At 44.7% G+C, this 72,089-nt stretch overlaps 1 protein-coding gene across 1 annotated transcript; it reads left to right on the plus strand.

The window, feature by feature from the left end:
• Positions 1 to 3,210: 3,210 nt before the first annotated feature.
• LOC126185031 (aquaporin AQPAe.a-like) lies at positions 3,211 to 39,430 on the plus strand. Its single transcript, XM_049927768.1, has 6 exons — positions 3,211 to 3,296; positions 4,806 to 5,005; positions 23,045 to 23,188; positions 25,232 to 25,441; positions 38,029 to 38,109; positions 39,252 to 39,430. Exons 1-6 carry the CDS (start codon positions 3,254 to 3,256, stop codon positions 39,384 to 39,386), a joined length of 813 nt encoding a protein of 270 aa, XP_049783725.1. The 5' UTR covers positions 3,211 to 3,253; the 3' UTR covers positions 39,387 to 39,430.
• Positions 39,431 to 72,089: the final 32,659 nt, after the last annotated feature.

Genomic DNA, 72,089 nt, shown 5'->3' on the forward strand with positions numbered 1-72,089 from the left:
AAAACAGACTTGTACCACTATTGAAATAAGCCCTTCAAATGGTAAAAGGGCAACGACCAGCTGTGACTGTGGCGAAATGAGCACACCAGTTCATGTCCTATGAGACTGTCCCCTAGTTGAAGACATAGCAAGGACTGCTAGACAGGCTTGAAGAGGTAAAAGTGTTTATGACATAATTAGAGTAAAAGAGGACTTCAGTATCTTAAATCTTATAGCTGATACTGTCTCAGAAAACATGGCGTAAGTGTAGCCAACAGACACCACAGCAGAGGCGAGTGAGGCCTGTATACGATCCTAAGGAACGTGAACGAAGCTCGATAGCTCTACGATGACGTGGTCCTGTAATGGGATGAGTGAAGGGAGGTGGTGACAAACGTAGACAAGAAGACCGAGAGGAATCAATGAAAGAGATACGTGCTCATCCGTCACCATGCTGTCTGGAGGCAGCAAAATATTGCTGGACTCGACATGATGGCGGATCTGGTACGCGCGTAGACAGAAAGTTGATTCATTTCGATAGTAGTTAATTGTATGTGTGTCCATCTCAGAGTACACTAAGAACAAATAGTGATAGTTTGTAACCACAGTAGCAATATTGAAATATTTGTATTAGTAATAGTAACATAATTTTCAGTAATAGTAGCATTTGCTGAGTAACCCAGGTGGCGGCTTTTTGTGATTGTAACAGTTACATAGTTTGTTATTGTAGCGGTAGTATATGGTGTTATAAGAGTAGTAATAGTAGTAGCTATAATAATGACTGTAAATTAGTCAATATAATTTGAAGTCTCTTTATATATGGCTCTCTTTCTATCACAGTGAAGACCCGACCGAATGTGGACAGAGGTGCCATAGGAAAATGATTGGTAGCTATCTAAATATTACTTGAAAGTAGTAGAAAAAAATAAAGACAAGGAAAAACAGCATATAGACAATGTAAACTTAATTCATGTTCAGAAAAAAAGGATGAAAAATGAGTAGATAATTATCAAAATTCACGCACATGTAATTCTGTATGTAACAGACAATTGCTGAAATCAAGAAAGTGGACTATGCTAAATAAATAAATAAAATAAAATAAAATTTAATATGGGTAAACAGACGTAAAAACATGTTGCATTTGATTACACGACCTGTGAACAGTCAATGGATTATGATGATCATGTTTGGTTTGTGGGGTGGGGGTTATCAGTGCCCGTACAAATTCCCAACCTTTGCACAGTCCAAACTCGCCACTTTTATGAATGATGATGACAACAAAAACACCCAGTCCCCTCGAGGCTTGTGAAAATCCCTGATTCCGCCGGGAATCGAACGCGGGACCCCGTACTCCAGAGGCGAGAACGCGACCGCGAGACCACGAGCTGCGGACGTTAGTCAATGTAGTCAGTTCCAATTGCAAGTATGTAGGATTACATGAGCCGAACTATAAAGATTATATAATGTAGCTCTGAGTAATGCAGATGTAAGGGAATCCAGTGGAAATGTAATTCTCTCATAAACTAGTTAAATTACAAAATCTTCATTCGCCTAATGCTTGAGTATTGACTCGATTTGGAACCTTCACGAACTGGATTAACGGGACAAGAGAAGATCGAAAGAAGATCACCGCGCTGCGTCATGGATTCGTTTAGTCACAAATTATCCATAAACTTTAATAGGAGGCGGTACAAGACACGGTCCTTGAATCGTGGACAGCTTTACTCTCTAAATCTGTAGCGACTACAATAAGAGAGATGAATTATATTACTTCAGCCAACTAATATTGCGCATATTCATTACGACGAGAAGTTATAGGTTCGAGCTTATCAAGAGGGGCATCTACTATATTTCTTGTCGCTAATTACCAGCGGAGGGAGCAGGGAGGAAAGGGATTGTTTGTAGTACTCTATGAACCATCGGCAACATACAGTGCCATGGCTGGTGGAGTGTAGATTTAGGTGTGGATGCAGAGTCGTTCGATGGGCAACCAAAACTCGCCAAAAAAAAGTAGATGTCGTATTATTACGAATCTGGACTCCAGTTCTGGAGGTCGCTGATTAAAAGCCCTGATCAGCCATACTGATTTAGTTTTTCCGTAGTTTCCTTAAATAGCTTAATTGCTTAAGATAAAAGTCGGGACGCTTCCTTTGGAAAGAACACGACCGATTTCCTTCACCATAATACCCTTTTCTCCGGGCTTGTGCACCATCCTTTTTTTTCCCAAAACAGCTGAGGTCAGCTCCGTCTCTAACAACCTCGTCGTTGACGTAGCGTTTAACGTTAGTCTCCCTCCATTTCTAGAACTTATTTGTTACTGGCCGTTGGTGTGTAATCGATTATGGAAATCTTCTTTCACTCCTATTCTCTTCTTACCAGCGAAATTAAAATCACTTACCATATTTTCACCACCTTGTATCTGTGATCTTAATCGGTCCGTTTTAGCGAACTCCACCTTGAAGAGAGATTAGAGAATTAATAAAATGCTGATTAATGTCAATGATTCATAGGAGTGTCAACCGTTTCTTTAACAGGAAGAGACCCCTGTGTGGGTATACAGTAAGTTTCATACAATTCACAAATTTACGAAGAAACGAGTTGATCTGTTACTGACAAGGATGGCCTTCGCATGTACGTCGTTATTAGTTCCGGCCTGTCAGAACTAAAACCACCAATGCAGATCTTAAACAAAAAATTAATTAACTTTATGGTTTGCATCCCGAGGTGAACATGATCGCCGGCCAGAGTGGCCGAGAGGTTCTAGGCGCTACAGTCTGGAACCGCGCGACCGCTACGGTCGCAGGTTCGAATCCTGCCTCGGGCATGGATGTGTGTGATGTCATTAGGTTAGTTAGGTTTAACTAGTTCTAAGTTCTAGGGGACTGATGACCTCAGAAGTTAAGTCCCATAGTGCTCAGAGCCATTTTTGAACATGATCGCTAGTGACTGGTGGATTTGAGAACTTATTTTTATTTTCTATCGAGTTCAATCAAAGCTCAAACTATACACGTTAATATACTTGTATGTTATGTATTCTTCAATAAAAAAGCTTTGATGAGTGAGTATTTGTGAAGAGCAAGTTATATATTTAATGGAGTTAGTCGAGCTAAAGGTTGAGAGGTCCACATGCTGACCCTTGGCACGGTGTGGTTTGTCTTTGCCGTGCTGGTGTTTACTCTTGCGCGATACTAATAGTGCCGGGAGCAGAGGGCTTGGGTAGTCTGTGTAGAGCAGTGATACTGGTTGGACGGTGCTTACTTTTGTATAATTCAATATGCCGTGCTCCCCGTTTGTAGAAGAATGTTGTAGTACAAAAAGTGAGTTTGAATATGGAGAGCTAAATATCTATTTTCGTGTTCTTGCTGGTTGTTACGTGATATTTCTGAGAAAGTGTCTGTGTTCTTGGTTTGTTTGTTTCACTATGGATTTCATACACCAGCTAACGGTTTACAGGTTTTACTTTTCTTGGTGACTTGTAGTGAGGCTACTCTTCCTTGTAGTGGGTTGCACATGGTGTTCGTATTTCGTGTTGAGTGTTTTAGCGTTTTATTTAAAGTTTTGCTTTATCGGTGCACTGATGTTTGTAGTAAGTCTTCGTAGCTGTCTGCATGGCTACGTCAGCCAGAACATGCATGAGTACCATTAACTTCTTTGTTGAAGATTATCGTAGTTTTTGCAGTGTGATTGCCTAGCGCTTATAGTATTTTCGGTTAAGTTTTAAGTGTTCACTGATGATAGGGAAAACTAGACTCGAAGAGATCACTTTCTTATGTGATCAGGACCGGCCGTGATGCCTGCATTTGAAGCTGAATCTGTGTGTGGTAGGAACCTTCGTGGGTTTTCAGTTCAAAATGTTCTGAATAACTAAGCAAATCTGCGGCAAGACGTTCACAGCATACCGGTTATTAACAATCTTTTAACGTCGGTGTTACGTTACATGTAACCGCACTAGTATTAGTTTTGTAGTGGAAAGAAAACGTTAGGTATATTAACACATTACTAACAGGAAACTTGTGCGACGTATGTTACTGTTACCTTCTTTCTTATCGTGAGGGAAGGAAATGGGGGGGGGGGGGGGGATAAGATAAAGGAAAATTTCTGATGGATGTTAGTCACTTTCATGGCGAAAGTTAGGTGACTCTCGATCACTAGTTTCATCCGTTCATACGTTAAATTTTAAGCTGGTAGTCAATAAACCTCACTACGCCTAGTGAAGTTACAAATAAGAAATTCGTAAGTAGGAACTTTTCATATTCCTAACTCTAAAGCAAGTTGATGACATGCTGTGGTGAGAAATATCTCGACACCAGCACTGTGATGTACGGCAATGTTGAACACAAATTTCGGTTAGGATCAAGTTGGTTGAAATTTCTGTGAAGTCACCAGTAAGTCCCCTGCACTTAATCTGCATAGCTTGAAGCGAATTTAGGAAGGTTTCCAGAGTCTGACGGGTCCTTGAGCCCTAGTACAAACTGACAACGGGTCAGTGTTAGCGGCAGTTTGAAGATGAACTGTACTCAGCCAGATGACACGGGTTAACACCAACATGACTTATCCGTATACGTACCTGAACAATCCGTCCGGCCACTCAGCTTAATTTCCCATGAATTACCTAACCCGGAATATTTGCAGAATTTTAAAATCACGGATAAAGGTTAGTTTTGGTCATAGATGAGTCTTCTCGATTTTCTTGTTAACGACGTAGTTCACATTACCATATCTACTGTTAATCTCAGCTATACGACTAGGAAAATAGCTCAACATAACTGTAACGTAAGCCATGTAATTGCAAAATGAGTATAAATATACTGTTTCCTTTTTTACAGGAATAACAGCAGCAGCAGGAGTGCACGAGGTGAAAGAACGCAGCTCTACACTGCGGAAGTTTGCGGCAGAGTTCTTAGGAACGTTTATATTGGTGCTCGTTGGGTGCGGTTCCACCACTGTGGCTTGGTCCGACGGATACAAGCCAACAACAGTTCAAATTTCACTGGCGTTTGGGCTCACTGTTGCATGTGTTGTACAGGTTAGTCTCCAATTTCGTAGTAGTGTAAAACAACTTCGGTAGACACGTAGTACTACTGCCAATGTTGGCGTGCAGTTGGGCTTAATAGAACCTACAATTGTTCCTACCCACTTAAAACGATGCCAATGTTACCGCTTTAGCGACGTTTCCTCGAAGTCGGTCTTACTGCCCCAGTTCTAGTTGTCGCCTTAAGCAGCCATTTTTTACCAAAACTTTCGTCAGTTTAAAGAGCAGATAAATTACATGCAGTCTAATCTGAACAAAAAATAGTTCACTATTACAAAATTAGCTGGACGAACATACGTTAATCTAAACTCAAATTCGGTTGCTATTATGTGCTTAAAACGTTAATCACTAACAATGTAAACGTAAATAGCGGATAATTGTTATATCCAGTCTTTATTGGAAGATTGATTTGTTTCCGAACTCCGTAAATTCTCGCAGGTGAGCTTGTTGGATAAGTATACTCACGTAGCATAAAGAGTCGTAAAACGTATTTGAAGGACTTAATTGGTAAGTTTAATTTCATGGGTGAAACATGGACACTATAGAAAAATTTTGATTACAATTTTTAGCGGGTCTTCATTAGTACTACGCGGGAAGAATGGTGTTTTAAGTGTTCTTTCGGTCTAAGGTTGTCAAGTTTCTAAGATACTCCGTAGAAGTAGAGCCTAACACGCCGTTTATTTCAGTTAATGAATGCCTCGTATTTTCAACTTTTCAGCTTTGTGCTCCGCATGTTTCCTTAATTTAAAATGAATATACGTGACACTCCATCAGTTACTCCCACAACCTCTAAATGATAGGTTCGTAATACTAAGTAATAATTCTAATACAACGCACAATGTGTTAGTGTACGGAGATGGAAAACCATAAACAACCTATCGCTCAGGCAAGTAAAGTTGCCACTTAAACCGATATGCGTTTAAAGCCTCGACAGCATTAAGAACGTTGCCAGCTCATCCTGGGGACTCGAGGGAAGAAAAGATGTCAAAATATAATTCGTACTGTAAATTGTGCTGCAGTAATGTCGTATACTATAAGATTTCCATTAGTTCTGTATAAAAGGAAAATAGTTCACATCGTGTGAACTATTTCCAGTGCTATGTGAGATGAATTGCTTTGGGATAACACATGTTGATTAAATTTACTTAACTCCATGGGATTCGTGTAGAGATGAGAAACAAATTACTAGAACGTGGTGATATGCTCTAGCGGTCATGCCTCCTTTTGGGCATAAGGGATTATTTACCTTAAGCCGAGAACTGAGAGCATCCTAACATGCGGTAAATCTTCAAAGGTGCAGAGTCTTAAGACGTGAAGGCGTGCTTCCGACAGATAGGGGCAAGTGTTGGATCGAAACATGGGTTTGTTAGGCGTGGAGAGCTAGTGGTGGACACAATACTCAATGCCAAATCTTGCACGCAAGTCTAGCGTAGACAACGCGTATCACTAGTGCTGGCGGACAAAATAAAAGTACATTGCTCAAGGGTATCGGACGGAACGATTCTGCAAACGGTAGAACGCTATGGCACGGTAATAAAGGCTTAGCTGTATGCTCTAGTGCAGGGCCGGCCAGAAGTTCTGCACGCGTGCGGTGCTCCTGCACATGTGCAACTTCCGGGTCACAGTGAACACGCCGCAGCCGTCAGCGTTCATGTAGCGATGTTTCTACGCACAGATGTCGCTTTATCCACTTGCTGGGATACTCTGTAGCGGCGCATTCTAGTGCTCTTTCCACAGCTTGCAAGCAAACAATGGGAAGGTATTTCGCGTATTAAACATTTAAAATACTGTCACAGTCTACTCATAGCGACGTCTACTTTTATGTTTAACCCTGTAAGACAAATAATACAGTTAACAACTGTGGGTTTTTATTAAGGCAGCTTGACTGACGGCACGTAAATATGCGTAATGGTTTTGGTCTAGTATTTAAGAAAGAGAGCACTTTGCGACTTCCAACGAACCTTATTCATGATTTCAAATAACATTAAACTAATGCAAGGTTTTCTATAACTAATTCTCGGTGGCCTCAGTTACACCCACATAATTTGTCTCACTGACCTCTGAACAGAATGATAACCGCAGACCTCGATGATCACCTGTTATTTTAATACCATTACTGCTATATCTTTCATCAGTTCCGTCTGAAATCTGCATAATAACCGACAATTAGATGAATGTTACGTTTTATCGACTTCAGCTGAGCGTAGCCCTTCACACATTAAAAAAAAACCCTAAATGTAAGTATACATTGGATCAATCGGTTTAATGACAGACTTTCCTGATAATAATGTAACATGGAGCAGAATGAGGCAATAATGCACAGTTAGTAAACAATTTTTAATTATGAAAGGAATAAATCCAAACACGCTTATGACTGGTGATGAGAAACGATAATCGAGTTGATGTGTCTTATCCATTTCCTTAAGGACATGTAATTTTGCTTGCTCTTCTTCACTGTTCAGTACATTACACTCGTCTTTGTGATATGTATTGTAGTGTCTTTCAATTGAAAACTTACGCTGGCCGCCTGTTATTCGGCGGCATAGCAAACACTGAGTTTTCACCAACGGCTACAAAAAAGAATTGCAGTTCCCAGTCATTTTTAAACGACTGAGAACATAGATCTCCCGTCCTTTTCTTTTTCGCAGTACCTGCCATTTCTCAGTACTTCTGTTAAGGTTACGGTTACCAGGGGTAAACGAGACTGGGTATGTTGCGCTCTTGCTTCTACCACATAAACAAGGAAGTGGAGCCGCCGCCGTTCATTTAGGACACATGTCTAATAACAGATGTCGCCGTTGCTCGCTGTCGCATACGTGCGCACATGTGCAGCACTTCCGCACGTCTGCACACTGTGCAGCGTTTGGCCGGCCCTGCTCTAGTGCAAAGAAACATAACGTTGATTTACGTACTGGGCTACACTTTCACCTGCCGCCGTACCGTTGCAACACGAACGCAGCTGGCATGGACGAAAAGGCATACGTTGGCCAGATCTTAGGAAATAAGTAGACTCCTCCATACCGTTAATGCCAAGGACTGGGAAGTTTATTCCATAAGGTGAGGGGCGGTATTGCAGGAGGCGCGATGGTGTCACGGAAGTAGAAATTTACACAACGAAAGCTAAAGACTTCGATAACTCCTCTCTAAGTGAAATAAATTAATGTAGTTGCAGATAGCCGTAATGGGTCTCCTTAGAATTCCATATGCTTTTCCGATGAGTGATACGTACGTCACAGAAATGGATGTCTGCATTGAAAGTCGACGAGTCAATCAGTTTCCGTTAGCCAACACATTTCGGCGTTCGCTATTACGAGCCCGTTCTGCCTTCATAGAAGAGCAACTCGGGTATACTTACCGGATTCGGTGGTGTCGAATCGCTATTAAGCCTCTCGGCAACCTTACGCTTTCATGTTTTCACTCTGGTGTGAATGCTAAGTTAGTGTTGGTCTCTTAATAAATGACTTAAGTGTAGGTGATACACAGTAAAAGTACGTAAACTCTAGAAGCTGTACAAAACACTTCATTTCTTAAACGGTTAATTGCACCCACAGGAAGGTGCAAATTAAACGGTTTGTAACAGTTAAATTCAATAAATAGTAATTTCTAGTACGGATGCGAAAAATATTAAGCTTACTGATTTCTAACGCTTTTAAGCCTCACTAACACTTCCCTTAGCTGTATAGTCGTTTGCGGTTTTAAAATTATGAGATGGTTACAGTAAAACTCGCTACTTACGAGAACCCGACGGAGAGTAAGTGGAGCAATGACTCACTGGAAGCATTTGTAACGACACGGGAAGGAAGACAACAAATAAGAGGGAAAAAAATTCCTCGTAAACAAGAGGAACATGTTAATCACGCATGTTCCGAAGAGCTCTGGAATGCATTAAACCACTCCATAGGATGCTCACTTAAACAACTCAGTTAAGAGAATAAAACAATCAATGTGATGTTAAGTATCATTTGCCGAGAATATTTGGTTACAAAAAACTCCCTTGTTTCATCGTTTATACATCTCAAACAGCTACATGGCCCTTTTACAATCCCATTACCTTCCATCTTGTGTGGTGCTGAATTTACGTTGCACGTGACGCTAACAACTCGGACGCCCAAATGTATGCAAATTTCTTCAACAATGGAAAATGAGGTACAGCTTTTATAAATCTATCTGTGTATGTTAGAAAAGTTTCTTACACACTGTCTAGAGCGAATGGGGAAATTAACATTAAGAGCTTTATGAAACATGCCCTGAAATGAAACCACGTAGTAAATGTCATATCAAATTAACACATTAAAATGAGGTGTTACGTGCAAATGAACTCTCCCAGGGCTACTTTCAATTAAATGTTACACTAGTACCTGTATCTAACAAACATGCTTGTACTTTAAATTTGTAGACATCCCTGAGGAACAGTACGCAAAATTTAACATTCTAACATGTTAAATCTAGCCAGTCAGTATGGCTTTCACATCTTTAACTGAAGTCAGTGTCTGTGTGCACCTAATGTGGAAGTCTCTACGTTTTAGTGGTGTGCCCGGTCCTAATAAAATTCCTCAAAGTTTGCTACTGTCTCTGAATCTCTAATTGAATTTGCCTAACGTTCTGCCAGCTTGAGTGGGAGGCACTGTCGAAAAGCCACGTGGGAACTACCATAAATCAGTTGATCCTTCGACAAAACCAGCCACTCACCTCCTCGGCGGTCTCAACTCTTTCGTGGCTACTTCGGTAGCGTGCAATAGACGCTAAGCTATTACAGAACCTACCTGCTTACTCTTGGTGCAGTCTTTGACTGTCCTTACTGCCTACTTCCTCTGGATGGCAGTCTTTGACATTGGCTCTGTTTCCCTAGGCTCTGCTTTCCTTCGTTGGTATTATTTACTTTTCGGCTAAAGTGATTTTGTTCCTTCATGGGTTTAACCTAAATTCTAGAATATTTTACTGTAGTGCTGATCCACTGCGAAAGACAGCTCTCTCTCAAATGTCTGACACGCGTTCTTTTTCGGCTCTGCATGTTGTAAAAATACTTTCACGCACTTAGTTGATACAGAAAATTTATAAATTTTCCAGAGTTTTGGACAATTCTGGGCATGAATATACATTAAATAATGAACAAAATATTCCAAAATGATTCGGTCGGGTAACATGTAATCCAATATGCGATGAATTTTTACCACGCGTGTATGACATGATCGCAGAGATTCTGGGCCTATTAAATTACGCACATGAAATTTAATAAACTAAAACCAAGTTTTAGAAAAATTAATGTTTTCTGTATAATTTAGTTGAACACCTAATGTTGGATCTTAAGTATAGACAGGGGAATAATTTGAGAGATAAGTGCCCAAATATCGAAATGCATGCGGAAAATTCCGAATCAGTCATGTATCACAAAATGATGCGAACACTCACCATCCTGCTGCATTTTATCTTAAAGCTTCCTCTTACTCCTTTCAGTAAATTTTGCTTCAATGGTAAATGTGTTCGTACACATTCACTAAAACTCACCTTTCCCATAAAAATCTGAATCGTTCCTGTAAGGACGATTCATAGATTAACTACAGTATTCCAATCGTGGAATAGCGCTTTTATTGTGAATACCGTGGATCCCAATAAGCTCGTGATGATAGCTCGAGTACTTAAAAAAGATCTAGCGTGAGGCTACGAAGCGAAAGTTCATAATCATAAAATATCTTCGTAATTCTATCTGCACTTGGCAAGCTGTTAAGTGCCGCGTCTGTCACTCTGTGTGTTCTTACGAAAGATAGGTCGTAAGACATGTTGCAAGAAAAAAAAACGAAGACGCTTGTCACGCTTGCTTCGGTTTTGTTGGTTTTTCTGCTGAATGCCTATCCTTCATCTGTACAGGATCGTCGACCTGACCCGCTCGACACATACCGCCTTGCTTCTCTCTTCCACCTGTTGGACATAACTTGAATTTGCCTTTCGCAATGTGCGTTTAAATAACATGTTTCTAATATGTACCACTTCCTATTGTGGCGTACCAATTCGGTATTAACTACTTGATAGTTACCTTCGAATTTTCTTCTATCGCATTTCTTGGTGCGCCACTGTTCGTATTCATTGCTCATAAAGAAACTCAAATTGAGAGTACTTCCGCAGCAGACTGTAAACAAAGCATTGCACCAAAGAGAAATGAAACTGGAACAGACAATTTACAGACAGTGCAAAACTAGCAGTGTTGCGAACGTATAGAGATAGCGAACAGAACCGCTTGGAGCCTAAATTTGTTTCGTGAAACACTAACGGTTTTGTGAAATTTTGATGTGACACGGCAGCGTACACTATAAAATTCAGTACATAACTACATTTGTTCTAAACCCAGCAAACGTAATCGGGAAGGCTACAGTAATTACTTCCCGTCATTCGAAAGCACATGGTCTCCAAAATGTCCCACACAGCTATTGCGTAGTCTCACATGTGCTCAAAATAAACGCAGTAGCCCATCCGGCATGGTACGGTCGCTACGGGTATTTTGGTAGAGCCCACTGGGAGCAGACGTCATTTATTACGGTTGAGCCGGTAGGTCCCCCTGTCTCCCTTGGGGCATCAGGACTCGAGGCAACGGGCGCATGCCAGACAACCGGTGCTGCGGCTTCGTGGGGGCGACATCTTGATAGGCGACAACAGGGTGGACATTCCGCACATGAAACGCCTTAAACAACAAATTGCCTTACCGATCGTCTCAAGACGCTAAGTATTCAAAGCGGTCAATTAAAACCTCACAGCTTTCCCTACCCTGGCTCTCCCGTGGAAGAGGGAAAAATGAAACGTCGAGGAGCGAAACAATTCATCAGATACTTAGTGTGTACATCAACTAATGGCGGAGTACTTAAACTCTGATAGTTATGTGGAACATAATGAAGATTAAATTTCTTCAAGGAAAAAAGCGCAATTGCCCTCACAGTAGACTCGAAAAATGGAAAAGTGAATAATCTTTCACTGAGACTTGGTACTCAAGACGACGCGTTTCGTTTTGTCACGCCTTGAAGGTCCCAAAGATAATACGGGTCCTCTAACCATTAAAGGGAATCTCCTCCCAGAAAGTTAGGTCCTACAGCTGGCGTGAAACACATCTCCCATTAGGTGCTGCAGATGAAATGACGTACTCATCCTGCTGCACAAAGATCCAAAATTTGGTAACTCCGATTGCTCCACGAAAGTAGTCTTTCTGAAAATTGGTATTTAAATTGCACAGAATACCATCAACAATCATTCGTATGCTCAGTGTTTAACAACGAAAATACAGAGAAAATCCAATGGCAGCTTGTACAGTGAGGCATGCCAAAACGGGAATCGCTACATCCTGTTGATGTCGGATTATGCGAAAGTATCAGGTGCCATTGACTGAAACTTTTTATAAACAAGTAGGCAAACTGCCGTCTCCAGTAGTTCCCCACCGATAAGCGGCCCAGTGCTAGCTAATGAATGAAGCTGTGGCCTGTAGCTGTTACTGGCTCTTAATTCCCCCACCACCCCCACTTGTCTCCAGTAGGGTCTCCAGATTCCCAGGATTGAGTCTAGGATCTCAAAAAGGCTACTAGAATGTCCTAAAGTGTCCTCGGAGGTAGCAAATGCTAAATCAATGATCACTGATGAGGGCCCTCAGGGGGCTCGCGGTTCTTTGGTGAGTACGTACATGGCGAGCATGGGCCCCAGAGATATTGCACCCTTCCTTCTTTCCAGGGCTGCATTTCCTTGCCCTTCCCTCCTTTCATCTCCTTGCTCCTTCTCCTTCGCTCTCTCCTATCCCTCTCCTGGTGTCCTTGCTTACTTTGGCCTCGCTATCCTCCTGGTTATGTTGGTATTGAAATTTAGTTTCGTTGCATAATCACCCCATCATTCTGGCATTCCCTGGTCCCCTCCGGTGTTTATCCTCCATTACTAAATTTCTCTTCAGTAGTGTGGGCCATTTGGTGAAGAGCACCTTACCTAGTGTCTTTGATGTGTGCCCTCCTTGTTCATTCCACCTTTTCTTTCACATCGTTGTCTGATGCTAAAGTGCATAGCCAGCCCATGTGGTAAGGTCGCTATGTACCCTTTTGGTTCAGCCCCCTGAACACAAAGGGTCACTCTTCTGATACCTGAGCTCTGACCTCGTGTAAGCCTAGGAGTGGTTGCTTATCACCCTGGAGCACTGGAACTCCTGGCAATGGCTGCTGTGCCAGATGGCCCTTGCTGTGGCTGGGTGGCGCCTGTGAGGAGAGCCCCTGATCAGAGTGGGTGGTATCAGGGCGGATGCTATGCAAATTAAATGCATACAGGTCATGAACTCTGGTCGTTCTTCTGCGGCTGACTCTTTGTGTGCAACTGATTCTTTTAGCACTGCTTCTCCTGCCCCTTCGGCCTTCCCTTCCATGGCTAGCCCCTGGGAGGAGGCTTAAGCCCGTCAGCTAGGGACGAAACCTTTCCACCGCTATGTGGTTTGCACCAGGACTGACGAATACTTTCACAAATACCAAACCTTCATTCTTTATGGAACACATTGAAGAAAAGTTTGGCGAAGTGGACTCCCTGAGCAAGATGAGGTCGGGTTCGTTGTTGATCAAAACTGCTTCAGCTGCCCATTCTGTGGCCCTTAGTGCCTGTACAAATCTTGGCACAATTCCTGTGTCCATTACCCCCCCACCAGTCTCTAAATATGGTTCAATGTGTGATTTTTCACAGGGATCTCAACCTTCAAACTGATGAGGTACTTCGGAACAATTTCGGATTGGGGTGTTCACTTCTTTCAGCGTGTTCAGAAGGGTCCAGAGGACAATCGCATTGATACTGGTGTCTATCCTGGCCTTTGAAGGGGATACCCTCCCTGAGAAAGTATATTATGGTTTATCGATGTGATGTGAAGCCGCCGGCCGAAGTGGCCGCGCGGTTCTGGCGCTGCAGTCTGGAACCCCGAGACCGCTACGGTCGCAGGTTCGAATCCTGCCTCGGACATGGATGTGTGTGATGTCCTTAGTTAGGTTTAACTCGTTCTAAGTTCTAGGGGACTAATGACCTCAGCAGTTGAGTCCCATAGTGCTCAGCGCCATTTGAACGCGTGTTTCTGCTGTTCGCAGGCCCCTCTGTGGTGACTGCGGACGTCAACCCCTGTGTGTTGTCATGGCAATCATTCTCCACGTTCACCAGATCGCCCAGTATATAAGAAGGAAAAGAAGATAAGAGTTAGTCCCTTGATCTTTCAACCTACACTGAGGTTCGTAAGAAGTATGCAAGTCTTCACCCTGTCCATGACGTCTAGTTAAACTTTAGTTAAATCTTCACCCCCTTTCTGCCCCTTCCTTACCCTAGGCCCAGACCACTCTCCTTCCCCCCCCCCCCTCCCCTGCAGCTCCCACACCTTCTCCTCCAGGCACTGCTGCCCATCCCCCGCCGCAGAAGTGTCCCACTTCTTCGGCGTCTGCTCGTCAAGGGCGTCCCTCACGGGATACTCCTTCCTGGCACCTTCCAGGTCAAAGGTCTGCCACGCGACGACCGCGAGAATCACGGTCTGTCGGCCCCCAGATCGCCCGATCTCTTTCCGATCTAGCCGCACCTGGTCCTATATGCCACACAGCCCTCCTCGATCTGAAACAGAAAAGAAACATAAGTCCCGGGACAAGGAGCACCTGGTGTCACCAGAGGTCCCATCCCCGGCTTAACAACCAGATTCTGACGTGTTGTTCCTGGATGTCGCCCCCACCTTGTCGGTGACGGTATTACCGTCACCTTCCGGAATTGGAATCCATTTTTTTCGTCTTACTCTGCAGCTTGGGTGGTTCTACAGGAATCACATTTTACTGATCACTCACCGACCCTCTGTGGGTTCCGTGTATTCTGTAGAAATCGGGTCGGCCCCCCTGTGGGCTTCTGGTGGGCTTCGTACGTTGGTCCATATAGACGTTGCTAGCACGTGGATTCCTCTTCAAACTACGTTGGAAGCGGTTGCTGTTGGGGTCCACCTGGACTCTGAGGTCACGGTTTGCAATCTTTATCTCCCTCCTGACAGGACTCTTACACCTGCTGTCTTAACTGCCCTTCTTCAGCAACTTCCTCCTCCCTTCCTCCTTCTCGAGGATTTTAATGCTCATCCCTTGTGGGGTAGAGCATTTCCATCTAGACGAGGTCTTCTCATAAATACGTTTATTGCAGACCATGACTTGTGCCTTCTTAATAATGGCTCCTCCACTCATTTCAGTGCCGGTCGTTTTACCTTTTCTGCCATTGATCTTTCTTTCCTGTACCTCCCTCCTCCCTTCATTACACTGGCCGCCACACGACTACCTTCGTGATAGTGACCATTTCCCGTTGATTCTCTCGCTTCCTTCCTGCTCCCCGATGGACAGGTTACCTCGTTGGTCTTTCCAACCCGCCTATTGGCCTCTAGACACAGCAGAAGTCGTGTTTCCTCCCCCTTTGTGTCAGGTTGTATTGATGACCTTCTATGTGACGCGTCTGACCCGATTGTTCACGCTGCTAGCCTTGCTGTACCGCGCTCGTCTGAACCATTTCGCCACTGGCAAGTCCCATGGTGTAGTACGGCCATTGCCATCTGTGATCGCCGTCGGTGTTTGCAACACCTTAAGAGGCACCCATCCGTTGCCAACCTTACTACCTTTAAACGCCTTCGCGCTGAAGCCCCTTCTTTAATCAAACAGAGCAAACGGATATGTTGGGGAACACTTTGTTACTTCCCTCGGTTCTACTGTCCCTATGTCATGGGTGTGGGCTACACTTCGCTCTCTCCAAGGTTGCCATAGGCAGTCCAACCTTACCAGGCCTTCACCTCCCAGATGGCCTTTGTACAGACCCATTGATTCTTGCGGAACATCTTGAGACACATTTTTCAATGGCATTGGCATCAATCTCTTATCTGGCGGCTTTCCTTCATTGGAAACAGCAGGCCAAAGCTTCTGTTTTACATTTTACCCCTTGTCAGAGTTTTACAACCAACCTTTTAATGAATGGGAATATCTTTCCACACTTTCTTCTTCTCATGATACAGCCCCTGGCCCAGGCTAGATTCATAACGAACTGCTTCAAAATTTCAGTGCTGCACAACGGCAACGTCTTCTCCAGGTGTTTAACCGTATTTGGCTCCAGGGTGACTTCCTTCTCAGTGAAGGGATGGCATCGTGGTTCCTGTCCTTAAGCCTGGTAAGAACCCCCTATTTGTTGACAGCTATCGGCCAATTAGTCTGACAAATGTTGTTTGCAAGTTACTTGAACGGATGGTAGCCCGTTGGCTCAATTGGGTCTTAGAATCTTGGTATCTATTTCCCTTTCCCTTTACCAGTGTGGCTTCCGAGAGGGACAGTCTCCGATCATTTACTTAGATTGGAATCCGCAGTGCGGCAGGGTTTTCCCAGCGCTGCCATTTGGTTGCAGTAGCTTTCGACCTTCGCAAGGCCTATGACATGGCTTGGCGCCATTACATCTTACTTACACTTCATCAGTGGTGTCTTCAGGGCCCACTCCCGATTTTTATCCGCCAGTTCCTGTTCCATCGGTCATTCAGTGTTCGGGTTGGTACTGTTTTTAGTTCTTCACGGACCCAGGAGAAGGGGATCCCACAGGGTTCTGTCTTGAGTGTACTTCTTTTCCTCATTGCTATCGATGGACTTGTGGCCTCTGTCGGTCCTTTGGTCGCCCCTGCCCTGTATGTGGATGATTTCTGTATTTGGGTTAGTTCCTCTTCGATGGCCTCTGCAGAGCGGCAGCTCCAGGGAACTATACGGCGTGCCTCTGCATGGACCCTCACACGAGTTTCAGTTCTCTCCTTTAAAATCGCGGGTGGTCCACTTCTGTCGCCGTACTACGATCCACCCTGATCCTGAGCTCTATCTCGATGTACGATTGCCTGTGGTCCCACAGTTTCGTTTCCTGGTTCTTCTTTTCGACAACAAGCTCACTTGGCTGCCCATATCAGACTTGTGAAAGTAGGATGTTTCTGTAAACTTAATGTTCTTCGCTTCCTTGCCCACACCTCTTGGGGTGGGGACCGCTCCATCCTTCTCTGCCTCTATCATTCTTTTGTTCTGTCTCACTTGGAGTATGGTTGTCAAGTTTATGGTTCGGCTGCCCCTTCCACACTGCGTGTGCTGGATCCAGTCCATCATAATATCAGTTTGGCCACTGGTGCATTACCTACTAGCCCTCTTAATAGTCCCCTGGTTGAAGCTTGGGATGCCCTCCCCCTTTCTGTTCGGCGATCCCAGCTTCTGGTGTCTTATGCAATCGCTGTCCGTTCCTCTCCCACTCATCCTTCCTAGTCTATCCTGTTCCCAGACCATGGACGTCGCCCACCTGATTCCCGCCCTTGGGCGGGTTTACCGGTTGGGCTCTACCTTGATCGCCGTGATTTTCAGCTTCCTTATTCGTCCGGTCTCACCCGTTTCCTCCACCCCCCCCCCCCCCCCTTGATTAGTTCCTCGGCCCTGAATTCGGATGGATCTCCGCCGAGGTGAGAGAGATCCCATCCCCCCAAGGTGTTCCGTTCCTTTTTACGCCGAATTTTATGGGAGTTATGGGATGCTGTTTTTTTTTTCACCAATGGCTCTAAATCTGCTGAGCGTGTGGAATATGCTTTCACGTTCTGTTGGCACGGAAAATCATCTGCTGCCACCTACATGTGGGGTGTTTACTGCCGAATTGATGGCAATTTCCCAGGCCCTTACCTTTATTAAACAGTCCCAACACAACCGCGTTTTGTTAGATACAAACTCAGTGGCCTTCTGGCTATTGACTGGTGTTTTTCGCGCCGTTTCTTGGTCTCTGCCATCCATGACGATGTCGCTGATCTTCACCGTGCTGCTTGTTCCATTGACTTTCTTTAGGTTCCCGGCCATGTGGGTATCCCAGGTAATGAGCATGCTGATAGTTTGGCTGGGGGAGCAGCCGCTTACCCCCATTCTCTGTAACCCCTCCTGCAGCGGATTTACGGCTTCACATCAAATCCCGCTTCGCACAGTCATGGGCCAATTCTTGGGAGGCTACTCCCCTGTCTAACAAACTTCGTGCGATTAAGGTGACACCAGGCCCGTGGCGTTCCTCCTTTCGCTTCTCCCGAAAGGACTCGACCACACTGTCGTCTCTGCATTGGCCATACCAGGCTGACCCATGGTTTTCTTTAGCGTAATGAGCCACCCACCTTTGTGGTTGTGGAGCCTTCCTACATTTTGGTGGAATGCCCCCTTTCTTGGCTCTGCGTACTAAGTACAGACTCTTCTGAACTTTACTTTTAATGTTGGCTGACGATTCCCGGATAGTCGAACAGGTTCTCAGTTTCCTCCAGGAACGTAGTTTTATTCTCAGTTTTAAGGTTTTTAATCTCACTCTGGTGTTGGGGCAGGGCGGTGAGCGTTGGGGTATCTCCCACTGTAAGATGTGTTTGGAGATTCCCCTCTGGCCAAGATAATTTTTCTTCCCCTTTTAGTCTGTTTTTATCACTTTTTGGGATTGGTTAGTTTCCTTTCCCCATACGCACTTCTACATTCTAGCTGTTGAACGCTTTTAAGTCGCAGGTGGTCTTGCCTCTACTGCTTCAGAGGTGGGATATTTCCTGCCTCTAGCATAGCGTTGGGGTCGCTCTCTTGCCGGATTACCTCATTTTGTTTTTACCATTGACAAGACTGCACTTCCACGTTTTTTAGTCCTTCCTCTTTTATCGTTCTGACTTTTCTGAGACGTCACACTATATGAATGGACCACATTTGAAACGAGGGACTGATGACCTTGCTGTTGGCTTTCTTCAACCCCCAACCAAGCTACCTAAGTACAGCCTTCTAAAGTCTTGCGGCGAAATAAGCGCTGTATCATTAGACATCTAGAGGCAAGCAAGTGTGCTGGGACTTCAGGAGTTGACTTCTATTAGCGCCACGTCACCATAACGCGTCTGAGCGTAGCGTACAGGTATTGCACCGTAATTTAAGAATGAAATTGAAAATTAAAGTAGCTTTTCTAAGTTTGGCCAAAATACGTGTCAGTATATTGTTTAAATTGTCTGGGTGATCAGATCTCTTCCTAAATTAACACTTTTCGTAAGTGCAAAAAGCAAAAAATTTGCATGAAGTCGGTCTGATATGAAAACCTGATGTGACCCCATTAAGCTACCTCTAGTATTAGAGTAACTTTCTGAGAATTAAATCTGCAACAAAGTTCTTATTTGTGGTAAAGTATCAGTTTTAATTATAGCACGTGATGAAACCCATTAAATAATAGAACTAAAAGTTCAGGCTTTCAGAGACATTGTATAGACATGAACATCAAAGTTGTGGTTCAGAAGTCATGTTCTATCAGTTCCGTTCTAAAAATTCTAGACTACATTGAAATGCAGCCGACCTAAAACTTTCTTGGTGACTAGAACCTACTTCAACTCGTACAAAAATCACGCCGGCCGTGGTGGCCGTGCGGTTCTGGCGCTGCAGTCCGGAACCGCGGGACTGCTACGGTCGCAGGTTCGAATCTTGCCTCGGGCATGGGTGTGTGTGACGTCCTTAGGTTAGTTAGGTTTAAGTAGTTCTAAGTTCTAGGGGACTTAGGACCTAAGATGTTGAGTCCCATAGTGCTCAGCCATATTTTTTTTACAAAAATCACGAAAATTCTAAATTTATACACAAATGTTGTTATCGTTAGAAAGCGGCAATTTAGTGGCTACCACTGGGGGCATAGAGCGGATGACAGGTGTTCCCTTGGTCATCCGCTGCGCCCATATATAAATACTGCCTAAGGCAGTGACTTCACTTAAATTCGAACCCAACTACCTCGTGGTCGGCGTCAAACGCCGGCTTACGCGCTGCCTCGGGTGACGTCACAGCCAGACTGCAACTAGACTCATGTTTTCGGTACAAATAGGAAGTGAACTCGAGAGAACTGTATACATTTCACGGAAGTGTGCCGCCCGTAATGGTAACAAAATCACGTGGCAAGTGGTGATATGATTTCCCACTTCTGTGGCGAGCAATTAACTCAGATTAGAAGATGACGAAAGACCATTTATTGGGAACTTACTGTAGAGGTCACATCTGAAGTGCTCATAGTGCGATTTGATAGCATTACTCTTTTAAGAAATATTACTATGTTGTACGCATGATAATCATCAAATGTCTATCAATTAGAACTCAATTTTCATGTATCATAGATTCTGATCCCGTAGAGTAGAAACGTTTATTCCAGTGGGCGAGACAAGAACGTGGATGTGCAGACTAGATACTATGTACAGTATGTTCGCCATAGCTTTGTGGCTGACCACGAAAATAATTTTAAAGCTTCTCGTAAAAGAGGGCGCCGCCACCCCAGTCTTTGCCACTAACGAATCACGGAGAACTGAATTGGTTTTCTATGTAAAAGTGGTTTCTATTTTCAGCTAAGTTTTAAGCTAACTTTGAGATACGTGGATTGGTCTCGGGTTGGCGCATCTACCACTGCATGCAGCGTGTGGTGAACCCTTCCTCTTTAACCAGCTCTCTTTCATCCCTTTCCTGTTTGAATCGCTGTTAAGTGCAGTATCTCCTTTTCTGCCGCACTTCCCTCTTTGAGGTAGCACTATTAAATAGTGGGTGCTTCTTAGGGCTTGTCTGCAATGGAAACGACAGCTGTGGATGGAAAAAATTCGTCTCTCATGCAGAGGTCCAGGTGACTTACGGCCCCACCCTCTTTACTTAGGCGACCACACTTTTTATTATAGAAAGTTCAAAGAATGTTCACTACTGTTTCGTAGGTATAGGGTCGTAGTCAAGTCAAAGCATCTAACGTTTGTTTCCAGTGCTGGAAACATTCAGAGGCATCAACGGAGTTGGGCCTATCTGTTAAGGAGCTTGTAGTGAGAGAGTTCGCGGTGTTTGTCCTTTTGCACTAACGATAAAAACTTAATTTGTCATCTAATACCGTCATATGCTCCTGTATTTTTATGGCGTCTGTACATCTTACGGCGATAGGTCTTCCTACAGTTTCTCAGAAACTAATTGGGTGGTTCCTTGTTCCAGTGTATGATCTGCTGCCGCTAATTCAGTCACCTTGTTCAGGCGACGATTGCTGTTACCTTAATAATGGTGGGCGTTCATCCTTCTTGTACTTATGTATATTTTGCTTTGGACCACGTCACCCATAAAATCAGCAGTTAGGCAAATACAAGCCCTGAAAGCTTACCTTCTAGGCCAGCTATGTTTTCAGCATTCTCGCTTTTTTTACTGTTACCTCCTGGGTATAAGGTATTCCTTACTGTGAGCCTGTCTTCGCCTTAAATCGGTTTGGTTAGAGGTGGAAATGCGGCACATCCTCTACCAATCCCTACGTACCGGTCCGATAGCTTCACTACACACGCACGCGCGCGCACACGCACAAATAAAAAAATCTGCTCTAGTTTCTGGCAGCCGTCAGTAACTCAGGATCCTCTCTATGGAAGGACTGAGCACCTCGTTAAATCCCTTAACCGTCAGATACCGACGAAAGGTAAAGAAAATTATTAAATGTACACAGAAAATCGCAAGGCAAAAGCAAACGACCAATGTTAGAGGCGTTTCTAGCCGTAAGACAAATAAGAATAAGCGTACAAAATCGTAATTGCTCACTAACACCCATGTGGACAAAACTCCTTCGGGAAGGGGTTGGCACGTGAAATATTGTAGAAGCGGTCAGAGATAACGTCCTAAACTTCATAACACAGATAATGCCGTCGCTACCACCACCACAACCACCACTATTCGGATTTCACGTTGTATTCATCTGTATATTCGAACGGCTTGTTTTTATGCAGAATCAGTTCTGATGAGCTCTGAGCAGTCTTCCTTGAAAGGATGTTGAAGTAAATTTTTGTGGTTCCATTTATTCTTAAAATTCACTACTCTTCAGTTGCGATACAGTTTGACGTTTGGACACGGTGCGAAGATTTAACTGACCATCTAGACAAAGGGCATATCGGAACTGGCAGCGAAAGCAGCTTACACTCGATCTGAAAGACAAATTCGCAATTACGTGGGAATAACACTCCGCTGTGAAAGTTCTATTACCGTCACTTGAATGGCTACTGTAACTGATAAGCAGTAACGATTTAAGAACAAACCGCTGCAGTGGTGAGTACTATTGAGCACATAGCTCACAGATGTATAATTACATTTAACAAAACGAGAAAGTTGTTGTCGTGTGGACAAGGGAGCGATACAACGTAGACTTAAAAGCTTATGATTAAACCAGTAGCTGTTACATCAACCGCTAAAAATGAGGCAAAAGTTCGCTTTTAGATTGTCTTTACTCAACGTAAATATCAAAGAATAAGAGCAACAAATATTCAGTCTTTCACGATACTGCTAGAAAGGAAAGCAATGTGCTGAACGCATCCTCAGCTGTCGACCTCTCTCTGCTGCAGACAAGTAAATCCCATATTTCGAATAAGATTTATATTGTTTGGCGTAAAAAAACCTGATTGTGTGCTAGATTCCCAGAAAATCTTCTGGTACCTTGGAGATATACAGATCGCGACCAAAAGATTCGCGATGCCCAAGGACTCGAATGGACGAGTCGTGCGACCGTCCTTCAGATATAAAACCAAGTAATACTAAAAGATGGTACCCTTCTGTTTTATTCAAAACTTAGATATCTCTGCTACATTTCTTTAGCTGCAATGAGCTAAAATTAAATCGTACAGAAGTTAAGGCAATGCGTTTTTATTTTCCCCAAATCTTAAAAATTCTTGCAATGTTTAAATAATTGTATGCAATGTAGTATGATGGATAACTACAATTTACCGATTGAAAATATGGAAATATGTATTGAAGAAAATAGTTCCTTAACTCATATAAGTATTTCATATCGGCTGAAAAGCTGTTGCACATCGTAGCTACCAGCATTTGGCGAACAGAAGTCATAGAGGACTCGCCACGGAATGCACAGAGCACGTCTGTAGCAGCGAAAAGGTCAATGCTTTCCTATAACTTCGATATTTCATACCGGATTAACCAGGACACATACTGACCAAAACCACACTGAAGTAAGGTAGTGATTACCAGCTAGCGTGTGTTGGTGAGACCTGCTTTGTTTCAGAGTCTGGGCCATGTCAGCGGCGCGCACGTGAATCCGGCGGTGACAGTGGGGCTGCTGACAGCCGGCCACGTCTTGCTGCTGAGAGCCCTCTTATACGTGGTGGCCCAGTGCGCCGGCGCCGTTGCTGCAGCCCTCGTCCTAAAGGTAAGGATGCATGCGAGTTCCCAGTTGGAGACTCGACCTTTTTTTAAGGCAGTATTCAGATGAAGAGCGTCAGTCAGTGCACGAGCGTCCCTTTAAATATAACACCATTGCCACAACATACCTTAAATATCACCTTTATTCCAGCAGTGAGGGAAATATTCGATCAGAGGTATTCAAAAGCTGATTAATTGCAGGAATGAGTGGTTAACATCTTCAGATGCTGCAGTAAACATAATTCGCCACCAATGTCCACAGGTGCAAAAGTGTAAATTACGTGTTAGTATCGTCGCACAGTGTTTACAATCATCGTAAGCTTCCATGAATGACTCTGATACGATGTACTGATGTACTACTCAATGTCAAGCCTGTAGTACTAGTAGTGCTACGTGGATGTGTGAAATGAAATAGGTACTGGTGTTGAATTTATGGATTAGTGTGTGGCGGTGATACTGACACAGGTACAAATTTAAACGACTGTAAATGAAATGATAATTAAATGGACACCCTAGATGCAAACAGGCGTTAATGTACTTCATTGGGAACATGTTGAAAATGTGTGCCCCGACCGGAACTCTAACACGGGAACAGATACTACCGTCATATATAGTTAAAATATGGCTTCCCGGCCATTCACCTTGTGCGAACGCACACGCTATGCCCAAACTGGTACGGGACTTGGTAATCTGCCACGAATAATTAGTATCATGGGCAAACGTCTATTAGGCGCACTACGAACGTAGTGGTGTGGACATGTTGGGAATGTGGGTCTTACGGGGAGCGTGCAAGGGATAAGTCCATGCAGGCACACTATCCTCTGTGCCTCGGTGGATCAGATCGACAGCATCTGCCATGTAAGCAGGAGATCCCGGGTTCGAGTTCCGGTCGCGGCACACATTTTCAACATGTCCCCAGTGAAGTACATAAACGCCTGTTTGCAGCTAGGGTGTCTATTATTCATTAATTTCTAGCAAAGCTGCATGGTCATCTATGGTAACTGTTCTTTCGGGAATAGATACTACCGTCATATATAGTTAAACGACTGTATCTGAATTCAGTAAAATTGAACTGGTTACTAAAACATGTTACTCAGCAGCTAAAGTTTTAGGACAATGCCATTCCTGCAATAAGGTATCGGAAAAACTGCAAGTCAAAACTTACTAGAATAAGTGTTGAGAAATGAAGGGTAAAGGCTTTCGCAGTCCCCTCCCTGTGTCGCATTTAATCTCGAAACACCAAAATATGAAGTCGGCGAAATTACTAAAGACATGTAGAGTGAAATACACCAGTGGTCTTCAGGATGGTAAGAAACGTAACTCTCGGATATCTCAAATAGTTCACTAATTTTCCAGTAGCAGTTACAGTAACGTATTCCATTGTTGCCAAGTGCCTAATGGGATGTAATATGAGGCATAAGTGTATTCCAATAATTGTCATAAATATTGGCATACAGAGAAATATATACCTTCCTGCAATGTTCAGACGTGTACCCCAAAATAATCAAAGGAAGATGCAGTCTGAACTCGATAGGCAGTTACTCTGTAGCAGCGAAGACTAAAGTTTCACTTCAGTGATCTAACGTAGAAAACTGAGGTCGTGAGTTTCTGCTATCCTCGATACACCCTAAAGAAACGACTGGGTGGTACTCAGGTCGTTATGTAAAGTACACCCAGAGAAACTTGCCTTCACAAAAGGTAGAGGAAGAGCCCACACATTCCGTCCAAACTTGCCTGCTAGGTAAAAATGCAAAAGACCATCTTGTGGTGCGCTATGAGACACAATTCTAACAAGAACTGTAATTCCGACTTCCTTCAATCAGAAATAATTCTCAGGTACATTGTTACTGCCCAAATTTCATTTCTTCAGTAATAGCGGGAAAACACTGTCCTGAGATAGGGGTATATCCAAGCACTGTAAGGTACTAGTTACCTTCGCGCCGCATTCAGTTCAGAGAAAAATATTAAGCGTATAACCTAAATAAAAGCCTAGAAATTAAGCCCTCAATGTAATCGAAAACGCTAGCAGAAGATATACGTAATGTTTCAGGCACTGACTCCTGAAGAGACTGCATCCACTTTGGGCTTGACGGCGGTGAGCCCACACCTCACGCTGACGCAGGCAGTCTTCGTGGAGGCGATAATAACTTTCGTGCTGGTTATGACTGTGTGTGGCGCCTGCTTCGGGGAGAGCGCGGGGGCGGCGAGTGGTGCTCCATTCGCCATAGGCCTATCGATAACGGCTTGCCACCTATTCGCGGTAAGTAAAATAGCATGCGCCTGCTTAACTCACTTTCAACAGAGGGAAGACTGACCCACGCGTGATGCTCGCTAATAACGCAACACAGTAAAGTCAATACAGGTTCATTTTAGGATTGTTTTCGCTACTCAACGAGTGGGGCATATTGCGCAGAGTTCAACTAGAATTTGTCAACAGTTCCAAAATGTTCGTTGCCGTTCTGGTTTTGTCGGCCATATCGGGACGAAGTACCAGTGCCTAGTCAGAGCAAGCACTACATAAAGAGTGCAAAACGAAATTCTACTGGACTTAAACTAGTTCTCTCGAACTAGGAAATGACTCGTTAGCTCCACAAGAAACGAATGCAAGAAACTCAGCGAAACAATTAAAATAACTGATAGTGAAATGTCTGCAGGAGACGCTATCCTCAGTCTAGAGGAAGACGTAAGACTAAGAATGGCAGGAACATTCTGGCCGGATCCATACACTAATATTGGAGTAGGGTGTATTAAAACCAAAGATTGAATTGTAACTTTCCAAATAAGTTCCTGTTCATTTCAATTTGTACTTTCCTTGAAGCACAATTTTTGATGTTTATAGCGAAAATTATCCTACCTTTAGCCAGGTTCCACCGAACTCTGCATTCTCAATGAGCGTTCATTCTGCAAAATAGGAAGACTGTGTGGACATAAGGTTATGCACTTCGTGTAACAGTCTCCACGATTTGCTATTACATCCAGGTGCTAGAGTACTAGTCAAATAAGACTACAAAGGTTATCTCAAACTTCATGCAGTTACTGTAGAATCACGAAGAAGCCTGCAGTTAACTCCTTAATTAATAGAAAAAATTCTATAAATACAGGAAGGCATATTGATTAAAGTAAAGATAACTCGGCAAATGAAAAAAAGTGCTGCTGCCATCTATCCTTCACTTACATCACGTGCATGTGTAAGATAAGCAGCGTTAAGACAACTCCGCAAAAAGTCCGTGTAATTACCTAGATCAACTGAATAACATTTTCCAATTCAAAATAGCAAATATGGAACAGTTAGTGGAATTCGGCAAAGCCTCACTTAAACCCGCAATAAAGTGTTGATTCCAAATCTAAGAATCCCTTCGGCCAGAAAGAAGTATGAGTCGATATTCGTAGAGATCAGACAGCTAATGGCAGCATATGAAAGACTTATAAAGTAGTTCAGCTGTGGAATTCGCCAGCGACCGTGAACACGGTTCAGTGTCAGCTTACCAATGTCAAGCTAACAAACGTGCAGCAGTAAGAAACATTCCGCTCTGTAGACGTTACTGAAGCACTGCGTTACTAATTGCTGGATATGAATTACGAAAAGTTCCAGCATGTTCTGCACATAACAAAATGCATAGTATGTCACGTCTTAATATAACAAACCATAACAAAAGTTATAGCTTAATACTAAAATGTCAATTAGTTCCTTGATAAGGCAGGCAGTTCATATCAAAAGCACTCTGGTTATAATGCTGCAGAATAAAAAGTACTATTTTCTGGCTTAAGCTGCGCCCTGCTTTTCGATGCAGTCACTCGTACGTACATAGGCAGCTTAAGAATAAAGGAACGTTTCCTATATTATCCCCAAAGGGTGGATTTCCCCCACAAATTGCGCCCTGTGGTCTCACTAACAGTGTAGCTGGAACACTTCATAGTAGCATAAAATGTGAAACTGACCAAAAACGGCAGTTCTTTTAAATTTCGTCCATTTTCTGGTCAGATATCGGAATAAAAATTCAGTGTTAATTTCAAACGTTGATAATATTCGTGTATTACGCAAATTTTAATTTGTAACTGCAGTTACTTTAAGTTAATTGTTAATACTTTCACCTCAGTTGGGGCGAATCCGATCACCACTGTATTTTGCGTGCAGGAACGGAATCGGACTTCCAGTGGAGTGAATCTGATAAAGATTTTGATTTAAAAAAGTATATTGCTGTATTTCAATCAAGTTTAAAATTTCTAAACTAATTTTTACAGGTACATTACACTCGACATTTTTGCTACAAAAACACATGGACTAACAAAATTTGACAAAACATTTTGTTAGATGTCATCTATACCTTCCAAAATATACCTCAGTTGCATCGTAAACTTGTGGAAAGACAAACATTACCATCGAAAACATACCTTTTTCAGAAATGTCATTTTAGAGGTGCTTTCAATTTTACCAATAAAAACCTGAACCTTTTTCTGTAGGAAATTTTACTGTCGTGAAAGCATTCCCTTTAAATTAGTGCCAATCTTTCCTTGTCCATTTCTTCATTCTCTTTTGACTCGTGGTACTCCAGATCATGGTTACATGTTCCGGATAGGTACTCCCTGCTTGCAGTCGTGTAACTAAAATTTTCATTGAAATCCCCGATAATTGTTCATTTCTCTGGAGTTTGCGTGGCTTTCCTTTTGATTAGAGCGAACCTGTTCAAATTGCATTTCAAAGGCTGCTGCTCAAGAAACTTTACATGAGCTGGTGCCATGTGCATTATCTGCTGCTTCTGGAATCTGAAATGACTACATCGGGACAGAAAGGAAAAATTGCTGCTTTCCTGACTCTGATATAGTTGACTTGGACGTGATAGGTATAGTCTCCAAGGTTTTTAAACAACCTTGGAAATTTAGAATTTGGTGCCACTCTTCTTCCGATCTTATTTCTCCATGCAAGGTATGAAGGTCTAAAAAGGCCACATAAAGTGGCTGACAAATGAGTAGAATTAAGTAATATAAGAACAAATTTAATGTCTTGTTCTTGGCGCAGTTTCATCACTTTGACACGACGCGACAGATTATCACCTACACCCACTTTAAGTCCATCTAATTGCTGGGCTGAAGGCACACAATTTCAACAAACAATTATTCAAGCACTGTTAGATCAAGTCAACCACTTCGATACTTGTCACAACGTGCACCAGTTTTGCCCCCCTTCAAAGTATTGGAGAGGTGTTGTCCTATAAACTGTTAACGGTAGGACTGAGCTGTCAGCACTAATAATTGACTTAAAACTATCAACTATCCTTTAAAGATGTCTTGTGCCTCGCTTCACTATTTCTCATTTGTCCAGGATCGTCCCAAAGTTTGTCTAGTTATAATTCATAATGTTCCAGGCAGGGACACCACTCAAGATCGCTTCAAGCTTCTTACAATAATTGCTGTTCCTCGGGTAATTGCTGCCTTTGCCGTCTTCATTTTCGCTTAATCTTTTCAGATGTTACCCACCCGTACCCAGGTAGATTGTCCGGAAATCGTTCTTCCATCCTCCCTGCTCGCTTGAGATCGGCCTGTATAATGGCCCTAATATAATTATTCCTCAAAGGAACCCCCCCCCCCCCCCATTTCGCAGAACGCAATCCTTCAACCAGGCTTTTTCCTCAATGTTGGTTCACGCTGGTTGGCTGCCTATTTTGTATTCGTACCTTTCGCTCAGTGAGTCATGTAAAATTTGATAAATGGAACTGCGTATTGCATCTGAAGATCTCAGGATGCTTAATTTTCCTGATTTGACAGATTTCACAGTATTTAGAAGAAATTCTGGTTTGTAGTTAATTTCTGTATTGGTTCCAGAAAATTTTCGTATAATCGAATGATAGGATTCACCTTAAAAATGCAATTTTGTAATTAGGCCTGTATAGTAAGCAGTGCTAGCAATGAATAAAACACGAAACTGAAGGATTTGACGTTCATATGCAAGCAATAATATGGGAACTTGCCAGTTCCGTCGAGAGTAAGGCGCCAACACAAATTTTCGTACTGTTGCGGTAACCGCACCAGCGTACCACGAGAATCGCAAACCTGACAACGCAATTAGCTCGTTGCGCGAACTCCAACACTCCACTGTTCTTGACAGACTTGGCAAAAATTTGCGACAATGGTTAGGTACAATGTCGTTAAAATGCTACGCCATTACAGACGTGGAAAAACCGGCAAATGATCGGATTGACACCACCTGATCGGTTTCATCTCATTTCACAGTAACTTACTTCCGCAATCGAATGATGCATTTAGTGGAGTCAGTTTAAAAAGCGGCCTTATTTGGAAATAGTAACCATTTGCTTCCAGGCCAGAAGTTACTGAACAATCTTCTCACGAAAGAGGTGCACGAAAATATTAAAGCATAAATCCATTAGTGACCTTCCAAATGACTCTACTGCTGCAGTCAAGTAACAATAGGGATGGACGGTTGAGTCCATACCTGCAGTGTTCAACATGGAAGTCCTATGTTGAAAGTAACAAAATACTAAATACCGTGAATGTTTTTGTCTCTTTTTTTTTTCTTCGCAAATGTAGTTTGTCCTCAGGTTTAACCTTTTTCTTCCGAAATTTGGGTCCCATAACGTAGGTGTTGGTTTTGATGGCCTTGCTCTTGCCTCCACACTAGTCACTCTCTCCGCCTTTGCCTATAATTTGTCTGGTCTGCAGTTCCGCTGTTCCCTTGTCTTCCCCTGGTATTGACCACGTTTTAGGGTGATAATGGAGTGGGTGTCAGGAGGGGTCGGTGGCAGGAAGAGTTTCTGGAGCACCCCTGCTCTCCCCATTTCCCCCCCCCCCCCCCACCCCATCCTGTTCTTTCCTCTTCTTGCTCGTCTAACGTTCCTTTTACCTCTGTTTGCCTGTTATTCCTGCCACTTGACAGTGCTGTTCGTTGTTCATCCTTTTTGACATCTTAGATCGTGAAATGATCTTATTGTTTGGCCCCTCCCCAATCAACCATTTATTTTCCAAATATAAGCTTCATCGTTTTCAGTACTTACGCCAAACCGATCATTTACTATTTTGAATTCGCATTAATTCTGGAATGTCCTGCTTTTGACAAGTGTGGAAAATAGTTAACAAAATTAGTTGGAATAAGAATTTGAATAACGCTGAACCGATTTACACAAATAACCTTCAAATAATTGTTCAACACTTTGTACTAATTCTTCATGCAGCAATGGCGTCAGAATTTTATAGCTATCTACAAAATTTTGTGTAAGGCATGAGAATTGACTTATCAAGGGATATAAAATGAGTTAACTGTTCTGACTGCTTGAATACCTTGTATTGTAGGTACATAAATCACTTAGTAATCGCTTTCCTGAAGTCAGTATCTGTTCACAAACGCCGGCCGATGTGGCCGTGCGGTTCTAGGTGCTTCGGTCTGGAACCGCGTGACCGTTACGGTCGCGGGTTCGAATCCTGCCTCGGGCATGGATGTGTGTGTGATGTCCTTAGGTTAGTTACGTTTAAGTAATTCTAAGTTCTAGGGGACTGATGACCACAGATGTTAAGTCCCATAGTGCTCAGAGCCATTTGAACCATTTTTTTTTGTTCACAAACCTGTTAGTTATGCAGTAGACGGACCAGTATGACTACGTTCTTATGCAAGGAACATGCGACGCTAATAGTTAAACCTTCATAAATCGCACTGCCCTAAAACAATAACTCATTGTGATAACACGTAGTTCTCATTTGAACGTAGATACCTTGTTGTATGAGAAAGTTGCTCACCTTCAAATACACACACCCAACAGTGACTGGACAGGTAGAGCGGAGTCGCCATTCCTTCGCGTCGGATTCAAAAGATTCAAGGCGTAACAAATATCAGTTCCTGCAGTTCAAATTTAATGCTGACAATCATGACCGTTCATGGGAATAGTTACTGCAAACCTTGCCTATTACAACGAAAGTGTACTCAATACCATTTTTCTGGAACAACGGCGTCGTCGAACACTTCATCTCTGGTCTTCTGAATTAATTCTAACAATTAGACTGACAATTCCGTTCGGAGGCTATGGCGGCTTCAGAGTTAAATCCGATACGCGCTTCTCAACCTTTTTCCTAAGTGTGGCCACCTGTTTCTGGAGGAGCCTTAGTGCTGGCAGGTCCACTAATTAGTGAGGGAATCTTATGGGCAGTCTGTCGTACATGTGATATCAGGGCAACGAATTCACTTATTCCGTGCAAAAGACATTAAAAGAATCAGAAGACAAAGAGTTCTGAAGTAAACGTTGAAATGTGAGTCTGATCACTTAAGATCTAAAAAACTAAAGTTAGAAATTGCCTTTACTAAACGTCTACCTCAATTAACGTAATTTACTGATAATGATTGTACGTCATTTACTCTCCATCACTTCCAGTAGACTTCATCAAAGTATGACCGTATTACTGAAATGGCTGAAATAAAGTTAACTGAGTTATATAACACCGACACTGTCACGTGTTTGGTGCTACATAAAATTAATGTTCATATGAGTACTATGTCAAAACAGATGCCTAATTCTCGAAACCTTGCTATGAACTAAAATGGTGTATTTCTGGAGTTAAAAAAAATAGTCCCGTGCTACAGGTTGTGTGCAATGACTAGTTCCATACTTTGATTTATAGCCATTGAGACATTAGAATACACTAAATACGTTCACTTAGTGTATCTCAAGCATTAATGTAGTGCTGAGCTGAATATCTACATTTCCTTCCAAATTCAGTTCATGGATATCCACATCTAAAAGGTTTAAATGGCCCAAAATATTAAACTGAATTAATACTGTGCAGGCGCATTGTGCTTAGTCAGGACAAAAAGGCTATGAAGTTCTTTCTTTGAGATGTAGGCAGTCTCGTTGCATTGCAACGTGGTCACTGTAAAACATCAACGCTCCGGCTCACTGGGTCCCAGTCGCTGAATGTAACACTTGGACCGATCTTCTTAGGCGTTTGCCCGTACATGGTAACAAATAGGAAATGGACTGCGTGTACTGCTTAGAACAGAAATATGTCCATATTTCTCAGGCAACGATCTTGAGTGACGGGCAAGCTACAATACGCTGAACAGTTAAACCTTTTCAAAAAGCAAGCTGTGGTTACGTCCAGTCTGGTTGGACGAACAACGTACATCAATAAGCTGTAAGATGGCTAATGCCTGCAGCAAAATTTTCAGTGAGAGCAGAAATATTCAGCTGTACGATGTGTAAGTGCTTAAACAGTCTCGGTAATTAGAATCCATTCTCAGAGATTGGCCAGCGAAGCGGGATCCCGCACCATAAGACCAGTGTTGCTGCTGCAGTGTCCGCTCTAATGTTGCGGCGTTCTCCAGGCGACCGATCAAATCAGATCGGCGAGTTTACCAGACAGCTGACCTGGTAGGACGCTCAGCTCTTACAGGCCTCGAAATGCATTGGATCGATGTTGTAGAGACTAAGGTTTTCCGAAATTGCTCCTCTGCACATGCGTATCCTTCGCAATAAGTTACTCTGGTGTAAATTACGCATACCTATTTTCCCTAAATTGGCGGCCGGCTAGGCTGGATATTCTGTACACAACCAGTGTACACCATAATTTTTCTTCTGTTACCACTAAGAACGGCAGAGTGCCGAAGCTGTGCTGTGCGAACAAATCTTCGTTTAACATTCAGTAATTGGTTTGGAAGTGCGCTGTTCTAGTGAGAATCTAGTAAGCTAGTCAGATACCGTGATAGATGATCCCATAACTGAACGAAATGAAACGCCAATCTTTCAATGAGTTAGCTTCCTAGTACTCAATACGTAGCATTCAGTAAACGTCGGATAGTGTTAGCATCATAAACGACTGACACTTGCCGTCGCGTAAACAATTGGGCAGCCGTAGTACCATTATTAATCCACTTTCAATCTGTTTAGTCAACTTAACGTAAACTTAACTCATATCACATTAAGTTTCGATTTTACTTATCGAGTAGAGGTTGACATAAGTAGTCACTACGGACTACCTTAATCTTACGTAACAAAAAGATAAGTTAATGTCGAAAAAACTAGGTCTCAACGTCACATTGGTGACAGCTGTAAATGGAAATAGTTTAACCCCATTATGATTCCACATATATGCATGTGTGGCATAGCAATTAAACAAAAGCGGAGTTCGGCAAAACGTTATCGCGACGTATTGTCTAGCACAATAAACTTGAAGCAGAAATTTACCTCAACATTAAAAGAAACTTAAATTAGTATTTGCCACTAAGTCATGCACACTTACTTCGAAATGCTGCAGGTAGGCAACATAAAAACAAAGCGTATCTGAAATACGCTAGTCATCCAAAAATACATTTTGCTGATAATACTTAAAACTACGTCGTGGAATCTAGCATCCTCATAACGCTGTGAACATCATTAAGCTAAAACGCTAGGGGAAACGGCATGGATGTCGGAGTTCCGTAAGTTCCCTGTTGAGAGCGAGAAAAGTTCCCATGTTCTTTCTGGTCATTCCCTACTATTCAGTTTAGCCATCATTAGTAAGATTTTAAAAATTTTCAGATATAAAAATCTGGCCCCCTTGAGGTGTCTGTTCTTTAGAGAGTTTGAGAGTAGCGCTCACAGGGCCCCAAGCTATTACAGCCCATTCTTCCTCCTGACTCCACTTCGTTCACCCTGCCCTCCTTAACTATCGTCGCTCTTTCCCGTTGTCCCCTCCTCCCAGTGTTCTGAGATAGCTACATGGCTATCCAGCTGGTTCCCTGTACTGCTTTAAATTTCGTTCTTCCTGTTTCTTCATCCTTCATGGCGTTTAGGTCCCCACTTGAGGTTTAACCTCCACTTGAATAAATATAAATATATAAATTACTGAGAGCCATTTGAGGAAGAACTCCCTCCCTAGCGTCTACTGCATGGATTTCTCTCCCATTTCCTTTCTCACCATAGCCGTTCTTTGACCCTGCTAGTCAACTAACATACAGCCAGTCCGTGTGGTGGGGCTGTTACGTATCCATATGGCTGAATCCCCTGGCAGCAATCAGACTTCCGATGTCTGAGCTCTTCCGTCCCCATGTACGCCAGGTAGTGGTTGCTTATCATTTTGTTGCATTGGAACAGGGGGGCGATGGCTGCTGTGCCGGACCTAACTGTGGCTGGATGTTGCCCATTGGAGAATCCCTGATCGGAGTGGGTGGTATCAGAGCGGATACTAGGCATTTGGAGCGTATCAAACTGCAAAAATCTGGCTGTCCTCAGTCAGTCATATCTTCCAATATTGAAGGATGTTTGAATGCTTTCTTTCATCTGGCAACCTTCCCTTGGCTACACCATAGAAAAGCAAGACTCGCTGTCTTCAGGTGAAACACTTTCCCCACTACCTCGTCTGTACTAAGACGGATGGGAACATATTCACCGCCACAAAGCCATTGTTTTGTGGAGAATAGAGGACCAATTTGGTGGTATCGCTCAATAAGACGCAGTCGGGCTCCTTGTTAATCAAAGCTTGTACCTCCCAATCCGCAACGCAACTTAAACGGGTAGAGATCTTCTAATTGACTTACTTACAGACTTAGGAGGGAAATCTAAGTGATGGTGCCCCTATCCATTTCAGTGCTGCTCATAGTACCTTTCTGGTACATCTCACGATCTCCTCCCTTGCTTTCGTGGCTTCCCTACATAGATCATCCCATGATCTCGGTGACAGTGACAACTTTATGGTAATACGGTAGTTCCTCTGCTGCCGCCAGGCAGACAGGCCCCCCACGTTGACCATTCCGTAGAGCCAATTGTTCTTTACAAATGTCCTGTACACTTGCACCTCTCCCGAACTGCATTGATGAGGTCGTGCAAGGACTCTGCCACTATTCTTAATGCTGCAGGCACAACTGTTCTCCTGTCCATATGTCCCCCTCGTCGTCGACCGGTACCTTTATAGACCAAAAATGTAGCAGTGGCTGTCCAGGACAGCCGACAAGTGTTGAAACGATTAAACGCTACCCTTCACATACCAATCTCCTTCCTTCTAAGCATCTCCATGCTATGCTAAGGCATAATTATCTTATGCAGAGCAAAACGGAAGGCTGGGTGCACTGTTACCTCTGAGGACCTATGCCTCTTCATAGCAGGTTTCGTCCAACAACGATAGCCTTCTGAACAGCCAACTTAAGTCAGCTGTTAAGTCTTAATCTCAAAGGTGCTTTGTGCACTAATAGATCGGTCCTGCCAGAAAATCATAAGACATAATTTGAGATAGCATCGGCGTCCTCTTCCTATACCATAACTTCTCGTGCAGAAACGCTGAGTTGCACAGACCCCTATTTCAATCGGCACCATACTGAATGGGATTGCAGGCTCTTACTCTTCATAAGAAGGCTGCAGGCACAGATTCTACACACATCCAGAGGAAACACTTAGATGTTACTCAGAGGCAACATCTCCTCAGGGTCTTAAACTGCATTTGGCTCGCAGGTGTTTCCCTTTCACAGGGGCGAGACAGTTGTCATCCCTATCCTTAATCTCAGGAAGTACCCAACATCTTTAAACAGCTACCACCCGATTAGCCTGAAGGCTCTAATATTTAAGCAAGTACAGGATGGTTGGTTTCAGATCATGTTGAGTGCTTTAATCTTTGGGCCTTTTGTCCTTGTATCAGGTTGCCTTCCAGGAAGGACGATCGTCAACTGACCATTTTCTCAGCTTGGAAATGGCAATCACAGGCGTACACTAACTGCTGGCACCTTGTTCCGGCGTTTCACCTACGTAAGGCATACGACATTGCTTGGTGCTGTAACATTTGAGTTACCCTCCATGAGTGGGGCTTCCGAAAATTTTTAGCCCACTGGCTCTTCAAGGTTAGTTTGCACTTTATTTAGTACCCCTCAGATTCAGAACAGTATCCCACAAGGTTGTTCTGTGTCACACACCACCTCACAGCCATCAACGGGCTTGTAACCTCTGTTAGGCCTGTGGTTACACCACCGTTGTATACAGATTCTTGCGTATGGTGCAACTTCCACTTCGTAGCATCTGCTGAGTGCTGGCTCAAGGCGCCGTCCAACAGACCTCTGGGCAGTCTCCTGTGGCTTAATTTTCTCTCTCCAAAATGCTGGTTACGCGTTTTTGTTGTCTACCTACAGTACACCCTGATCAAAAACTTTATTTAGGCTATCGCCTCCTCGATGTTGTATAAGTCCCATTTCTTGGGCCTTACTTTTGAGAGCTGGCGAGTCCGCCCCATATTCGCCACCTGAAGACAACAAGCATGCAGGAGCTTTTAATGCTCTCTGCCTCCTGGACCACACATCTTCGGTGCAGACGGTCACTCTTATCCATCTTTACCGTGCTATGGGCTTGCCTAGACTAGACTGTGGTGGTCAGGATTGCAGCTCAGCTGTTCCTTTCACTCGCCAAATACTAGACTCCTGTACACCATTGTGGGGTGCATCTGGCTACTGGTGCCTTTCACACTACTCCCATTGTCTCCTTCAATAAGTGGGGATTCCCCCTCTACAAACATGACGGAGCCAACTCCTTGTTTCTTAAGCAATCGCCATTCGACGATTCGCTGACCATCCTATGTACCATGCCCTTGCAAACAAGGGACGTCTCCCACCTGATAATTATTTGTCCATGGATGTGATTGTTAGTTGGAGATCACGAAAGGGAAGTGAGACGCATTAAATCTCCACTCACTGGAATGTGCCTTGAGTATTTCGCGTCTTCCACTTACTTAGAACACAATTTTTTGCCGGGTCATTTAGTGTGTTCACAGAACTAGACCCATTCAGAGCCCTTCACTGCTGTATATCCATGACTTTCTTTATAGTTATCTGTACTGCATGCTCAGTTTTCTCAGTCCCAAGTCGGGTGGGTATCCCAGAGAATGAACTGGCTGACAGTTCGGCTAGAAAAATACTTAAACCTCACTCCGTCATGATTCCAGCTGCGAATATGCGGGTCTACTTCAAATCTTTGCCCAAAAGTGGATTGACATCTGGTGCACTACTGATCACAGTAATGATCTCGGCACAAATAAGGAGTCAATTGCAATTTGGCGCTCCTCCTTACGCTCCTTTCGGATGGAGTCCAGTCCAGTCTTGAGCCGTCCATCGAGATTTTGATTTGCTTCTGGAGTAGGGGCAGGGTGGTTCTGGTTGGGGCTCTCAATGTTTCCTTGGTCTGGGACCATCACCACTTCCCTGGCAAAGACAACTCTTCCACCCCTCTCATTTTTTAGATTTGCGCTATCCTTTCATACCTTGTGTGTTTAAACTTCCTGGTTTTATGGTGTGACTTGTCTTCTAGTGGAACCTCTCTTCAGTGAATAACATTTGAATCGAGAGCCTGATGACCTCACCGTGTAGTACTCCCCCTCCCCCCAATCAATCAAAATCTGACAAAGAACCGGTGTAATCGAGGCATACAGAAATATTAAAAAATCGGCTAAACTTAAATGAGAAAGTTTGCTTTTAACAAACGCGATGCATGGATCAATTTCTCGAAATAACTCTAAAATTGACATGCAGTTAGATTTTTATTTTCAAGAATCTAAAAGTTATTCTTCAGCTTAAAATTTGCTTTCCTTCCATATATAGATTTAGATATGTCCAGCGAAATAAGAAACGCCATGGGACATAAAATGCATAAGTTTTTGGTGTTAACGCAGTCGAAATGTTTCCTGGAGACACAAATTCAGACTGCTTTTTAGCAGCACTTATCCTTCATACTAGAATACAAAAAGTTGTCATTGTCACTTTATCTGGCTGTACCAAAGCTCCTACTGTTGTAATTGCAGCACAAGGAACGAACCTTGTAGTTAATAAACTTAACAAATCTATTACGCAGTCAAGTATTAAGATGCTAACAATATATTTTAGTAAACGAAAACTGTTCACAGATGCAATACACTGGCGCAGGCATGAACCCGGCGCGTTCTCTTGGGCCTGCTATGCTGAAGTGGCAGTGGGACAATCACTGGGTACGTATTCACTCTTACCACTTTACCACTTGCAAATAAGAATTTTTAGTAGTGACTAAAACAAACAAACACACACACACACACACACACACACACACACACACACACACACACACACACACACACACACACACACACACACACACACGGAACCGAACGAAATGTCTTCCCCTCCCCTGTGAGCCCCTTCAGATCGGATTAGGAACCTAAGCGGAGCTCCGACGAACTTTCCGTCCAGCTTCTGCTTTTAGTTAATGTGATTCACACCTCCGAAACAAGTAGGTAATAGCTTGCTGTTTGGAGGTTCTTCCACAATTTTAAGTTACATAAACGCAGTCTCTGAACGTGTCATCTAGTGACGCTGACAGAGTAAAATTCTGTCCTCGCTGCTAGAAAAGCACCATTTGCTACTGGTTAATTAAAATTTATTGTATCATATGGACAACGCTGAAGTCTCGACTGCTTTCAGAAAAAAGCTTGCAGCTAGACGTGGTTACTAAACCCAGAAACACACAAAGTAGCTGAAGAGTGGCACAATACCATTTTTTCACACTCAAATGTTCGCCATATGTTAGTGACAAGTGTTTCCTTCCGAGGTCGAATGACAACTGAACTCCGGATAAATATCAGCTAATTTCGAATAAATACGTCCCAAACGCTACAGTGAGTTACCAATTTCAAATACAGCGTCATCTAAAATGCCTAATAGAGATACGTTAACAGCTGAAGTTTCCTAGACAGAAACAAGAAATATCTTGGGAGAAACAGAATTTTTCCCATAAAGAATGTATCATCGTTAAATCAGTATTATGCAATGTCACATGGAGTGGTCTCCCAAACATATATGTTCGAAAAGTGGAAGAAGCACAGCATTTAAACCACAAACGTGGCAGTGAGAGGACTCGGTGCTCCTAACGGAGGACTTACTTCCAGCTGTGCATTTGCTGTCTATTTAGTTTGTCCGTTCTCTGTAAAATAAAAATGCTGTTGAACATTAATTAGCACAAATGTAGCATATTCTAAAAATTTCAATTTTATTCGTAATAACTAAGCATTAGTGTCTGACAAAATGTAAACATCTAAACAAAAAGTTTCCACATCAGTCTCGTTAAAATATTGCTGTAGATTTTTACTTTTTCTAGATCTACTGGGTGGGACCACTTGTCGGAGGCATTGCAGCTGGCGTCATGTCCAGGTGCTTGTTCACAAAGAACACCACAGAAGCAGCACCTGCTGAGACCACAGCTAACACTGAACGTGAACCGTTATTACCATAGATACCTGTGTAAATACTGGTACTGAAATAAGACTGTCTACGGACAGGGAGAGTAATTTTCTCAAATTACTGCAAATTACAACTTACATGTTCTGTAAAATGTTCTGTAAAATGTATTGTAAAATAATCGAAGCCTATGCTGCTCTTTGTACCTATTTCAAAAATCTTACAATAAAAGATAAAACGTGAATTTTAATCAGAAGCACCCACATAACACAAATAGCTTAAGTTAAACTGAAGAATTACAGGTAAATAATCAAAGTGGTTTTAAAGGATTAGTCTCTATAATCTTCTCAATCTTATAAAGTTCCTTTATTCTTATCATTAAAATTAGTTCATGTTAACAATACATGATGATTAAGCTTTGGGCCCGTTTTGAACAGTTTAGGATTGTTCTTCTTACAGGACATCACACACAAAACAGTCACACATCACTGCAAGATACGGAACACACATTGAAATGAACTGACAAATTTTCACTTGCGTAAATACGTTCTTGTGTTATCAGAAAATGGAACAAGGAATATGGTAAGATGTTTCGCGTAGTATACTAGTGGCGTATTCTAGAAAAACACTAAAAATTGTCCCAAGTAGGCGACAAGCTAAACAATTAGCGACAATTTCTTTAGAAGCCCCCGTTTACAGAAACATACAGTAACAACTAACGGCCATTCGAAGTTAAACTATAAATAAATTAGCGCACAAGTACCTTACCATGGCATTGGTGTGGGATATAGTGACAAAGGAAAATCTTTTAGACCGGAACTCTAATCCCGATTTCTTGATTAAGGTGAATGATACCATTAATCATCCAGCTATCGATACACGCGCTCCTTGATTGATAACTTAGGTATCACAGTATCTTGTTCCCTCGTGGGGAATACAACTTACAGCTGAGGCTATTACGTAATCGATTTAAAAGAGAATGGTGCGTGTATGGATAACCGAAGTGGTTATTACGAACGCTATCGATAAGCGATAAATGCTGTCATGGCCTGGCACACTCACTAATTGACGATTAAAAAAAACTGATGCCAAGATAATCGACACAGTGCCTTAACTCCTGAAACGGTGGGGTTGCGTTGTGCTCATAACTGTGAGGAAAAGTGTTCCAGGCTAGCTCCCATACTGGGTTCCACGAAGTCTAAAACTGGGAAAAGGTACATATCTCGAGACAAACGTCGCGATGCAGTCATACATGACTTTCCTGCAAGTGAACACCCTTCTGACGCAGACTGAAACTGGAGTATAACAGACGGATACTTTGGCGGAATGGTTCAGTTAGCAGTCAAGAGTATTGATTTCACATAAAACATACTTCAAATCTAGAGCGCCAGCGGTGCCAAAGACACGAAGTCGGTAATTTCATTTCGGATGTACTTGGCGTGAGCAGAGGAGCTCTACTAAACTACATACCTACTTACGGCATGTTTGGATGCGAAGGGGAAATAATTTGCTTGGAACTGTTTCACTGTTCCAGAAAAATACTGAAGTCAGGTCTTTCATTACTACCTTAATTTCGAAAGCAAAAATGAAACAGGATCTACCACTTGAAATCCTTGGAAGAGCTACGCGTATAGAACCTTGGTGACTTCTCCGTAAAGACCATTTTCTTCGGGTTAAAATTTGGCACATAAAAATATGTTGCACGAAACATGCCTGCACATAATTCCTTTATAATAGCGTTCAGAAAATCACTCCTGTTCTAATTCACGCAGACGAAATGTAAAAATCCCTCACACATAGATAATTCGACATCGAAACTTGATGAATCGGTCAAGAACTTGAACTGGAAGTTATCAATGCTGTAGTGCTCGTACATACGTAACAATGCATCAATTTATTGAAAACGAAAAGCAAGTCAGTTTTGCAAGTGCAAGAGAGTATACGAGCTCACGATTTGTCTTCTCAGGTGCTGAGATAAATACATCCCAATAGATTTAGTGTATCGGAAGACCCAATGATCTGGCACGATGTCCTTATCCGTGAGCAGATAAGTCAGATACAGATAGTTTACTCATTTAAGAAATCGACTGCCACCTTTGGAAGTGACCTATCAGTATATGATTCATAAAAATGGTTTTATAAAATCATACCAAATAGCGCATGTGATGAGATTTTAAGAAGCATAAAGCCGCTTAAACAAAGTTATGTTGCGCCCTGCAAGTATACAGACTTAAATGTGGCTTCTGTAAAGACGCATGTGCAAAACAATTTTAACCAAACAAGGCAATGTGAATCCATCTAGCCTCTCGCGCCTGTCGGTTTGAAACTGTTATTTAAACTTTTAAGTTTTTCCGTCACAGGTGAAAAATGTATCTAACTTTAGCTTGTTTTAAAAAACTTTAGCCCTCCCCCTTAATGCTAAGTTACTGCAATCAGCATCAAGCATGTGATGAAATCTTAGATGAAAAGACATAAATACTTCCGCACATGATGGGATTTGGAATGAACTGTGCTAGGACTAACATTTTTTTTGCCTCCTTTGCGCGATCAGTCACGGAAAACCTTGTTAGAAAAAGGATAGCGAGGCCTTTAAATTCCATCCTTCTAATCATCAAAACTATATAGGAGTTGACTCAGATACGATGAACAAGTGCCCTCAGCGGAATATAGACGAAAATGTAGACTTCTCTTCCTTTAGTAATATGCTGTGTTGATAATGTTGACAGAATATGGGAGTAGTCTTCCGTGCATGGAGTTCCGAAAATTCAGTAATTACTTATGGAGTACTAACATTTTGTTGTTCGACGTCTGCGAATGCGTGGCGTCAGGTTCGGTAAAATAAGCAACAGAGTTCTTAGGCTGCCCTGATATAGTATAAACCAAAAAATTATAATGCTTTACGAAAACATAGGTGAGGTTAGACTATTTTTAATTTATTACACACGGTCGGTTGGTAAGCCTGCTTATGGGCTATGGTTTCTAGGACTTGCAACACTTCGTAGTAGAGGGATTCCATGACCATAGTCCACATTGCAGGAACACAGTAGTGTGTAAAAGCAAGGTAGCGTCCAGTTGTGTGAAAGATGACGGTAAGAAATCCCGCTGAGTGAGAGCCATGTGCTGTCATTTGCTCCTTGCTTGGTAAAGGTCAAACAGCGAACTTACTTTCGCGAATAGTCAGTTTATGGCGAAGCTGTTATCAACAGACGAAGTGTGTTTTAGTGGCGTAGTTTAGTGTAGGCAGAACAAAGGAATGGGATTACTGAGAAACCGCACATGTCCATTTTTGACAATTGGGGTTACAGCTTTTTGTACTCTAAACACACGGTCCGCTCATGATACACAGAAACCCCATATACTGTGGCAACTTTTTTGTTGTTGTTGTGGTTGTTATGCAGCTATTGAGTTGGTTAAATAAAAGATAAACTCCTATCTACAAGACATATGGGCTTCAACAAAAAAAGTTTTTCCAGCACTGTATTAAGCAAGCAATTTGCATGTAAATTACAACAAAATGCATGACCTAAGACGATTTCTACATCCTACCAAAAGAAACCATCCAGAACTTCTAGACTGAAGCATGTCGGCTAATTGTCAAAGAATAAACCAAAGAGAATGGAAAACACAGTTCGGTTTGTTTTTGTCCATAATAGCATTAAAGTATGAGGTTAGTAATGAGTTAGGCTTATTTACTACAAAATATTGAGAAGGTTCATATGATTACCAAATTCTATGGTAACGTCAAGAAAACGTGTCATTGTCTGCGGTGCATCGGCATTCTTCTCTACTTTTTTTCACGAAAAAATGAGCAGGAAATTGGAATTCCAGCATAATTTTTAAGGACAGCAATGCTATTTGTCTCTCTTGGAAAAAAATTAATTAGTTTTTGGTCATACGGGTTTCTAAACGGTTCCAGCCAAATGTTCATAATGAACAGGAGTGGAAGACCTGCCATTTTGACAGACGAATTGGTATAAAAAAGGAAACGGTTAATCACGACCACATATGGATAGTGGACGAATTTATTTGCGACGTTCTCACAAGCATCCAGGGCTCTTAAGACAGATGCTCGGACACCACAAAATGCGCGCAAGATAGGTCCTCAAAACAGTTGCAGAGCAGCACAAGAACACTCGGGTAAGTAGCGCCCGAGTGTTTCTTGTCCGACATGAATTGGAAAGTGAGATTTTCTCAGCTCTCTTGTGACTGGATACTAAGCGTAGGTAACTCATTACACGCCAGGTACAAAATGACAGCTGTCACTGGCGTAACACAAGTTCATCTAGCAAAAAATTCAAAACTACATTTTCGGGCAGAAAATAATGGCCTCGGTATTTTGGGACCAAAAAAATCATTTTGGTCGAATTTCTGCTTGGTAGTTTCTCCAGCAATGCACAAATATTGGGAACCTAAAAGACTCGGAGTCGTTAAGAACAAAAAGAGTGGAATGTTCCCGAGAGGAGTGGGCTTATCGGAAAACTTTTATCTACTTCTATTATAACTTGGCTAGTCCAGCACACTGTAGTTCATTTAAATACCAGGATTCTTAAGTTTTCTTGTGAATCATGGTGGAGTCCTAATTCCACCAGCAGATTGGTGTAACATGTTTAGTTCTGTGGAATAAGGTTACAGCCGGCCAGTGTACCCGAGCGGTTCTAGGCGCTACAGTCTGGAACTGCGCGACCGCTACGGTCGCAGGTTCCAATCCTGCCTCTGGCATTGATGTGTGTAATGTCCTTACGTTAGTTAGGTTTAAGTAGTTCTAACTTCTAGGTGACTGATGACCTCAGAAGTTAAGTCCGATAGTGCTCAGAGCCATTTGAACCAATAAGGTTACAGCTAGTATATAGCCTCGTAGTTCTCAACATTATAATTTACATCCCTTGGCAAATTTTACCATCTCGCATCTTAGTTTTTGTTATATAAGACTATACATTCCCCATTAATCATCAAATAACGTTTTGCATTAGGAAGGTTGATTCTGCCGTTCCTTCTTTGCCACAGAGGCTATTGTACAGGAGCCACATATACTACTGGCCATTAAAATTGCTACACCAAGAAAAAATGCAGATGATTAACGGGTATTCATTGGACAAATACATTATACTAGAACTGACATGTGATTATATTTTCAGGCAATTTGGGTGCATAGATCCTGAGAAACCAGTACCCAGAACAACCACCTCTGGCCGTAACAACGGCCTTGATACGTCTGGGCATTGAGTCAAACAGAACTTCGATGCCGTGTACAGGTATAGCTGCCCATGCAGCTTCAACACGATACCACAATTCATCAACAGTAGTGACTGGCGTATTGTGACGAGCCAGTTGCTCGGCCACCATTGACCAGACGATTTCAGTAGGTGAGAGATATGGAGAATGTGTTGTCCAGGGCAGCAGTAGAACATTTTCTGTATCCAGAAAGGCCTGTACAGGACCTGCAACATGCGGTCGGGCATTATCCTGCTGAAATGTAGGGTTTCACAGGGATCGAATGAAGGGTAGAGCCACTGATCGTAACATATCTGAAATGTAACATCCACTGTTCAAAGTGCCGTCAATGCGAACAAGAGGTGACAGAGACGTGTAACCAATGGCACCCCATACCATCACGCCGGGTGATGGCCAGTATGGCGATGACGAATACACACTTCCAATGTGCGTTCACCGCGATGTCTCCAAACACCGATGCGACCGTCATGATGCTGGAAACAGAACCTGGATTCATCCGAAAAAATGACGTTTTGCCATTCGTGCACCCAGGTTCGTCGTTGAGTACACCACCGCAGCCATGGCCTTCGAGCTGATAGTCCATGCTACTGCAAACGTCGTCGAACTGTTCGTGCAGATGGTTGTTGTCTTGCAAACGTCCCCATCTGTTGACTCAGGGATCGAGACGTGACTGCACGATCTGTTACAGTCATGCGGATAAGATGCCTGTCATCTCAACTGCTAGTGATACTTGGCCGTTGGGATCCAGCACGGCGTTCCGTATTACCCTCTGAACCCACTTATTCCATATTCTGCTAACAGTCATTGGATCTCGACCAACGCGAGCAGCAATGTCGTGATACGATAAACTGCAATCGCGATTGGCCAGAATCCGACCTTTATCAAAGTCGGAAACGTGATGGTACGCATTTCTCCTCCTTACACGAGGCATCACAATGTTTCACCAGGCAACGCCGGTCAACTGCTGTTTGTGTATGAGAAATCGGTTGGAAACTTTCATGTCAGCACGTTGTAGGTGTCGCCACCGGCGCCAACCTTGTGTGAATGCTCTGAAAAGCTAATCATTTGCATATCACAGCATATTCTTCCTGTCGGTTAAATTTCACTTCTGTAGCACGTCATCTTCGTGGCGTAGCAATTTTAATGGCCAGTAGTGTAATAGAAGCTATGAATCTACATCTGTTGTTAGCAAGCCACAAAATGCTGTGGAATGGAAGTATCTTACTGCAGTGCTGGTTTCCAATCCTATCTTAGTCTTTACACAGCTTTAGCAACTAAGACGTTACTAGACTCATTTCTTGCTGTGTTTTGAACCGTTTCCCATATTACCCTGACGTGGCACATTCTTTTCAATTCCCTGAAGGTTCACGATTGGAATTAAATTTTCAACCGACCAGCAGGTACAGAAAGAGGTTCTGAAGTCAGGGAAGGAGCTGGCGGGAGTGTTCTTCGAGGAGGGCTGAAAGAAGCTTGTGCTGTGGTTTTCAACAGGCGTTGCACGGAATGACGATTACGCTGGAAAATAGTCAACAATAGGATGTAATTTTTTCCAAAACTTTTCCAAAAATTAAAAAATCTAATACTTACTTCCTGAACATGCCTCATAAAGTAGCGTTCTCTGTTGTGTACGGCCATAAGTCGCTGGATTAAATGGCAGAAACCACGTCCTCACGAAAGTGTTCAAATGTGTCAGTGTTACACAATTGTGCAGAACTTCGACCAGGCAATGTCTGTTCATGGATTAACTTCACAAGGCCACACTTAGTTTGAGGTAAGTGTACTTTCACTGTGCCCCTCCTTACGTATTTTTAAGATTTTGTCGTCCATTTCGACACGCAAATGACTCGTATCAGCATTTGAAATCTCGAGATTCCGTAAACACGAGCACTGGTTTAGTAACTGTCGGTCCACATAAGCGCTAATTTCATACTTACGCGCAGATTCATTCATCTTGCAGTCATTTCCACCAGTGTATTTATCTTTAAATGGAGTAAAACGGTGTATCTTTTTCCCTAGGGTTCAGACATGTTTGAAAAATACATTCTTCACTTTTGCTATATCTACTGAAGTACAGGCCTTTCCATATTATCAATATGACCGTGTTGGATTACCTATAGAAAACGTTATCCTGACTCAGAAAAAGGCGTTTTTCTTTTACTTATCATTTGGCTATAAATGTAGAAATTGAGGCCATTATTATCGCTTGCAGGACAATGATTCCTGCAATGACCCTACACTCATCAGAACGTGACCCAGAAAAAATAACATGTATGTGAAGCGCAAAAAATTCCAAATGCGCCGAAGAAAACTGCCTGAGCTAATTTTAATTAGGCACACATTAGATAACCCATGACTCATACTAATACATACAATGATTTTACTCATCCTGTTGTTGTGGTCTTCAGTCCAGAGGCTGGTTTGATGCAGCTCTCCATGCTACTCTATCCTGAGCAAGCTTCATCTCCCAGTACCTACTGCAATCTACATCCTTCTGAATCTGTTTAGTGTATTAATCTCTTGGTCTCCCTCTACGATTTTTATCCTCCACGCTGCCCTCCAGTACTAAAAAAATGGCTCTGAGCACTATGGGACTTAACAGCTGTGGTCATAAGTCCCCTAGAACTTAGAACTACTTAAACCTAACTAACCTAAGGACATCACACACATCCACGCCCGAGACAGGATTAGAACCTGCGACCGTAGCAGTCGCGCGGTTCCGGACTGCGCGCCTAGAACCGCGAGACCACCGCGGCCGGCTCCAGTACTAAGGTGGTGATCCTTTGATGCCTCAGAATATGTCCTACCAACCGATCCCTTCTTCCAGACAAGTTGTGGCACAAATTCCTCTTCTCTCCAATTCTGTTCAATACCTCCTCATTAGTTATGTGATCTACCCATATAACCTTCAGCCTTCTTCTGTAGCACCACATTTCGAAAGCTTCTATTCTCTTTTTGTCTAAACTATTTACCGTCCACGTTTCACTTCCATACATGGCTACAATCCACACAAATACTCATCCTAACTAAAGAAATTTGAGTAATAATTCTATAATAATATACAATAAAATTAGTTGTTTAGTGTAAGGAATATAAAAGATTTTGCACACATACAGTCACAAATCAGATTGTTGGTACTCTTAAAATTAATGTGACTAAGTTTTTTCCTTGGATAATTGGTCTCATAGACACAAAAATGTTTGTAACAGATCCCTTTCGCAAGAATGCAGTACCATAATGTTACATTATATATTACATATCACGTTCTATCAGTTTCATTCACTCATTGGTTTGCATCTGATATACACATACATTTGTCTATAGAGTCCAGTAGTGCTTTGAACAGGTTGCACAGCAACGTATTACAGTAAGATTCAGAAAGAAAGTTCACTGTTCCACTTACCACCCGAGGATATACATTAACAAAATCAATATTTAAAAATGAAAAAAATCTTATATGGTATCTTATTAAAAGTTATCTGTAGCGATGTGCAGAGTCTCATCAGTTACAAATGTCATTCACTTTTGATCTAAGAATTAATAACTCGTTAAATTACGATGTATACACGTATGTTATATGTACAAATAGCACACAGAAATGTCTTAATGTATTCCACTTCCTGTTTTGATCTGTTACAGGCTTTATCTTTAATATAAGGTCCATATAACCCTAAATAAGTGTGTAAGCTTATTACATACTAGTATAACACAAATATTTAAATTTACAGAAATGCAAAAAATCTTAATAAAACGTAATTTAGAACATGTCGGGACACACTCTATTCCACTCCGTAATTGAAAACGGAAACCACGTGTGTACGTGTACCTCACCCCTCATGGTAATGTACATGTGCGTCAGTGAAAAAGACCAATAAAAAGGTGTTAGCATGTGGATGTAATGTGCTGTTCCAGTTTCTGCTGTACCTAAGGTCCATCACCGTTCCCTTTAGATCCCTACGTAATTCGGTGCTCTCCGATACACACGACCGAACAGCGGAGGAGTGGTACTCAAGCGTCAACTTTAGGTTACAATATCTCCGGATGTAATTAACATTTTACAATGCAACAAACGGCACTGATTACGTATTTGTTTATATGTTCAGATGTGCTAACAAAACTAACGGGGTTCCATTTAAAAAAAACGTAGGTTTGTGTTAAAAAAACATACTTCCGTGCATTTTTGTATGGTTTGTATTAGACAATTACACTAGCCCCTCTCCTCATGTTCCGTCTGTGGAATCGGTTCGTCAGTATTTGATGTGGTTTACGAAATATATCCAGCGGTAACGTTAGGTGACTCACCCTGTATATATATATATATATATATATATATATATATATATATATATATATATATATATACTCGTCTAGCTTGAAGGGGGAAACCAGATGGCGCTATGGTTGGCCCGCTAGATGGCGCTGTCATAGGTCAAACGCAAACGGATATCAACTGCGTTTTTTTAAAAATAGGAACCCCCATTTTTTATTAAATATTCGTGTAGTACGTAAAGAAATATAAATGCTTTAGTTGAACCACTTTTTTCGCTTTGTGATAGATTGCGCTGTAATAGTCACTAGCGTATAAATACGTGGTATCACGTAACATTCCGCCAGTGCGGCCGGTATTTGCTTCGTGATACATTACCCGTGTTACAGTGGACGTTTATCAATTGCGGAAAAGGTCGATATCGTGTTGATGTACGGCTATTGTGATCAAAATGCACAACGGGCGCGTGCTATGTATGCAGCTCGTTCTCCTGGATGACGTCATCCAAGTGTCAGGACCGTTCGCCGGATAGTTAAGTTATTTAAGCAAATAGGAAGTGTTCAGCCACACGTGAAACGTCAACCACGACCTACAACAAATGATGATGCCCAAGCAGGTGTTTTAGCTACTGTCGCGGCTAATCCGCAAATCAGTAGCACATAAATTGCGCGAGAATCGTGAATCTCAAAAAAGTCGGTGTTGAGAATGCTACATCAACATCGATTGCACCCGTACCATATTTCTATGCACCAGGAATTGCATGGAGACAACTCTGAACGTCGTGTACAGTTCTGCCACTGGACACAAGAGAAATTACGAGACGATGACAGATGCTATTTAGCGACGAAGCATCATTCACCAATAGCGGTAACGTAAACCGGCATAATATGCACTATTGGGCAACGACAAATCCACGATGGCTGCGAAAAGTGGAACATCAGCGACCTTGGCGGGTTAATGTATGGTGCTGCATTGTGGGAGGAAGGATAATTGGCCCCCATTTTATCGATGGCAATCTAAATGGTGCAATGTATGCTGATTTCCTACGTAATGTTCTACCGACGTTACTACAACATGTTTCAATGCATGACAGAATGACGATGTACTTCCAGCATGATGGATGTCCGGCACATAGCTCGCGTGCGGTTGAAGCGGTGGATTGGTCGTCGAAGCACCGTACCATGGCTCGCACGTTCACCGGATCTGACGTTCCAGGATTTCTTCCTGTGGGGAAAGTTGAAGTGATCCACCGACAACGCCTGACAACATGCGTCAGCGCATTGTTAATGCATGTGCGAACATTACGGAAGGCGAACTACTCGCTGTTGAGAGGAATGTCATTACACGTATTGCCAAATGCATTGAAGTTGACGGACATCATTTTGAGCATTTATTGCATTAATGTGGTATTTACAGGTAATCACGCTGTAACAGCATGCCTTCTTGGAAATGTGTTCACAAAGGTACATGTATCACATTGCAACAACCGAAATAAAATGTTCAAACTTACCTACGTTCTGTATTTATTTTAATAAACCTACCTGTACCAACTGTTCGTCTAAAATTGTGAGCCATATGTCTGTGACTATTACAGCGCCATCTATCACAAAGCGAAAAAAGTGGTCCAACTAAAACATTCTTAGTTCTTTACTTACTACACGAATATGTAATAAAAGTAGGGGTTTGTATTTAAGAAAACGCAGTTGATGTCCGTTTGACCTATGGCAGCGCCATCTAGCGGGCCAACCATAGCGCCATCTGGTTTCCCCCTTCAAGCTAGACAAGTTTCATTATTTGTAGTTCTTTCGTTTGACGCTTATTTCTTGAGATATTTGGTCCGGTCACGATCTACGGACCACCCTGTATATCTATATATATAGCTGATTTCTCCGTGTAGCCAATATAGCTCAGTCGCTAAAGTGATGGAGCTATAGTGGCTACACATACTATTACCGTCTCTTCAAATGTATCTCTGTATATATGCCAACTACTTGTCAGTACCTGTTATAGTTAGTATCATGGCAGGGTGGGTGAAACATCCTCATCACAAGGACTTAGTTGTCGGTGACTGGTCCTGTGAAGATGCAACAGAAGACCTGAGGAACAATAACGGAATTCTTCTTCCTTATTAATATACGTGCAATTATTTTACGTTCATCCAATTGTGGTAAGACTAATGTCCTCGTGACGCAGATAACACATGTAATAAACTAGTTACTGCCTGTCTTCCATGTGGAGCACGTATTGGTTTCACCGCGGACTTCTAGTACTCAGCCACACACAACTGATAACATCAAAGTGTACGGGCCTGAAGATGGCATTGACACAGCGTCGAAACTAGTAGCCAAATAAATATGAAATCTTAAGTACAGCAGGAGGAGTTTCATTTTTAATAAAGAGAGAGACATATAGATTGAGTCCGATTTGAACATGTTTGTGTACTCTCAATAATACTGTTTCAACCCAAGTATCAGCTATTATAGGAGATATTGCGCTGTGTAGATGGTGTTACATACACGACATTCAGTGAAAGCGGTGATATCACTCCACCAGAAAAAGTAGAGCCAAACACTGTTTTCATATTTGGCGATGTTGCTGTGGAAAACCAAGACCAAATTCTGTTATCTAGGAACTCTTCAATCTACTCACACAATTGGTCTGATAGGCCATATGCTCTTACTTTGTTCATTAAACGACTGTGGGGAACTGTATCAAACGCCTTGCGGAAGTCAAGAAACTCGGCATCTACCTGGGAACCCGTGTCCATGGCCCTCTGAGTCTCGTGGACGAATAGCGCGAGCTGGGATTTCACACGATCAATGGGTCTGAAATCAACCGTACACGCAATGTTGGACAACATCAACCATTAAAACATACGTCTCTACATCACCCGTGGATCTGCGTAGTTTAGAAAATGCGGGCTGGTTCATAGACGATCTGGAGCACAGAAAAGTGCAGAGTTCAAGCGATTTACTGCATGCATACCTCTAAAAATACTTATTGGCTACTTTGAGGACAAGAGGCAAAGCTAAACAGGAACTTATTCTGGTATGGAGTGCGACAGATAATAACTCTTACATTCAAGGAGCTCAAGAGGAGAATATGATCACAATCAGCAACATAATATGGAAAATGTCTCATATCAGTGTATCAGACGAGGAGCGTTTGAAGCTTTTAAAAGTTCTGTATTCCGGTACATTTCTATTACTAACATTCCGCTCTTTGGAGATTTTCGAGTACCCAGCGCTACCGACTGCAAGCAGATAAACATGGGCTATTAAAACCTCTTCACAGCTAGAGACACCTAGATTCATCATAAATACATTTCAGACTGGCAGCAGATGGAATACAGCAAATGATTCCAATGTGTTCGGCAACTGCAAGTTAACTAGTGCCAAAGTCTACCTGAATTCAGAATTCTATTGATATGAGAATTTACATCTGCAGTGGAATGAAAATGTATAGCCTAAAGTCTAGGATACGACATGTACGCGAGATTTCATGCTTCTTACTATGGAAGTGCTGAAGAAGAATGACGAGGGTGTCTACTCATTCCACGGAAATTCAAGGAGCTATCACTGATTATCGTAACAGACTGCTCGAATTAGAACAAGATAATTAAGTCTGGACCTATAGATGTGCCAATTGAATTTGAATCTTCGACAAATTTTCCAGAACACACTGTCACGTATGCTCTAGTTCTATATGACCGTGTGATCAACTACTGTCCGCTCACCGGTGCTGTGCAACGAGTTGTATAAATGAACAGGTGCTGCACCATACCTAGAGCACTTCACAATGGCATCTCAAGGCGTGAACATCATTGCAGAGGCTCAGCGTTTCTATTATGATGAGTGTAGACAGCTCATAGCTAAAGATGTTGCATTCGTAGCGTATACACAAGATGCGGGAATAATAGAGACATTCTCAACCAACATCGCATCACCGAGGTCTTTCAAGTATGTGAAGTGTGCTAAGACACGGAAGAGTGCAAAATGGCTAACACATTTCTACCATGGCATTCACTGGGATGATCCTAGCATATCCTATAAAGATATGGTGACGGTGTTTACATCATTCGATCACACAGATACCACCATCTACGTGAAGGGGAAGGAGAAGATCTTATGGGTGCATCGAATCTTTAAGTTTACTGCTATTCAAGACCCGGAATTCTACGGGTGTCCTTTTCTCCATCGACTCAAGAACAAGATGTGTGAAAATAGTGTTGCTGTGTCTTCTTATGAAAATGTAAAATTACTTTTAAGTTGGATAAGAAATAAATGAATTTTTACCTCACAACCTCTGTGTTCTTTTCTTCAGCCCCATTCCCACTTTGACAGTGTACAGTTTTAACCACGTGCTATGTCTGTGGTTTTCTTCAAGCACAGGAGATATAATTTAGACTTGTCTGGTATATGTCTTTGGAAGCGGACATGGTCACTTGCTCCTGCTCCCATAAGCCAATTCGTGCTGCACGATAGGCGTAATTCCATGCAGCTATCTTATATATTTTGTTATCTTCCATCTTAAACTTCACCTCCTTAATAGCACTCAGCTTCAGCAAAACTAATGTCATTTGAGACCTACACAGCCTTTATACACATGTACATACATGATGCAATAGGGGATAGGTTTTTTTTTGTAAGTAACAACAACAAAGACGTACAGTGACAAATGTTTTCTTCGTTTATTCAGTTCACACAAATACAATATAGTTCTTGAGGTACAATATAATTCTTGAGGTACTATGTAGCCTTTTGAGTTAGGACATAATATTTTTGAAGTATAAATTGATTTTGCCATTCCAATGCAGAAATACTTTAAACTTACACTCTACAACAGTAACACTGGTAGGAATTTTTTTTTCTTACAAATCCATGCTAAAAACTAATGTGGAGATACTTTCTTTACTACAATTAAATTCCACAGCCCCTGTAGCATAGCTTTTACAATAATTCTGATGGACTGTGCACCCTCAGAATCTAATTTCAACAGTCCCCAATAGCAGACGTTTTTACGATAACAATTCTGATAGACTGTGAACTATATAGATATATATATATATACACTTAAAAATTATTGAGACTTGGATGGCTAGCGGCAGGTGAAAAACTTAAAAGCTGTTCTATTTACAAGCCACACATGGTATTTATTTTTGCTTTTTTAGTATTTTTTTGTTTATGCTTCTTTTTAAATTTTTCCTTGTTTCACACACATTATGTGTGTGTGTTTATTTTGTTCTTTTTCTTTTTATTCTGTGTATGTATGTACATACACAAGGACATAGTAAACAAAAGTATTTACACCATAAATACACAGACGCACACACACACACACACACACACACACACACACACACACACACACACACACACACACACAAATTACTTACACTAAGATGAAAGGTAAAAGGGTCATACTACTACTCTGCAGACTGTCTCCCCCCCCCCCCTCTCTCTCTCTCTCTTTCCCTCTCACTGTCACTCAACCAGAGTCCCCCACACCTTCTCCCACTACAAGTGAGTGGAGTGTGTACGGGAGAGTTTCAATCCCATCATCACAAATGACCCTTTTATCGTCATGAGGCGACAGACCGATTTTAAACTGCAGCACAGTGTACACCTCGTGTCCTCTCGATCGAATACTGGTCTACTGTACCATATGTGGGGGCTGCAGTGCAGCACTGAGAACACCACTGCACAGGCACTACAAATAGTCTTCGATAGAGAGGGCTCTTGATGCCATATGACGCACACCTTTAGACCGCCTCTGGGCGGCACCTTCCAATGTGCGACATGCATAAATTTTCGCCTCATCCTTCATAAGACCGATACAATTAGGATTATCAGTCGTGTATGAGGATGTGTCGAATTCATTACCGTGGAACCTCGTTACTTCCTATGGATTGCAGTTCTTCACCCAGTAGATGAAGCTAGTTATATCCATATAAAGTAATTTAGGATCTGCGAAATGAGTTTTCACAAACTCATAATGGAAGTGGTACATGTGGAGTTTGGACAGGTCTAGTATGTACATTCCCATATAAATAGCTTTCGCGAACTCTACTGCAGTCTTCATCAGCTCCACAGCAGCAATGTTCTTATTGAATATGGTGACCTGCTTAAAATTCGGTCTGGCAATGCTTTTTCTTACAACATAGCGCCCTCCCCATTCGGTTCTAATAAAAATTTCACGTCGTTCTCTCTAATTCTCCATTGTTTTACCGAAAATTGAATTATTCATTCAGCTTCATACCCAAGCTGGGACACTGTTGGAGATTACGATAATGAATAATGTATCTCCACTTATCCCCAGCACTGTCATCAGTTTTGGCGTGGAGCTTCCTCGCAGAACTAGTTGCTCTGGACACAGCGGAAAATCGGCGCGTGCATCAAGCAAACTAATAGGGAATGTGAGTTCTGCCTCCACCACATAACCTACATTGGAATCAGCTGCCGTACCCTCCACCATTTTTCCACCTAATCTCTTGCATTCACCTTCGGACACCCATCGAAACTCACCAATCGACAGTGATTGCTGCATGGCGTGCTCGTATAAAGTATTTATGTCCAGGTACATTACGTAACTAAAATCAAGGGATGCATTGCACCTGTCACCCATCCGCAGGTTATTTGTCTTCACATGCCTATGGACACATTGGGAATGTCCCCCATGGATCCCCTGCTCAAAGAAAAGAAACATGTCAGCATCAGTCAATAATTCAATGCTGCACTTCGTTTTCATGAGCGTTGCATCCCAAGACGAGTCAGGTGCTGTGTAATAAAAGGCAGGAGCCAGAGAATATGTGGTCATGCACAGACTCCGAAATTTCTCGAAAACGTCCACAAGTAAGTGCACATGTAAAGCTGTGTGTACTCTCCTAAAGTGTAAATAAAGAATTCCTGCCAGACATTCACGACATATTCATACTCTGCATCCATTATGGCATCGCATGTAAGGTTGCTGGAGAATGCAGTTATGTCAGACCGCCTGGTTTGGTTGAGTTTCGCCATACTGTCCACATACTCATATGGGAAAACCCCCTCCCTAGACGCAACTTGAAACTTTTCCTTGTCAGGAAAAGCAGCACGAGTGATACGCAGATCTTCCCAAGGTAGAGTTTCAATGAGTTTATGGAGTGGCGCCTGCATAATATGCCATAAACATGAACTGATATTCCGGTATTCTGCACCTCAAATTTGATCTTGACAGGGAAATCGATACCATCAAAGTTATAACACCCAAGAATACTATCACCTACATGGTATTTATTGGGACACTCAGGATGATCTCTGTAATTGTAGTTTCTTTCGCAAGCAAGGATTGACCACGCAAAACAAGCCTGATCGTTTCTATTTCCGGCATTAATACATGCCCTCTTGTTTGCTATATTTTTAGGGAGCTTGATATAGCTTGACCCTCCATTTACCGGATGGTAGACATGTGTATGGCTGTCCAGGTGTAATTTTTGTCTGAGTACCTTAGCTGACTCTCTGACCTCCATCTCGGAAAACCGGGCCAGTATAGCGCTCAAGGTAGATTTACGAAACCACTCGGCGATTGATGTGCTCTGTGTTGTCACGCCATTCCCCCCGCCCCCTCTTCAACACCAGTCCCATAATAATTCGATAATTCGATGCAAAGCACCGCACTGCATTTAATGGCGGGATACCGCGGATCATTGACTACCTTGAGGAGCTCCGTTTCCGCGACAGGAAGGCACGACCTTAGAAAAGGAACAGGGTACGGTACCCTCCTGCCAAGTAATCGATCCTTGTGAACGAGATTCACTCCTCAAAAGCGTCTGCAGTCACTGAGTATTCTAACTGCATTATGGTATCACTGACCTCATGTCCTTCATTAAAAGAATGGGAGAGAGAAATGCCACTAGCCACAGGAAATCTATATTAGTATTAATACTATTCTGAGTCCACTCCGATGATGATGGTGTTGGGGAGGGACAAGTCAGTATGCCTTGAGGCACACATACCTTGAGTTTACGCCGATTTCGACAAGGATCTTATGATGATGATGATGATGATGATGATGATGATGATGATGATGGAGGAGGATGTAGCGGTGTTACTGGGTCAGCACGATGGCAACAGTGAAGTTGCGGCGATGGCTCCCGATGCTGTTGTAGACCTGACCCGGTAACTTGAGGGGCAGTGGTTCATTGATCAACCCATGGACTAGAGTGGTGGCGCCGGGGTGGCGGTGGCGGCGGCAGCTTCCCACGCAGCGAGTAGCGGCGCCCTTATTGGTGATGCGAGCCTTACAGGGCGTCACTTTGATGCGGAAGAAGGTTTAGCCACCACAGGTATGCGCGCCACACCGTGTTGAGGTTGCGGAGACGTGGCTGCTGCAGAAGAAGAGATAAAATAAATAATGGTTAAGTACACCGCTTAATGCTGCTGGCACAGTGAAAGAAAGAATTCTGTTATTTACAGGGTTATAGACAGAGTGAGTAATTACCTTTTCGCTCTGGCTCCAGGGCATTTACACTTGATAGGGCGACTCCACAGCACCCTCAAAAAAGTCATCAGCATCATCTAATAGGACCAGATCAGAGCGCCTTTGTCTGTCATCACCAGAATCTGACAATTTGTCTGTCGCGCCTACAACAACAACAGCAAACAAGATATATCAACCGATTTGTCACGGAAAAAAACTTCCTATGCTACTACTGCTAGCACTACTACTAGAGGCATGTACAAACGTAATTTTTTTTTAACTTGCAAGTATGCTGCTCGGGCAACTCATTATTTGCTGGAGTCTGTTCCTGCGTCTGCTGATGAAAAGCCTCCAGCTGCCTGTCCAACAAATCGAACTCCTCTAGAGCTGTTCCTGTAACAGGATGAGACATAATTTTATTTATTTTGAATGTCGAGTTACACAGAAAGATCACACAAGAATATTTTTTCCTATACTTATGTGTGCGTTGTTGTTGGTTATCCTCAGCTGGAGGCTGTTCCACGTAATGTTACACACTACTTAACCTAAATTATCCTAAGGACAAACACACACACCCATGCCCGAGGGAGGACTCGAACCGCCGCCGGGATCAGCCGCACAGTCCATGACTGCAGCGCCTTAGACAGCTCGGCTAATCCCGCGCGGCCATAAACACCATTTCTTCCCTTTTTATTGCTCATGAAAACCACACATTGCATGTTGTACCACCATACAGCGAGACCTTCAGAGGTGGTGGTCCAGATTGCTGTACACACCGGTATTTCTAATACCCAGTAGCACGTCCTCTTGCATTGATGCATACCTCTATTCGTCGTCGCATATTATCCACAAGTTCATCAAGGCACTGTTGGTCCACACTGTCCCACTCCTCAATGACGACTCGGCGTAGATCCCTCAGAGTGGTTGGTGCGTCATGCCATCCATAAACAGCCCTTTTCAATCTATCCCAGGCATGTTCGATAGGGTTCATATATGGAGAACATAGTGGCCACTCCAGTCGAGTGATGTTATCCTCAAGGAAGTCATGCAGAATACGTGCACGACGGGGGCGCGAATTGTCGTCCATGAAGACGAATGCCTCGCCAATATGCTGCCAATATGGTTGCACTGACGGTCGGAGGATAGCATTCACATATCGTACAGCAATTACGGCGCCTTCCATGCTATCACCGGCGTACGTTGGCCCCACATAATGCCACCCCAAAACATCAGGGAACCTCCACCTTGCTGCACTCGCTGGACAGTGTGTCTAAGGCGTTCATCCTGACCGAGCTGCCTCCAAACACTTCTCCAACGATTGTTTCAAGGCATAAGCGTCACTCAGCGGTGAAGACACCTTGATGCCAATCCTGAGCGGTCCATTCGGCATGTTGTTGGGCCCGTACATACCGCACTGAATGGTGTTGTGGATGCAAAGATGGACATCGCCATGGAAGTCGGGAGTGAACTTGCGCATCATGCAGCCTATTGCGCACAGTTTGAGTCATAACACGACGTCTTCTGGTTGCACGAAAAGCATTATTCAAGATGGTGGCGTTGCTGTCATGGTTCCTCCGAGCAATAATCCGTAGGTATCTCGTAAACGACTCGCACTAGAATGCTGCAACAAACACCACTCACATTCTGATTTACCCTACTTTTAGTTTTTTTAAGTGTCACTAGACACTGTACATTTTAAAAAGGTGTACGTCTGAATAAAAATACACTTTCTAAGTGTTATTACAATCTGATGGTTGGCTAACAATATGAACTACTGACTACCTACTCATTCTGTGAAAACCGCACGTCAATAGCACTTTCCATTTCTGCAAAATTTTCGATGTAAATTTTAGGTGATTCACCCTCTGTACAGGGTGGTCCATTGATCGTGACCAGGCCAAACATCTCACGAAATAAGCGGCAAACGAAAAAACTACAAATAATGAAACTTGTCTAGCTTGAAGGGGGAAACCAGATGGCGCTATGGTTGGCTCGCTAGATGTGCTGCCATAGGTCAAACGGATATCAGCTGCGTTTTTTTTAAATAGGAACCCCCCCATTTTTATTACATATTCATGTAGTACATAAAGAACTATGAATGTTTTAATTGGACCACTTTTTTCGCTTTGTGATAGATTGCGCTGTAATAGTCAAAAACATATGGCTCACAATTTTAGACGAACAGTTGGTAACAGGTAGGTTTTTAAAATTAAAATACAGAACATAGGTATATTTGAACATTTTATTTCGGTTGTTCCAATGTGATACATGTACCTTTGTGAACTCATCATTTCCGAGAACGGCCGGCCGCGGTGGTCTAGCGGTTCTGGCACTGCAGTCCGGAACCGCGGGACTGCTACGGTCGCAGGTTCGAATCCTGCCTCGGGCATGGGTGTGTGTGATGTCCTTAGGTTAGTTAGGTTTAAGTAGTTCTAAGTTCTAGGGGACTTATGACCTAAGCTGTTGAGTCCCATAGTGCTCAGAGCCATTTTTTCCGAGAACGCATGCTGTTACAGCGTGATAACCTGTAAATACCACATTAATGCAATAAATGCTCAAAATGATGTCTGTCAACCTCAACGCATTTGGCAGTACGTGTAACGACATTCCTCTCAACAGCGAGTAGTTCGCTTTCCGCAATGTTCGCACATGCATTGGCAATGCGCTGACGCATGTTGTCAGGTGTTGTCGGTGGATCACGATAGCAAATATCCTTCAACTTTCCCCACAGAAAGAAATCCGGGAACGTCAGATCCGGTGAACGTGCAGGCCATGGTATGGTGCTTTGACGACCAATCCACCTGTGATGTAATATGCTGTTCAACACTGCTTCAACCGTACGCGATCTATGTGCCGGACATCCATCATGTTGAAAGTACACCGCCATTCTGTCATGCAGTGAAATATCTTGTAGTAGCATCGGTAGAACATTACGTAGGAAATCAGCATACATTGCACCATTTAGATTGCCATCGATAAAATGGGGGCCAATTATCCTTCCTCTCATAATGCCGCACCACACATTAACCCGCCAAGGTCGCTCATGTTCCACTTGTCACAGCCATCGTGGATTTTCCGTTGCCCAATAGTGCATATTATGCCGGTTTACGTTGCCGCTATTGGTGAATGATGCTTCGTCGCTAAATAGAACACGTGCAAAAAATCTGTCATCATCTCGTAATTTCTCTTGTGCCCAGTGGAAGAACTGTACACGACGTTCAAAGTCGTCGCCATGCAATTGCTGGTGTATAGAAATATGGTACGGGTGCAATCGATGTTGATGTAGCATTCTCAACACCGACGTTTTTGAGATTCCCAATTCTCGCGCAGTTTGTCTGCTACTGCTGTGCGGATTAGCCGCGACAACAGCTAAAACACCTACTTGGGATCATCATTTGTTGCAGTTCGTGGTTGGCGTTTACATGTGGCTGAACTTTTTTTTTTCCATGATTGTTATTTTCAAACCCGTACAAACAGGCAGGCTGTCAGCAGCATGTTACGCCGCTCTTCAGCCACAGAATAGAGAAATAAACAACAGAAAGAATACACATAAGTGACATAACGGTGGGTAATAAAACAGGAGACAAATAAAGACAAGCACGGAGCCGTTCACACTCGACGAGAATCCACACTACAAACTGTTGACACGACGCACTAACACTGAAGATGGCGATGGCGCAGGTGAACGATGGAGTGCGACGCTGAACACTGAACACAAAACACGACGGCACACACGAGACACTGATGGCGATGATCTCCGGCGCGCGAATGTCCACGTAGTGTGTGCGAGTCCGGGGACCTGCCAGGAGGGGAAGAAGGGTGAGGGTGGGGGGGAGAGGGGAAAACAAAGATGCCAATGGCTGAGGAGATGGGGGGAGGAGTAGAGGGACAGGGGATGGGAAGCCTGGGGGAGGAGTGGGGAGAAAAGGAAGAGGGAGGGAAGTGGGAGAGAAGGGAGGGAGGGTGCCCAAAGGAGCAAACACAGGAAGAGGGAGGGAGGATCAAAGTTGGTAGGAGGGGTAGATGGAGGGGAGGAGGGCATCATCAGGGAGAGGAAGCTGTCGGAAGCCACCTTGGGAGACGGAAAGGAGGGTGGAGAGATGGAGACCGGGTGGGACGTGGGAATACAGGTGCGGCAGCGGGTTGGGTTGGGAGAGGACGGGGGAGACAAGCGTGTGAGGAGGATCGAGTTTTCGGGAGTTGTACAGGATCCATATCCGTTCAAGGAAATGGAGGAGGTGGGGGAATGGAATGAGGTCGTACAGGATCCGTGTCGGGGAGGGGAGACGGATGCGATAGGCGAGGCGGAGAGCATGGCGTTCAAGGATCTGAAGGGATTCATGTAGGTGATAGTGTTCTTGGGTGTTATAACTTTGATGGTATCGATTTCCCTGTCAAGATCAAATTTGAGGTGCAGAATACCGGAATATCAGTTCATGTTTATGGCATATTATGCAGGCGCCACTCCATAAACTCATTGAAACTCTACCTTGGGAAGATCTGCGTATCACTCGTGCTGCTTTTCCTGACAAGGAAAAGTTTCAAGTTGCGTCTAGGGAGGGGGTTTTCCCATATGAGTATGGTAAAAGATAGGGGGGGCGGAGATCCAGGCAGGATGGGCGTAACAGAGGATAGGGCAGATGAGGGATTTATAGGTGCGGAGTATGGTGGAGAGGTCCAGACCCCACGTATGGCCAGAAAGGAGCTTGAGGAGTCGGGAGCATGCCTTGGCTTGGATTGTCCGGAGATGGGGGGGTCAAGGGTGACGCCAAGGTACTTAAGGGTGGGGGTGAGGGCGATAGGACGGCTATAGATGGTGAGATAGAAATCAAGGAGGCGGAAGGAAGGGGTGGTTTTGCCTACAATGATCACCTGGGTTTTGGAGGGATTGACCTTGAGCAACCACTGGTTGCACCAAGCGGTGAACCGGTCAAGATGGGATTGGAGAAGGTGTTGGGCACGCTGCAGGGTGGGGGCGAGGGCAAGGGAGGTGGTGTCATCGGCAAACTGGAGAAGGTGGACGGGGGGTGACAGCGGCGGCATGTCCGCCGTATACAAAAGGTACAGAAGGGGGGAGAGGACGGAGCCTTGGGGCACACTGGTAGAGGGAAAAAAGGATTAGGAATCCGTGTTACGGATGGTGACGTAGGAAAGACGGTGGGAGAGAAAGGAGCCAATCAGACGGATGTAGTTAATGGGGAGGGCGAAGGTTTGGAGCTTGAAGAGGAGACCGGAATGCCACACGCGGTGCAATGTTGTCCAAGTACTGGAAACCAGGTGCGAGGGGAGGGACAGAAGTATCAGTACGATCGCGGACGTCCGGGAAGAGGGAGTAATAGAACTGGGGATCGTCGGGGATGGAGAAGACATCAGAAAGGTAGGTGGGAAAGTGATTGGCCTTGCTAAGGGTGTCAGGAAACGGGTGATCATCATGGAGAAGAGGATATAAGGGGGAGGGTTTAGTTCCGGTAAGGCAATGGAAGGCTGACCAGTACTTGGACGAGTTTATAGGTAGGGTAACATTTAAACGGGTGCATGTCTGTCGCCAGTCCCAGCGTTTCTTAGCCGTGAGCAAGTTTCAGATGTGTTGCTGGAGTTGCCGGCGGCGTCGTAGTGTGTCCAGGTCACGCATGTGGATGAAGGCACGGTAGAGATGGCGAGATTCACGAAGGAGGAGGACGGCCTGTGGGGGTAAGGTAGGACAGAGGGGGTGGATGGCGATAGTAGGGACGTGGGCCTCCATGGCCTCAGACAAGGTCTGCTGGAGAAAGGAGGCAGCATGAGGAACATCGTCAGGGTGGTGGTAGGTGAAGGGGTGGCCTTCGACCTGGGTGGAGAGGGTATCCTGGTAGGCATTCCAGTCGGCACAGGAATAGTCATGAACGTACTTCGGGGGGGGGGGGGGAGGGGTCATTACGAGGGTTGGGGCGGGGGCGACAACCGTCTGAAACAGTGAGGAGGACAGGGAGATGGTCGCTACCAATGGGGTCCAGGACATCCACCACTATGCAGCCAAGGAGGTTGGGGGAGGAGAGGATGACATCGGTAGAAGAGTTGGATTTGGGGGGGGGGGGGTGCTGGGGAATGGGGACGAGGTCGCCTTGAAGAGTGGAGAGGAACCGATGTCACCGCCGTAACTGGGTGGCGGAGCGACTATGGATGTTGAGGTCGGCGGCAATCACGTAGGAGGAGAAGGTACAATCAGTGTGGGAGAGGATATCGAAAGGAATAGGGGCGTTAGGGCGGACATAGATGGTGGCGCAGGTGACAGTAAGGCCGGGGAAGAAGAGACTAAGGATCAGGTGTTTGGTGGGGTCGGGAAGAAGATGTTGGAGCCAAACCGGAATCTGGTGGTGGTGGCCAATGGCAACTCCGCCACGCGCAATAAGGAGGGGATTATCGGAGCGGTGGAGAAGGTAGGGCGAAGTGTGGATGGTGTGGTGGGGTTGGAGGAAGGTTTCATTGAGGAGGAAGGCATCCACGCGGTGGGTGGCAAGGGTGTGCATGAAGAGGTTTTTGATGGCGGGAAGGGAACGGATGTTGTTGAACAGGATACGGTGCTGTCGCGCCATGACAGGGATTTAGACGAGGATGTCGAGACGGGAGAAGGTGAAATGGGCTTGGTTGTGGGAGTAGGTGGCATACATTTTTAGGTGGAAGACGGAACGGGCGGCGAGGGAGACCTGTTGGAGGGTATGAGGGCGCTGGAAAGGGTGGACGTTTTGCAGGACAATGGTGAGGAACCCGATGATGTCCTCAGCGGGGGGGGGGGGGGGGGGGGACGAAGGGAATTGCCAGGAGGGGTGGTGGCAACCAGAGGATGGACAGGGACAGTGAGTTCAGGAGTGGTCGGAGGGGGTCGGGCTATACACTTTTGGGAGTAGGTGGGATGGGGGTGATTGCAGGTATTGCAGGAGGGTGGTGATTGAAGGTTAGGGCACTGCCGGAGGAAGTGCGCTTGCCTACAATGCGGGCAGGTGGGTGGCTCGCGGCACTCGGCTGTTGGGTGCATGTTATAGCGCAGACACCTCTGGCAGCGCAGGGATTGAGGAGGGGAACGGGAGGGATTGACCTTATAGCGCTGGTTGAAGAGGAGAGCACCGTCCGTCAGGAGACGGTCTATGGAGGGGGCATCATCGGAAAAAACCCGAATAAGGCAGGTGGGGCTGGCCGAGTTGAAAATGCGGCGGACCGCCCGCACCTCCAGCGAGGGATGCGCCTTGAGCTCGGCTAACACCTCCTCCTCCGTGATTGTCGGACTAAGCTGAGTGATCACGGCGGTGAGGGTCGGCAGGCGACGTGGGGGTTTGGGTTGGCGGGTAGGAGATGGAGAAGGAGCAGGGGTCAGGGAAGCGTTGGGGCCAAACCGGGTGATGGGGAGGCGGCAGAGGATGTCAGTATGGAGGGTGGGGCTGGGGGAGGAGATGAGAATTGAATCCCGTCTGGGAGTGAGGAGTGAGATGGGGGCACCAGGGAAGTGTTGGCGGAGGAGGAGGGACAGGTTCCGGGCCTCGAGAAGGGAAGGATCGGGATGGGAGAGGAGGTATTTGTATTAAAAGGGGGGGCAGGAGGAGGAGGAGGAGGAGGAGGAGGAGGATGAGGTGGAGGAGGAGGCGGCGGAGGTGGAGGCGGAGGCAGAGGGAGCAGGGCCAGGCGGGGAGACATCCATGGCATCCTGGGAGGGGGAAGGAGGACGGGGCGGAGCATTTTTGGAAGCAGAAGAGGTGGTGGTGCCACTAGGGCGTTTAATGGCGGCAGAAGGATGGGTGGTGACATGAGGGACAGGAGCTATCGGTAGGTGGCGGGAAGTGGCAGGTCCCGGTGTGGACGCAGTAGTCGGCGCCGGAGATGGTGACGGTGAAGGTGAAAGCGACGGCGACGGCGACGGCGATGGTGGTGGCGGTGATGGTGAAGGCGATGGGGAGAGCTGGGCATGGGCAGTGGCCTGGCGGTCCACCACCCTAGCTGAAGCTGCAGTGACAGGCTGGGGGAGTGGGGGGAAAGGATGAGAGGGAAAGGAGTGGGAGGAAGAAGCTGGAGAGGGGGCGACAAGGAGCGAGGGCGAAGGGAGAGTGAGAAGAGGAGGGATGGAAAGAGGGGGCATGACTGGGCACACCATGTAATGGTGGTGGTGGTGGTGGAGGGCGAAGTGTAGACAATGGCAGTTGTGGTAGTAGTGGCAGTAGTGGTGGGGGCTGACATGATGGCAGGGATGAACGAAAAAAGCACAGGACGAAAAGGAGAGGCAAAAACAGGGGACGGACGAAGACGGACGAAGACCAGAGTCCCACGCTGCTGGCGCTGGCGCTGGCTGGCAGGAACGCCGCAGCTGCTGTTGCCGTGGACGGGGCCGGGCCCGCTGCTGCTGCTGCTGCTGCTCGGCTGGACTGCTGCTGCTCGGCTGGCTGGCTGGCTGGCTGGCTGGCTGGCTGGCTCGCACCTGAAACCCTAATGCTTCGATTAGTGCTGGAATGGCACAATCGAAGGGCGGTATCCTTCTGGATTACCACCGGAGATGTGTGGCTGAACACTTCCTAATTCCTTAAATAACGTAACTATCCAGCGAACGGTCCGGACACTTGGATAATGTCGTCCAGGACAACGAGCAGCATACATAGCACATGCCCGTTTGGCATTTTGGTCACAGTACCCATATATCAACACGATATCGACCTTTTCGCAATTGGTAAATGGTCCATTTTAACACAGGTAATGTATCACGAAGCAAATGCCGTCCACACTGCGAAAAAAGTGGTCCAACAAAAACATTCATATTTCTTTACGTATTACACGAATATGTAATAAAAATTGGGGTTTTTATTATAAAAAACGCAGTTGATATCCGGCAATGGCCTTGCCTCAGTGGATACACCGGTTCCCGTGAGATCACAGAAATTAAACGCCGTCGGGCGTGGTCGGCACTTGGATGGGTGACTATGGAGGCCGCCATGCGCTGTTGCCATTTTTCGGGGTGCACTCAGCCTCGTGATGCCAATTGAGGAGCTACTCCACCGAATAGTAGCGGTCAAGAATACCATCCTACGACCGGGAGAGCGGTGTGCTCACCCCACGCCCCTCCTATCCGCATCCTCCACCGAGGATGGCACGGTGGTTGGATGGTCCTGGTAGGCCACGCGTGGCCTGAAGATGCCGTGTAGTTGATATCCGTTTGACCTATGACAGCGCCATCTAGCGGGCCAACCATAGCGAAATCTGGTTTCCCCCTTCAAGGTAGACGAGTTTCGTTCGTTGTAATTTGTTCGTTTGATGCTTATTTCGTGAGATATCTGGCCCAGTCACTATCAATGGACCACCCTGTATATACGAGGGGTGCTCAATAAGTAACGCAACACATTTGTTTTCTCAAAAGAGATTGGTTTGACTCAGGATTCCAATACACCTTTTTCCCCACTCTTATATGGAGAAGTTCCTCCGTATTTTTGTGGCGACAAACACGCTGAAATCATTTCTTCAGTTCCTGAGGGAAGCGCAAAACACTTCAAAGCTGATCGTTGCACCATGATGGAGGAAATCAAACAGAATAACCCCTTCAGAGTCCCAAAAGACCGTTATTGGCTAAATGTGCGGTTATGAAGTTTTTCTTCAGAGGAGATGTAATGTGGTGTGTGACGGCACAAGGATTGCTTTGTGGAGAGCGAGCGCACTACATGGTGTGCGATTCGCGGAAGCGCGTGGCGCGCCCGCGTAAAATTTGCAACGGTCGGTGGGATGGTCTCCGGCGACCACGTGGCCTGCAGCTTGGGGCATTGTTTGGTTTTTCGCGCATTACGTGAAAACTATGTAACTTACAGTGAAGAGCGATGCGGCAGTGGATTGTGGTCAGCAATATGCACCTTCTGAAAGATCGATTGTTATTTCAAGTCAGAAGAAATACACTCCTAGAAATGGAAAAAAGAACACATTGACACCGGTGTGTCAGACCCACCATACTTGCTCCGGACACTGCGAGAGGGCTGTACAAGCAATGATCACACGCACGGCACAGCGGACACACCAGGAACCGCGGTGTTGGCCGTCGAATGGCGCTAGCTGCGCAGCATTTGTGCACCGCCGCCGTCAGTGTCAGCCAGTTTGCCGTGGCATACGGAGCTCCATCGCAGTCTTTAACACTGGTAGCATGCCGCGACAGCGTGGACGTGAACCGTATGTGCAGTTGACGGACTTTGAGCGAGGGCGTATAGTGGGCATGCGGGAGGCCGGGTGGACGTACCGCCGAATTGCTCAACACGTGGGGCGTGAGGTCTCCACAGTACATCGATGTTGTCGCCAGTGGTCGGCGGAAGGTGCACGTGCCCGTCGACCTGGGACCGGACCGCAGCGACGCACGGATGCACGCCAAGACCGTAGGATCCTACGCAGCGCCGTAGGAGACCGCACCGCCACTTCCCAGCAAATTAGGGACACTGTTGCTCCTGGGGTATCGGCGAGGACCATTCGCAACCGTCTCCATGAAGCTGGGCTACGGTCCCGCACACCGTTAGGCCGTCTTCCGCTCACGCCCCAACATCGTGCAGCCCGCCTCCAGTGGTGTCGCGACAGGCGTGAATGGAGGGACGAATGGAGACGTGTCGTCTTCAGCGATGAGAGTCGCTTCTGCCTTGGTGCGAATGATGGTCGTATGCGTGTTTGGCGCCGTGCAGGTGAGCGCCACAATCAGGACTGCATACGACCGAGGCACACAGGGCCAACACCCGGCATCATGGTGTGGGGAGCGATCTCCTACACTGGCCGTACACCACTGGTGATCGTCGAGGGGACACTGAATAGTGCACGGTACATCCAAACCGTCATCGAACCCATCGTTCTACCATTCCTAGACCGGCAAGGGAACTTGCTGTTCCAACAGGACAATGCACGTCCGCATGTATCCCGTGCCACCCAACGTGCTCTAGAAGTTGTAAGTCAACTACCCTGGCCAGCAAGATCTCCGGATCTGTCCCCCATTGAGCATGTTTGGGACTGGATGAAGCGTCGTCTCACGCGGTCTGCACGTCCAGCACGAACGCTGGTCCAACTGAGGCGCCAGGTGGAAATGGCATGGCAAGCCGTTCCACAGGACTACATCCAGCATCTCTACGATCGTCTCCATGGGAGAATAGCAGCCTGCATTGCTGCGAAAGGTGGATATACACTGTACTAGTGCCGACATTGTGCATGCTCTGTTGCCTGTGTCTATGTGCCTGTGGTTCTGTCAGTGTGATCTTGTGATGTATCTGACCCCAGGAATGTGTCAATAAAGTTTCCCCTTCCTGGGACAATGAATTCACGGTGTTCTTATTTCAATTTCCAGGAGTGTATCAATAAAAATAGTAAATAACAACTTACAGGGGTGAGCGAGCACTCATTAAAAACGTTTCGTCATAGCGGATCGAGTGCCGTAGTCATACGTTAACATTCATAAATAATTAAACCCGTAAAGAACCATAAACAAAGTTTGAGGGAAAATTGTTTATAAAATCCAGTAGAAAATTCACGACGTAAAGAATGGCACTATATAATATTTTTGGTGGCATCACAAGTATTTTAAGCTAGTTAAGTTATACTATATACTTAACTTGCAATAGTTTTCATTGTTTGCAAATTATTATTAACATTTATCGCCCATAATTAATTAATTATTATAGATATGAAGATTTTGAGCAGCGCAATGTGTAGCTCGCTATAGATTACGTCTAAAAACGGTACTGTATCCAGTTGTATGCTAAAACTTTGCAGCACAGTTGTCAAAAAACAAATTTGCGCTAAGTGGCGAAATTTTGCAAAAAACTAAAACTTGATTTACAGGCGATAGAATAATCCTATAAATTAATGTAAATAATAAATGAGATGTACTTTTTAGCGCGGTTCCGATGGTGTACTTATTTCTGTCGAGGGACGTACGTATCAAAATTTGTAACCTTAACTGGTGAGATTGGTACTTGGATAACCAGTGGGCGTTGACGACCGAGCCTATATAAGAGAGTGGCCATCTTGGCCAGGGGTCGATTCGGGGGCTGGATTCACTCACTTCCTAATCGAGGACTCACACTGCTTGGGCTACACTCAGGGTGTATCTTCGACGTGGAAGAGCCCCAACCATGCCTGTCGTGTTGTTGCCCGTCTGCACGCCGTCACTGCTGCCCGCCGTTCGGTCGCCGCCGCCACTGCCGCCGCCGCCGCCGCCGCCTGCCGGTCCTCGCCGCCTGCCGGTGCTCGCCGCCTGCTGCCTCCGCCGCCGCCGCCTCCACCCCAACTACTCCTCTTCACCTGGCCCCACTGTAACATCATGGAGTTCTTTCTCTGGGTTTAACCTGTCTCATCCACCTCCCCTACTCACGGTCTCCTCCCCATCTATCTCCTCCTCATCACTGTATCGCTACTGTATGTCACTTCTTCCCCTGCCCCTGTCCCTGTCCCTGCTCCTGCTCCTACTCTTGCTGCTGCTCCTGCCCCTGCCCTGCTCCCACCCCTCCCTACCGCTCCTGTCGCCCACTGAGACGACTTCCCCCCCCTCCCCCCTGCAACTACCACAGCTTCCCCTGCCCGAGTCACCGCCCGCCACGCCACAGTCGACGCAACAGAGCGCCCTACCCTCTCACCCAGTGCTACTGCCTCGCAGGAGGGCCCTGCCTCCCACCATCTCCCCATCCATCCAGTCCCTCATCCCTCCTCCCAGGCAACTCCCGCAAATACTCTTCCAAACGGCCCAGTGGCGACCTCTCCTCTACTCCCTCATCCAAAAAGCCACTGCCCGCCCCACCTCCCACTGACCCCACTATGGATACCACCCGACCTTCCTCCTCTCCAGCCCCCTCCCTGCATGCCTTCGTCCTAGCCAACCCTGATCCAAATTCCTGGATGCCTGCACCCTCACCCTTGAAATCCGAAAGTACATCCCCAGTGCACCCATCACCCAACTTATCCCTCGCAGAGACTTTGTTCTCATCTCTTTCCTTACTGATCTCCTCCGGCGCCTTCCCTACATCACCTTTGGGCCCAATGCATCCCTCACCCCATTCCTTACATCCTCCTCTCCTCGTCAGCCGCAACCCCCTCATCGTCCGCCGACCCTCACCGCCGTCATCACATAACTGAGCCCTGTGGTCACGGAGGCTGAGGTGTTGGTGGAACTGAACGCCCACCCCTCCTTAGAAGTCCGCTTGGCCCGCTGTATTTGTAACTCCTCTGGCCCTACTTCCTCATGCGTATATTTACAGAGTCCGCCTCCTCCATCGACCACCTCCTCACACAGGGAGCCCTGATTGTCAACCGCTGCCACCCTGTTGACCCATCCAGTTCCCCTCTGCAATCCTACCGCTGCCAGCACTGTCTCCTGTACAATGACCACCTCACCCAAAACTGCAAGAACCCCCCCCCCCACCTGCCCCCATTGTAAAGCCTCCCACTTCCTTAAACAGTATCCCAACCTCGCCTCCCCCCCTTCCTGCAACACCTGCAACGAACCTCACCCCCCTATTCCTCCAAATGCAAAGCCAAACTCTCTTCCACCAACCCTGAACTCACTGTCCCCGTTCACCCCATCGACCCACCCAACCACCCTAACAATTCCCTCCGCCCTCCCCCTACAGAAGAAGATGTCATTCAGTTCCTCACCATCGTCCTGCAGAACATCCATCCCTTCCTGCGCCCCCACACACTCCAGCAGATTTCCCTTGCCGCCCGCTCTGTTTTCCACTTAAACACCAACGCCGCCTACTCCCACAACCAGCCCCACTTTACCTTCACCCTCCTCGACAACTTCGTTTAAGCCTCTCTCTCCCCTTCCCACACCCTTCCCACCTCCAACCTCCTGGCGCATCAACAGTATCGTCTCCTCTACCTCAACATTCACTCCCTCCTTGCAAACAAATACCTCTTTGTGCATACCCTCTCCTGGCACCAGGTTGACTCCTTCATCCTTAATGAAACCTTCCTCCAACCCCACCATGTTGTCCGCACCTTTCCCTATCTCCTTCACCATACTGACAATCCCCTTCCCCTAGCCCGAGGTGGGGTCGCTATAGGCCACCTCAAGCATCTCCCTGTCCGGCCACAGCCCCTCCTCAATGACCCGACTGAACACCTTCTCCTCAGCCTGCTTTTTCCCTCCCTCACCATCACATGTGCCACTATCTATATCTGCCCCACAGCTCCTCTCCGCTTCTACTTCATTTTCCATGTTGACTGTACCTTCTCCACCTATGTGATCACCGCTGACCTCAACATCCACAGCCGTGACCCTGCCACCCTTCGGCAGTGGCATCAGTTCCTTGCCACCCTCCATGGTGACCTTGTTCCTCTCCCACAGCACACCCATCCTGAAAGTAACTCCACCCCTGATGTTATCCTTGCTTCCCCCAACCTCCTTGGTCGCATCGCCGTTGATGTCCTCGATCCCGTTGGTAGTGAATATCTCCATGTCCTTCTCACCATCTCCTCTACCCGTGCCACCCTGCAGCCACCCGCCCAGCTGCCCCTCCAAAGTCTGTACATGACTACTGCTGTGCCCATTGGGATGCCTACCGGGTATCCATTGCCTACAGCTCGAAAGCCACCCCCTCACCTTTCACCACCCTGCTGACATCACCCATGCCTCTTCCTTCCTTCAGAAGACCATCACTGACGCTGTGGAGGCTCATATCCCTACCAAACTCATCCATCCTCACCGCCCTACGCTTCCTCCACAGGCCGTACTTCTTCTGCGTGAATCCCGCAGGCTCTACCGCTCCTTCCTCTGCACTCATGACCATGATACTATCACCTGCCACTGGCAATTACAGCGACACATCCAGAACATCATAACAG

This window comes from Schistocerca cancellata, chromosome 4, assembly GCF_023864275.1.
Source record: "Schistocerca cancellata isolate TAMUIC-IGC-003103 chromosome 4, iqSchCanc2.1, whole genome shotgun sequence".
Lineage (NCBI taxonomy): Eukaryota > Metazoa > Arthropoda > Insecta > Orthoptera > Acrididae > Schistocerca > Schistocerca cancellata.

Excerpts from the sequence above, each read along its gene's own strand:
- LOC126185031 (XM_049927768.1), top strand. The coding sequence starts at position 3,254 with ATGCCGTGCTCCCCGTTTGTAGAAGAATGTTGTAGTACAAAAA. Across the intron at positions 3,297-4,805 it reads AGAATGTTGTAGTACAAAAA|GAATAACAGCAGCAGCAGGA; the intron begins GTGAGTTTGAAT and ends CCTTTTTTACAG. Across the intron at positions 38,110-39,251 it reads GGCAGTGGGACAATCACTGG|ATCTACTGGGTGGGACCACT; the intron begins GTACGTATTCAC and ends TACTTTTTCTAG.